This window comes from Pygocentrus nattereri, chromosome 5, assembly GCF_015220715.1.
Source record: "Pygocentrus nattereri isolate fPygNat1 chromosome 5, fPygNat1.pri, whole genome shotgun sequence".
NCBI lineage: Eukaryota > Metazoa > Chordata > Actinopteri > Characiformes > Serrasalmidae > Pygocentrus > Pygocentrus nattereri.
The window spans coordinates 31,416,819-31,488,907 of NC_051215.1; the positions used below are offsets into that span (position 1 = coordinate 31,416,819).

At 40.0% G+C, this 72,089-nt stretch overlaps 2 protein-coding genes and 1 long non-coding RNA gene across 6 annotated transcripts in view; 1 reads left to right on the forward strand and 2 right to left on the reverse strand.

The window, feature by feature from the left end:
* The window catches only part of akt3a (v-akt murine thymoma viral oncogene homolog 3a), a 127,101-nt gene extending 115,490 nt beyond the window's left edge, over positions 1–11,611 (reverse strand). Inside the window, exon 1 of the mRNA XM_017690554.2 lies at positions 11,337–11,611. The gene's annotated coding sequence lies outside the window, so the exon portion shown is untranslated. The remainder of the gene's footprint in view (positions 1–11,336) is intronic.
* Positions 11,612–23,879: 12,268 nt separating this feature from the next.
* LOC108422041 lies at positions 23,880–38,733 on the reverse strand. Its single transcript, XR_001857540.2, has 3 exons — positions 38,430–38,733; positions 37,632–37,686; positions 23,880–26,114 (listed from the first exon to the last, which is right to left on the reverse strand). It is a non-coding gene; the product is annotated as an uncharacterized LOC108422041 (long non-coding RNA).
* Positions 38,734–38,780: 47 nt separating this feature from the next.
* On the forward strand, positions 38,781–46,876 carry zbtb18 (zinc finger and BTB domain containing 18). 4 transcript variants are annotated; one of them, XM_017690546.2, is made up of 3 exons: positions 38,781–39,074; positions 40,948–41,008; positions 42,984–46,866. In XM_017690546.2, exons 2-3 carry the CDS (start codon positions 40,996–40,998, stop codon positions 44,615–44,617), a joined length of 1,647 nt encoding a protein of 548 aa, XP_017546035.1. In that variant the 5' UTR covers positions 38,781–39,074; positions 40,948–40,995; the 3' UTR covers positions 44,618–46,866. The 4 variants fall into 4 exon arrangements, with proteins under 4 accessions (XP_017546035.1, XP_017546040.1, XP_017546037.1 ...); XM_017690551.2 differs by lacking the exon at positions 40,948–41,008; XM_017690548.2 differs by lacking the exon at positions 38,781–39,074 and having other exon boundaries at positions 40,321–41,008; positions 42,984–46,876.
* The last annotated feature ends 25,213 nt before the right edge of the window (positions 46,877–72,089 follow it).

Here is a 72,089-nt window from a genome sequence, read left to right on the forward strand (position 1 = left end):
GCTATCAAAGACGTGGTCCTACAGATATAAATCTTATGCCAAAGAGTTGGCAGCAGATACACCAAACTCGGTTCCTCTGTAGAGCTGACAGAAGCACCCCTGAAATATTCATATTATTAATGAGCAGAGGTGGGAGGAGCTCAGACACATTATCAACCAGCATCAGATGTGCCTAGTAATGCCACCCAAACCTGAGCAGCAAGCCATGCAACAATATGTACATTATGTGCATATACGCACTCATACGTTCAAACAATATACATTTGATAAAAAAGGGTGTGGTTTCTAGTTGGCCTTAGCAATAAATCGGCAGGTAGTGCAAGGGAAAACTGAATCATCATAATCAATTCAATATTAGAATTACAGCCAGTAACTACACCCAAAGGCTCAATTCTTAGCTCATGTGTAGTCATTAGCATTGGACATTTCCATTCTTTTCAACTTATTTAAATGGATGGCTACCAATAGATATTCCAGTAAGAGTCCTTGGGCAAGACTACTTACAGCACATCCAAATGTGGTTCTGTAAGTCTGCCACATTATTTAAAACATTTACATAAAAGAATGTAAAATATTATCATGTGCAGTTACGTCACGGCTTTGTTCAAATTAATCAATAAACCTTCGGCATTTCATTTGTAGACTGTAGCACCTTAAATAAGTTTTTCCAGATGAAAAGGTTGTAGTTGGACCTTTTCATAACCAAATGTTTTAAAACAGAACAATAAAATAAAAAGCCAGGAGACGAGACGGGGTGTGTGGAATCAGTACAGCTTAAATTGTATCATTTTAATGGATTATGGAACAATTATGAGTGTGTGAGATTCCCTTTAAAACCCTAAGCATCTGAAACCTGGTATCTAAGAAGACTGTAACAATCCCCTCCTTTTTAGCATTAAAACAAAGTCAATGTTCTCGCAGATTTACCAGAGATGAGGCCCATGCAGTGACCTAAATGCAGACCACTCAATAATCAGACCATTTAAAGACTGAGGAAACTTTTTGAATCATTTTGTTGAAACTCAATATAACCTTATCCCTGGCAGCTATATTAGTTCTCCTTGATAAAAAAAAAATCATAATAGGATTATGTAACCAACACTGTTATTAGTGTGCCCAATAACCACCACTTTCTGATACCCTATGTGGGTATCAAAAGTATGTGGACACTCAAACATCACATCCATATGTGCTTACTAATCATCTCATTTCCAAACCATGGGCACTAAAATGGGATTGGTCTCCCTTTGCTCTTACAACTGCCTCCACTTATCTGGCAAGGTTTTGCACTTATCTGGCAAGGTTTTGGCTGCTTGTCTTGGAACAAGAGTATTAGTGAGGTTGGACTCTGATCTTGGGTGTTCTAATTCATCCCAAAGGTGTTACATGGCTAAGGTCAGGGCTCTGTCCAGGCAAGTCATGTTTTTCCACACCTAACTCAGCAAACCATTTAATTATGGACCTTGCTTTACACACAGAGGCACTGCCATACTGAAAAATTCAGGTAGCATTCTCCTAGCATCTGCCAAAGCCAGATTCATCCATCAAACTTGCAGACAGTGACGCACGATTCGTCACTTTAGAGAACATGCTTCCAATCCAATAGCGGTGTGCTTTACATGTAGGGCCTAGGCTTGTGTGTGACTGCTTGGTCAAGGGATCTCATTCTCTGAAGCATCTGACAAGCAGTTCTCATACTGATGTTATTTCCAGAAGCAATTTGGAATGCATTACTAAAAGTTGCAACCAAGGATAGATGATTTTTACTCACCGCACACTTCAGCACTTGGTGGTCCCATTTCATCAGTTTGCGTAGTCTATCACTTCGTGGCTGCTCATAGTGATTTCATTTTCATAATAACAGAACTTACAGTTGACCGGGTCAGCTCTAGTATTACATAAACTTAAACTGCCATGTTAGAAAGAAGGCATTTTATAACATCTGTTAGCAATGGATGTGGATGCAAAAGCCAAGTCTATTAATTAGAAGGGATGTCCACATACTTTTTACACATAGTGTATCTACCAATGATTGTTTAATTGGACCCAGAATGAAAAATACCCATTACAAAATGGATAGTTCTGATCTTAAAATCTGACTGGCCGCTGTAAAATCTATAATATACACACACCTATGACCATCTCATAACAGCTGAATTCTATATCACTATGTCACAGCATAATAAAACCCTTGTGCTGTTAATGGAATTATCTTTGACTCACACACTGCCTACATGGACCACCAACTATACTGATGGAGCAGGGACTCATTTTTTGTTTAAACTGAGGGACTGGCAACTTATGCTCTTAACTACAACCAGGCTGGTCAGCTAGCTAACAGACTAAAAGATAGACAACAGCCTAAACAACTCCATCATTAATATCATAGGCTTGAATTAAGATATGGTATGATTAACTGTAAAACTGCAGTAGAGGATTGTAAAAATGTCTCTTGAATGGCTGACATGCTTCAGATGCTCATGTTTCAATCAGAAGCAGCATGAAACCCAGGCTGAGTCCCAAACGGCTATGTATTCCCTAAATAGTGTGTTATCTATGTACATTTAGACATTCTAGCCTCTACAGCCAAATAAGGCATCATTTATCAAGTATGAATGTGGCCGAATCCCAAATGGCTATTTACTAGCTATATTTTGCACCACTGGGGTGCCGAATCCAGTATTTAAATTCCTATGTAGTGCACAGATTCAGCTCCAGCACGAAAAGAGGGGCGCTGCTGGATTGGTCCTAAAGATAAACTTGCGGTGACCAAAATGTACAAAACGTTTTTGAATTAAACAGTGCTGTCTTACCTTCTGTTCAGTGATATATGACAAAAAAAAATAAATAAATAAATAAATGACAGCAATATACAGCGATGGGCAACAGAACATTCCTCTTGCCAAATAGCGAATATTCCTCTAAAGGAACTATATTTTCTTCATGGAATACTTGTTTATGTTGATTATTATTAATATTAACTTGTTTTATTCTCTGTAAAACTCTGTATTTTATGTTGGCCATTGTTTTATAAAAGCAATAAGCCACTCTGCTTTGTGTGTACCTAAGAACACCCTTGCAGTGATAAAATCGCAGTAACACACAGCCTCTCGTGGCTTATTGCTTTGTTATTACATGAACTGGACTAAATTATTGTCATTAGTGCTTGAATAAACTATAGTCTGTTAAGCAAGATAGCCCTCAAAAACCTCTGAAAGCTCCTCAGATCAGGAAAATATGTGATGACAAAAATACAAACTACAAGAGAGTTCAAACAGTAGCCAAAAATGAATCATGAAGAAATATTCATGCCCGCAAAACACGTTCCAGTGGAAAACCAAGCTGTAGTTGTTGAACCGCATTCGTTTCCCTTCACCCCTGTTAGCTCAAGTCAAACGTCAATATCAGCAAAACGATAAACTGCAGAAGATCTATATGCACATTGCCTCAATACAGCTACCTGCAGGACCAGCACAATAAAATTCACTTCAAAGGTAATATTTCACTCACTCTGGTATCACCGCTTTGGATTACATGCAGATCTGGCACAAAATACAGACACTTCAGCAGAAAACTGGAAAAAAAATAAAAGGTGCTTCAATAAGTTACTTGTGAATTCAGCGACAGGTAGAAACCTTTGTTGGAAAACATTCTGATCACCAGTTTTGAAGATATGGGATTTCCCTACAGCAGGGACGCTGCCATGAACATCTTTATACAGGCACAGACTGCTAATGAGGAAGCCGAGGGCAAAAAGAAATGTCACAGGAATGGTAGGATAGGTTTAATTTTAAAAATAAAGGAGAGTTTAAAAATATCTGTGCATACTCATAGCAGTGAGTCCCACTTAAACTACACACCTGCTGTGAGGAAAAAACTCAACTTTTCAATTTGAGGCTCCACTAAACAGAATTTGCGACTGAAACAATCTCACATTAAAGATTTCCTAATTCATGCCAACACCACTTCAAAACAAAGGAAGCCCACAGCCACCCATCTTAACAAGAACAAGAACACAGTAGACTGTCTTTCTCTTCTAGTGTCCAGGGTAACTGTGGTTATTGTGTTACTCAGATATTGTGACAAGCCATATGGTGAACCATGTGACTAGCAGTAATATATGGTCAACAAGTGTAATGTGTCAAGGGAATAGAGGAGAATGATAAACTAACACCATGAATAGCTGAAGAATTAAATTTGTCTGGTCTAGCAGAACCACATTTGTTCAGGGAACCTATAATCCTGATGTTACACAAGTTAAACTGTATTTAATACTTAGCAGCACTTCAAAAGACTACTGCTGACATCAACTGCCTCTTTTACAAAGCCAAAACTAAGATTCAGTCAGGCAAAAGAACAAAACCATTCAATAGTTCAATCCAGAGCTCTATGAAAAACAGCATTTATGTTGGCCTAGCTTATATGCTAACAGACTAAACCATGAATACAAACTTCCCTCAATGTCTTTTCACCAATTCAACCCACCTTAACTGCGATCACAACTTCTTAAGTACACAAGCATCATAAAGTGGCGAGATGACAGCTTATCACTCTTGTTAAAGCGCAAGTACGGATAGGGCTTTGGCCTTGACACAAAGTGCGGTATCACTTTAAGGCCGAAAAAGGTTTCAGTTTACCTAATTAATGTAAACGCTGTTTCAAAACAAAGGGAACCTGCAGTCTCCCTTTATGAATCTCTCCTGCTGCTGCTCTCCCTGGAGAAAGCCTTAAACACACAAAGAGAATCCCCCTCACCACTATATCTGGCTGGCTTCTTTGCATAAGCTTCTGTGCAGCAACTCAGCCTTGGAGGCAAGCAAGTACCAACTACAGCACCTTGGGTGTTGTTTAAAGCCTGCTGCAAAGGAATAGCCATCACTGACCATGTAGCAGAAAACTAGAGGAGAATAGGGGCAAGTTAAACCTCCCCATCTGTGGACAATAAGAAATACAACCATTAATATATTCTCACCCAGACAGTAAAGAAAGTGTCATTAAATTCTACTCATTTTAGCTCAAATTAATATAATTAAAGTTGCCGTATTTAGCACAATGGTACTGAATGTTTTTTTTTTATTTATTATTAATTTGGTAGCTTAACAATTCAGAAAATTTCAGGCATGATCTGCATTTCTGGTGCATTTTCTGCTAACTGAAAAGTAAAATGAATCACATTGCAGACATATGTATCATTCCCTTGGAATTCTAAGTTTCTAACTGATATTTTTGTCAAATTGCATATTTTTATTCTGTGACAAATTCTTAACATTAAGTGAAGTGTTTTTCAAGTTTTATTCAATTTGGGAATCAAGAAAACAAAAAGGTTCTATCTCCAAACGTCAAATTCGTAGCTTTATACGCTTCTGTGTGTGAGCCCATCAGCACTTTGAAACCAAACAAGAGAACCCGTTTATAAAACTGTGCAACCTGAAAGCATGTTGCTGCATCTGTCTGTCTTCTTTCTTCAAAAGTCTTATCATCTTAAATTTTATAAATGTTACGCCTTAAAGGTGGTTAAAGGTCTACATTTGAATTGACTGGCTTTTAATTACAACACAAACATTAATTTAATTCATTCAGCCATCTTTTCTTTTCCCAAAATAAGACATTTTGTGTATCAGAGTCAACATTTCGGATATACCTGCTAGACTTACTTGCTGGGACTGTTTATTATCTGGCTACTGTCTAATTTAAAGGAAACTTAAACTTACGGTTCCTACCTAAAACTGACCTCTGCACTGGATAAAATATTCTATCAATCAACACTTTTTTGAATAAGAAAAAGATTTTTCCTAAAACAAGAAATAAATATTATGAAAAATAAATCATAAAAATGTCATATGTCATAATGACATATAAAGCATTAAATTTAACGGATAATGTTGACATTCTTACGTTTTAATACAATTTACAAGTGTTTGTGTTCCTTGAAATTCATTGCTTCTTTTCATGTTTTGCTGGACAGACCCTTATAATTCCAAACAGAAAGTGAGTTCACATTTGACCCGCTCCAAGAAACTAATTTATAAGTTTGATAGGACTTTGATATTGTACATTTAGAACACATTTAGGGTGTCTGTCATTTTCATATATGAATCAGTTTTGCTATTTGGAAAGCAAAATCTTTGAAACTCAATATCTCAAAATTGCTAAGAATGCAAGTAGAACCTTATAATTCCAAGGGGACAATATGGAGAGACCCATTCATACTTTTAAATGTATAATATTGCCTCGACACAAACTATACATCCAAAAATAACCTTTCATAACTCAAAATCTTTGTTTTATCTCAGGAGAAACTACAGCCAAGCAATTTCACTTCTTTTCCTCAAGTATAAAGACACAACACTAGTGACATCAACTGAGTTACAACCGTCCCTGGCCTCTCCTAATCTAGAAGAGTAGCCCAGTTGATTTGCCTGTTTGCTCTTTATTTCAGCGAGGTTCACACTGAGGTTTTCACTTCTCTTTTCACACCAGCCCTGGGCCAAATTACTTATCAAAACAAGTCAGCGAGGTTCTGAAAAGCACAGACAAATCATGTCTTTATGATTGCTATTCTGTCATCTTTCTCCAAGGATGTACTTATAAATGGAAAGAAAGCCCTAATAATATGAGACAGCTTCTTGGGTTTCATTTACCCAGACAGCCAAATCCAATTGTATGACATGTCCAGTCTGTCCACCTTAATAGAGACAGTCATAACTGAATTCACACGTGAAGAAGAAAAACAAACCCAAAAAGTTTCAGTGTGACCAACAGACCAGTTTGTTCAAAGACAACTGATCTAAACTGATATCAATACTATAAATATTCAAGAAATTGGATAATTAAAATATCTGTGAAGTCATTCAAATAACCGACATGTTCACTACTTTTATGAACATGTGGAAACAACAGTTGTTCACCAAGCACATAGTTGCCAGCTCTGTACACTGGACACATTGAAGGTTGTTTTCACTTTTATTCTCTTCCTGCGCCGGGCATCACTCACACTCTCAGCAACCTGCTCAGGGATGTCAGACGGGGCAGGATCTCCAGGTTAGCATCTCAACACAACCTGCTATGCAACCTGCAATTAGATACTTTCCCCAAATCATTCAGGCCTCCCTGCGACTGGTTACTGAACTGGAGATGAATGAATAATGAGAGAGAGAGAACACTCATTCAGTGAGTGTAGGGGAGTCCCACACACACACACACACACACACACACCTAGAAACTCACAAACCAGAATGGAGGAAATGAAAAAAGTTCTGAATGAACACTGCAGGATGTGGATGTCTGTGGTCTCAGAGGAGTTCCGCTAATCTGCCGCAGCCCTAATTCAAAAACAGACACACTCTTGCACTCACACTAATGTTTCCCCCTCTCTCACACATTCTGTGCTCACAATCGCTTTAATGAAAGCAGAACTGTGGGTCCATGAAGAAAGAAAGAAGTCATTTAGTGCTTGTTCTCTCAATTCACATCTGGTTTGTTTACTTTTCTGAGCGCTGCCAGGAAGAGACAGAATATTGTTTATTTACATACAACATAAGGCACAGCATAGGCTAACGCCTCATGTATCCCCATTAGGAGCCAACATCAGCAACAGCCAAAAAGAACACAAATAGATCAAATTACAATTGATCATTTGCAAAAGTGTGACTGATGCCTCTCAACCATTTATAATTATCCCTAAATGCTACTTCATCAATTAAAAAAAACAGCAGTAGTAGTAACTTAATCTGAAATATTAGCCTAAGAACTGGTGGAAAGATGTGACTGAGGAACGCATGTCTGATGCACACCACCCCAATCGTCTAGAAGATGGTGTTGCTTTTATTTCCTTCGAGAAAATAATCTGGGTTAAGCTCTGTAGCAGACCAAACTCACCGCTCAATGCCAAAACTATTAAGAGGCAGACTTAGCTGTTAGCTGTCTCTAAGGTAGGGCTGGGCAATTCGACAATATTTATCATTATCATGATAAACTGTCACGATACAACATGCTTTTCTGAACACACTGTGCAAATCATCAGTACTTGTAGAACACTGACCAACTGCCTATTTCATTATAAAGCGAGCAAAATGAGTCCCCCTTAGCTGGATTTAGTGCAACACAGTGAGCACAGTGAGAAATGAATTATTCAATATAAAAAAATTACAGTTTTTGACAGCATTCTTTTAAATGTTTCACTACTGTTTTTTTCCAATAAATATTGTGACATAGTATCACGTATCGTGAAGAAAGTATTGCGATATTATATTTTTACCATATCGTCCACCTCTACTCTAACATCAGCTAAATGTCAATTGACTATATTAAAATAAATTTTATAGAACGACGTTAGACTATGTTAGCTCTTCTTAACGTAGCTACTGACAGCTGGCAGTCAGATTACACAACACTGTGCAGTGCCTGCATGTGTGATAATCATTTAGTGATTAAAGATAAATATTATTGCACTCATATACATGGCATTTTTACTCTTTCATTAGAGTTTGCTTAAAGACTGTGTGAAAGATGAAGAGGCCTCCTCAGCACTGACTAATTCCAGTGATAGCCTTACATTTACGAATGTAAATATGGCTTCAAGAAACCATTTTTGTTTGCTTTAAATTAGCCAGCATGCATGTTTTAGTTGTTTAATCATGTATATGTTCACTAAAACCAACTTTTTATTAATGCAAAACATTAAACACATTCCTCTGTGTGCTTCTTTTTCCTTTGTATAAACAATATCAGACAGGACTTCTCTGAATATAGCAAAATTATCCGAAAATTATCGGAAATTAAATCACATCTGCTGCTAATTAATAACCTCCCACCACCTCCACCAGACTTCACATTAATAGCCCCCTGTGTCGCTTCAAGCCATTAAGACTACTTGGCCAACTTTCCATTATTGATGGAGCTCTTGTACAAGGTTTGTAACAAACTGATCAAACTGAATCATTACTGATCTCACTAAAGCACTTGGTGAATGTTCCAATGCTCTTTTATTTGTTGACAATTAACTAAAGTTTAGGTTCACCCAAAAGACACAGGAACCTAACGATGGGTCAAGTGAGGTCTGAGTTACAATTAAACAAAACACTTTCCATCAAGCTTTATCATTTCAATGTTTTTAGCATCCAAACACACCAGGCGGAAACAACACGCACAGCTTAAGCACTTTTTATCAGCATTTCCTTATTAGCTAGCAGATACTTTATCACTGTTGAGACAGCTTTTCCGTTCTTTAACTTACAGATAAAGCCAAATCTACACATCTCATAATAAACATTATGTTTCTTAGCAACTGCCCTATGTTTCTTGAGACCCCCAGCCGGTCCATGGGTTTATTCTGCTCGAGTTCACCTCAGCCAGCTAAGCAAACCTGGGCTGGAGATTGCTCGTCTGTCCCTGTTGTGTTAGGAGCTGAAACATAACTGACAGGTGGACAGATTGGAAACTCGTGGTGGAGGTCTCCAAACTCTGGACTGAAGTGCTGGATTTTGTAATCATTCACCTGCTGATGTAACTGATTAAGGTAACTGAGCATCACACCTCCCAATGATTAACAAGATGTTTAACAAAATGATATTTGAAAGAAAAAGACTTTTAGTACAGCATTCAATTGATGGTAGATTGTGTGTGGAGAAAGCCTGGAGAAGCATTTTGACCAGACTGCACTAAGAGTACTGTAAAGCACAGAGGTGGAAACATCAAAGTCTGGGCTGTTGTTTATTAATTGGATCATGACCTCATAGGCATGTACAAAGGCGTTGTGGATGCAAACCTGCAGAGGTCTGCAAAGATATTGCTCAAATCATAACAGACACCCCATAAAAGTAAAAGAAAATGAAAGTCTATTTAAAATACAGTCATATCACCTGTAAAATGACACATTTTGTTGATTTTCTGAGTGAAAATAAATTAAGATGTCCTCTACAGGCAACAAATCTACAATTTCTTTTTTCATTTTTCTAAGTTTAATATATTAAAAACAATGTTCTCTGTAAATAATATGTTAACTTATTTTAGAAAATGTATTATTTAACCAGAAGTGTCCAAACGTCTCCATACGACTTTGAGCGTCATTTGGTTTCCTAACACAAAGAGCTTAATACATTTCAAAGCAGGGCTCACAAATCTCCCCTGCAAAGGGCCAATGTGACTGCAGGTTTTCCTTCCAACTCAGCAGCGCACACCTCATACAACTAATCAATGGTCTGAAGATTGAGACCGGCTAAATGAGGCTGCCTGACTGAAGTGAAAACCTGCAGTGAGACTGGCCCAGCCTGGGCAGTCTGGGGATAAGATTGGTGACCATTGTTTTAAAGCAGAAGTTGGGGATTGCAGCTCTGGAGGCCTTGGTTCCTGCACAGGCTGGAGACCTTCCTGCTCAAGCACATCTGATTTAACTCCTTAGCTATTTATCAGGGTTAGTTTGGTGTGCAAGAGCAGGGAAATCACCAAACTGTGCTGGCCTTTAGTTTCCCATCCCTGTTTTAAAGCATGGCACAAATGTCCCTTGGGGTCACTTAAGCACACTTAAACCAGCAGCAGATCACAGCAGCATCCCGAAGCACGTCAGTCTCCACAGCATCCAAAAGCTTGTCACATTGCTGTCTGTCCTGGTTTCAGTTTATCAGTGCTGCTGGCTGGTATGGCTGTGACCCAGCAGTGCTTTTCAGCGACGCAGCCACAATAATGGCTGACGAGACGAACCTTCTAACCCTGTTTGTTGTTGTCGGTGCTTTAATTGGCGAGGGACACGATGCCTGAGTAAGCACGGATATAAACACTGTAATGAATGCAAAGAGTCACACATGTACACGCACCAGCTACTGCCTGCCTGAGCCGCCAATGCAGGCTGACTCAATTAAACTGATGATACTTTTATCTGGGAACTGGGAATAGGAGAGAGTCTCCACTGCTGCTGTTTCATGCTCATTTTAGCCTAAGAGAGTCTAGTCACGAGTCGTTTCGTATGTTTTCGTTTAAACAGAGCTTAAAGTTTAAGCATAAAATATGTCAAAATGTCTAACTGTAGTCAAATCACCAAGCCGCTGGAATTCAAAGCGCTCGGGGCTGTTTGTTTATGGAGGACGGGGCTGTGTTAGCGCGCATACAAGGCCGTAGAGCAGCAAACTGCAGCTTCTCCTGATTCTAATAACTCGCAGCATCCAGCCCGCCCCGCTCCGCCTCAGTGTGGGTTTAGCTGTGAGGGAGGCGGCCGGTGACCGGCTAGCGGTTAACATCCAGCCCGCTCCGCTCACTGACAACCGCACCGTCAGCCGAGCAGAGCATAACAGAGGAAAGCAGAGGAGCCAGCTGCCCTCTGTTTACAACCCAGCTATGTTTACCTGGCGCCGGCGTTGGTGGGGCAAACCCCCCCGCCGCAGCTCTCCTGACTGACGGAGTGAGTGCGGGGTCTTCCTCAGCTCGCTGGCTCACCACCCGGCGCGGTGAGAGCAGCCTCGGGCCGCCTGCACTGTGACAACGGCGCTGGCCAAAGCAACACACGGCGGCGGCAGCTCCTCACCCCGCCGTCGGTTCGTCCGCCGCAGCTCCTCGCTCCTCGCACCACCGCTTCTCGTTGTTGACTTTCAGGCGTCTCGGTGACGTCACGCCTCCGCCGTCACTCCCGCGCGGGCTCCCTCGCCGCTCAGCGCCGTAGGCTCGGCCAGACCAGGTTCTCGCGAGAACTTCGGTCTGGCTGATGAGAGACGTGGCTATGGCTCCTCTGCTCGACGCTGACATTAACAACACCTGACCTGAAGCTGGTTTCTGCGAAAATACTGTAAACCCTGTGCTCTGTCCCCCTAAAATATTATGAGTGAAAATACCTGCGTTGTCATATTTTTCTTGCTATGTTCTATTGATTTTCCCCACTATAATCTTTCAGAAATCTTATGAGGAAAGCGATGTGGCCAGTCTGATGTGCTGAGTCCTGAATTCATAGGTTCTATACAGTATTTGGCGTGTGTTTATGGTTTTAGGAGACTAAATAGTGGATCTAGTGTCACTTGCAGTAGGAATACTGTAAGCCACATATGCTAGACCTTTAGCAGCATGTAGGCTAAGTAACACATGCTTTTTACAGATCTCATTAAATCCACTTAGATATGCTTAAGTGATTTAGAGTGCCTCTTATGTGCAGTGCCATCTAAGTTCACTTGCCCCATACTCTTTCCAAATCTGATCAGTTCATCAGTTTGGTAGCCTAACTTTACTAATATGTCACTAACCACAGTTTGGGCACAATTAAGGCAAAAAGCCCATCATTATTATTATTATTATTATTATGATTATTATTATTAAAAATACAATAGTGAATAGGTTGTTTTGTAACAATTTTCCATTATAATGTAATATTTCAGCTGGTTGTCCTTGCCTGGTCAAATTTGCAAGTTCTGCATGCCACGCAGCAATAGTATCCTCTGAAATCAGCTGTAGTGTACTATGAATTTGGTTTGTACAGAGGATGAAAAAAGTGTTCCTTGTAATGGATTGGGCATATGAACATGGCATATTGCTGTCATCGGAAGAAAACCTCGTATCTCCATTTTTGACGTTTTCCAATTTTTTGCATAATTTGAAAATGCCTGTTGCTCTTTACATTGTGCGCAAATTTCATGTTGAATGGACTAAAAGAAATGACTCAAAATGACTTGGAAAAATTTCTTACATTAAAAGTAAAGCAGGTTTTTTCCTTCTCCTGTAAAGTTACCATTTCAGAGATACGAGGTTTTCTTCCGACAACAGCGATATAAACAAGTATACCTTCTCTGTTTATAACAATTTTTGTACCAGTAACCTTAATAGCATTCAGAGTATTTGCTGCAGAGCTTTAAGAGGTGTGATGGGTACGGCAGACTGTTTTCGTCTGTAATGTATTTCCTGTCAGTCCGTCCACTGGGACAATTGTACTACATATTCCAGTGTTCAGAGGAGGAACCGCAGGTGATGAATGGAGGCAGGCTGCAGTGTTTCAGGCTGCTTTTAGCTCATTACTCTCAAAGCAGATTTAGTTTTCATCTTTAAAAGATCTGATTTGTATGTTTAGACAGGCTGTTTGCATGTGCTCCCTTCCTGTGGCTGCATCTGTTTCTGTGTCATTTTCCCCATTTAATTAAAAATATCAGGAATTTGTCAAGTACATAAAAAACAAACTAAAAATGTAACCATCTGTCCTGATATATATTAATATATATATTAAAACAAAAGAAGAAACACCAAGCACTGAAAATCTTTCAGAGACCTTTGGAATTATTTTTTGATATATATATTTATCAAAAAATAAATCCAAAGGTCTCTGAAAGATTTTCAGTGCTTGGTGTTTCTTCTTTTGTTTTAATGACTGTGTGCTCTCTAGTATGGCAAGTCATTTTAGCCTAAAATGACACCAGTGATATGTCATAACTCTTCTTCTTACTAGTAAAAATATAATTCCAACTAATCAAAATATAATTCTGACTAGTAAGAATAATTATAGATTTTTTAAATTGAATTACAGATCTCTTTATTGTAATCACAGATATCAACATTTATCTTTTTACACGTAACAGTATATATTACAGATCTCCATAAATTAAATGCAAATTAGCCTTTTCATTTTTTTATTTGTTTGCTGTAGGTGATACAGATTTGAACCTGAACTAGGCCATAAAATAAACTTTGAATAGGCCAAGTTTTCACTTAAACTGGAAGAAGAGAAGGAACCTATATGCAATAACTGCGCTCAGAAGTAACCTGCTGTTTATTTACACTGGCTCATGCATCAGGTCAGATCACAAGTTAACCTCTTTTAAAACTATATGGTGTAACACAACTAGATCTGAAATCAAGCCTAGACAAGGAAATCTCAAAATATGATGGGTCCACCCCACCATAAAATTATCATGGCGAATAAAGCGACTTGGCACATGTGTTAGCTACTTAAACTGCTGGTAATGTAATTAATCCTCTGGTTGCTGAAACATTGTTGATGTTCCTGGAGCATTCCTGTCACTCCCTTATTACTGTGACCACATTCAATACTCTGTTGAGTCAGACTCTTCCTCTATCCTTCATTCCTCTCCTTCTTGACTGCCTTCGATCTTGTGCCCTGCACTGACTTGCTGCACACATACCATCCAATGTCGCTCTCAGAAATATGCATGAAATGTAAACCTTATAGTTGTTTATGCATTCATTAAACCATTGGAAAGATATGAAACATCATTTACTAGTATGAATTAGAATTGTAGATCTCTTAAACTAGCAGTCCCAGAAGTCGTTTGGCTCCAGCACCCCCCACAACCCAGAAGGATAAGCAGCTATGATAATGTGTGTGTGTGTGTGTGTGTGTACCATGACCAGTCTTAGCTTCAGTGTTTTATATTTTATTTTTAATTGTAAACGGTCATTCCAATTCATACTAGTCCAACTGTAATTACAGATATTTGTTTCTTATACATGAAGAGTTAAAAAGGAGTTCTTACTAGTGAAAACTATTCTGACCAGATATAGTTTTACTTTAAGATATCAATAACATTGTTTATACTAGTCAAAAGAGAATTTTAGATATCTACAACACTAATGCATATTATAACTAGTCATAACTAAATTAAAGATATCTTGAGTTACTATTTTTGCTAGTTAAAATTTCATTGTGGAAATGTGGACCTGGATTTTTTTTGCTAGTGAAAATTAAAGTGTAGATATCTGTAATTAGAATTGGTAGTAGTGTATATTCAATTGTAGATGTATTTTCTGATAGTGAGAATGTAATTATAGATGAAACAGGAAGAATTCCATGTCAATCAATGGTAGCAAGTAAAAATTCAATTATGTTTGTCATTCTGGAAACATGACTAGTCAAAATAGTTGTATTGATATGTATATGTTGTATGCAAAATTTGAACAGTTTACTAATAATCAATTAACATATCAACTTAAATATAGCAGTTTTCTGCTAATCTTAGAGTTAATATTAAAATATATATATTTGTATATATATATTTGTGATATGTGAACAGGTACATTGATCTTGTTCAGCTTAGGTTGCCAGATCCATTACCCAGTGTTCAGAATGCAGACTTTGCAGGCCATTTTGCATGTGTGCTATTTTTATGTTTGTCGCCCACAACAGTGCTTACTCTCTTACTGCTGTCATTGCTTCTCTGTTACTGAGTTTTCTGTGTGTTTGTTTTCTCCCTAAGTGAGTTTGATCATTTTTGATGTGTATTTTACATGTATATTGTTGCCATTGCCTTTTTTATCATGATTATTGTTTTGTAGAAGCTTCTTGTGAAATGTTCTGCTGTCTGAAGAAAACCTTGCATCTCCATTTTTGTCATTTTCAGTTGTTGACATATTTTGAAAATGCCTGTTGTCCTTTACATTGTGTGTAAATTTCATGATGAATGGACCAAAACAATTGGCCTAAAATGACTAGTAAATAACTCCATTGACTTGCAGTAAAAGTAAGTTATGTTTTTCCGTCTCCTGTAAAGTTACCATTTTGGAGATATGAGGTTTTCTTTCAACAACAATGATATGTTTTTGTGTTTTATTTTCTTTTTAAAGGACACAGAGGGGCCCCTGCAGTTTTGCAGACTGTGGCCCTGTAGCTTGCAGTGCAGGGCATGTTATACACAGCTGCTCTGGACTTTGGCATGTGTGGCCAGGTATCACCTGAGGACCGCTGAAATGTGAAATTCCTGTTGGGTATTTGATCCCCAAGGCTGCTAAGCCGCCTGTCCCAGGCTTAGGCCTTAGCTCAGCCCCGTCCCAAGCTGTGGACTCCAGATGGCCAAGGGAGGAGCAGTGGAGGTAAGGAAAGAGCCCTGCACTGTGACACAGGTGGGGAAAAGCCTGCACGCACCCACAGGACAGCAGACCTGACCCCCCAGCAACCCCCCCCCCCCCCCCCCCCACCCCAACCCCTCTGTCATCTGTCCATGAGTTCAGAGGGAGACTGTACCTGCCCCATTGCACAGGCACTGTGCCATAGTGCCATATAGGTGCTGACTTTGCCATAAGGGAGCGTGTTCACATGAGTCTGGGTCTGTACATGCACATGTGTTTGTGTATACCCACAGATGCTCACAGGAACTGATCCTACAGCAATAGTTCACACAATTTTCCCCTTCTAGTCAGACAAGTCATGTTTGGTGATCCGTGTTTCTACCTTAAGTGCTAAGAAGTAATGGCACTGTGCAACCGCTTTCCTAAATCTGAAGTAACTGGTTAAGTAATCTCAAACAGACCTGTTATTGTGGTTTATGACACTATATAATACATTATTTTCCCAACTACAACAAAAGCTTTTACTTCACATAGTCAAAAACAGCAGAAGCAGCCAGCTTAAAGCTAGCTGTTTTTTGCCATATTTTTGTCCAGTTAAATACCACTGATACAAGCTCCACACTAAAAATTAATGACACAATATCTCTGAACTACTCAAATTTTTTTATAGGTTTTTATTTAATGCCTGAAATACTGTTGCAATTTGCAGGTCAACACATACTTCTAACTCCTTTTTTTTCCCTTCACCCTCTGTTACTCTGGGGCCACATTAGCCACTTGAATGCGGCTAGGTGAACCAGAACGGACAGCTCTGGCCTTATGTTTCCCCATCTGAAAAACGAAAGCTGTCCTGCACACCTTTAACCGTGGCTGCAGCTGCTCCGCGTCCTCTCGTGTGACCACTCTGCCTACAGCTGTCCCTTTCTCCATCCAGGACCATGTACCGCCGGCCCCAGCGCCCACTGACTCGGACACACATGAAAGGGGCTGAGGCGGACCTCCTGAGCTCCGTGTTGTTCTGGAATGTTCCTGGGGTTCAGCTGGAAGAGTGCCCTCTTGTCCGTCACGAGGGATGGCTGTGTAGGGAGGGGTAGCTGTCAAGGTAACCGTGTGGCTAGCCATCGTCATGGAGAGTGCTGCCCTCAGGAGAGGACACTGTTGGGGGGAGGGGAGTCGAATATGTGTGTGTTCCAAGTTTTCCTTCTAACAGGAGGTCATAACCACAATTTGTGTATGTGTATATTAGATATGATACAGCAGTGATTAAATGGCCATAGTTCAAGCCATAGATGTCAAAACTCCAAAAAAAAACCCTCTACACTAACGTTAATTTCTGCTGGGGTTTCAGTAGTATGATAGCACTAAGTTAAAAGTGAGTCATATGAATATTTTTTGGCTGCTCTTGATTAAGTGCTGACATTTAAAGTGGCACCTTCAGAACTTCTGACTGAATCCCATTGATTAAGCTACCACTCACATATATCTAGGACTTTCAGAAGATCCAGAATGGTGTTCCAAAACTGGTCTCACCCATAGTCAAATGTGATTGATTGATTCCACTGTCACTTATTAATCATCTTAATCTGACATGTAAGCCCACAGTTCAGCTCCTGATGTCCTAACCAATAGGAGATCTCGCTTGGCTCTATCTACATAGATGCTATGGAAAAAAACATCCTGATTGGATAAATGCCCTTTGGTTACCATTACATCATCCAGAGAAGAAGATCTATTCCTTAGAATTAAACAGCCTGTTACCCCTGTTCTCATCAGCTGCTTTGTATTGTGCCTCATTTACAAAGCAGCCTAGGCTCAAACACTTTAGTGTATAACACTTCAGCACCTATAACTTCAGTGTGCATGGGCACTTATAAAGTGCTATATGCTGAATAGCCCTTTAAAACATTCTTTTAAGATAAGTGAGTGTGAAGAACCTCTTTAAAATATAAGGGCCTCTACATAATATAAAGGTTCTATACCACTGAAGTTTTTTTCTGCAAAGAACCAGTTAGGAACCTTTATTTTTAAATTTAAATATGTAATTTGGTTCAGAAAAAGTAGCGGTGTTGAAAAGGCAGGTAAAGTAACTGTTATCGCATATGAAAGGGCACTTATGGCTCGTGTCGTTGGACAGGAGGCTGGGCCCAGGTGTGAGTGTGTTGACATGCTTATTTTTTCTAAGCCCAGGTCCAGCTGACAGCGTACTGCAGAGGTACAGCTTGGCAAGTTTGCTCCAGGTTCTGCGTGTTTTGTGTGAGTGTGTGTGTGTGTGTGTGTGGTAGAGAGCCACGTCTGGCCACATTTAGTGATGCGGAAGGGTTCAGGCCTCTGTGGTTAAGTGTGTTTTCCCCTCCTTTCCAAACCCATCTTTGGAGCCTCTGCTTCCTGAAGCATGTGTGCTCCCCCTCCTAATGGCAGCCCGGTCTGGACCTCACTGACCTCAGTATTAGAAACAATATTGCCTGGATATGTAGCGAGAAATGGCACATGTCCAATAGCAGATATCCATGTTGGGCCAGTATCAGCAGAAAATGCATTCAGTCTTGTAACAAATCTAGCCTGACACAGCACATGCTTTACATTGTGTGATGTGAAGGTAGTTGTATGTTTCTTCTTTGTTGGAGTAGTTTGAGCATGATAGCCTACTTTTGGATGCTCTACTTAAAGTTACACCATGAAAGATTTATAGATCCCCCTGGTGGAAATGCACAATTGCATGTAGATGAATCTGATGATTGCAAGTGCGCTAAAAGTGTATTCAAAGAGAACTCAGCTAAAACTTGTTGAAGACCGTGTCTTCTGAGGATGTCAGTGAACTATCTACTACTGCCATCATATCTTCATCAGTATAATGCAGGGACACGGGAAGTGGGGGCTCTGGGTGGGTCAGCACCCACTGACTGCAACTGCTAAAAATAATATTAACAATAAAACATTCTAAGCTTTAGAATGATGTGGGTGTAATATAGAGCCATGTGTGCTTGTTTTAGAGAGGAGTAGCCATGCACTATTTAAGTGAATGCCGTATGCTCAGCACAGCGGGCTGAAAGCTGGCCGCTCTGGTGGCGCATCGGAAAAACACACGCTGGTCAAGGTGCAAAGAGAGAAGTATATGCAGAGACACAGGCCAGTTCTGACCCCCAAAGCAGCATAACAATGCTATCAGAACAAAACCTCATTATCTCCATTTTTATCCTTTTTCAGTTTTTGACATCATTTAAAAGTACCAAATGCAACCAATCAGCCAAGACATGTTTGGTATCCAAATTCTGCTTCTTTCATTTAGAATTGGAGCTGCCAGGCTAACAGTTTTGTCAGCAACATTAACTCAGCTGTAAATGGTGCAGCAGTTAAATTATAGTGCCAGAATGTAACTGCTGCACTATTTAAAGTTGAACGGAGAATTCTAATAAGAAGCTGCCTAATCTAAAGCCAGTTTCAGCCTTGTTTTCTCTACTACATATGTGTATAAATAAGGCCTCTCTGTTCTATTTTATGAAAATTTTTCTCTGAAATAGTTTTTGAAGCTTATCAATGTAATATGAAGCAAATACATGACGATTTTGATACAAAGGTTTGTAAACTGTTCTGATGACTATTTACTCCAAGTAAATACTTTGTTTGCAAAGTAAGCCTATAACCCTCAGTTCAAAATTAAAGAAGCAAAATTTGGACACTAAAATATCTTGGCTGGTTGATTGCATTTGGGGTGGAAGATTTTGTAAATTAGATTTTTCACCAAACTATTCTTTTAAACATGCATTGTATTTTTTTTTCATTATTCATTATACATTTATTTTATTTCTATAGACACTTAAGATGCAAAGGAATCTATTGGACCACTGTTGTAGGAACTTTCACAGACGTCTGCCTGATCGTGCATGGCTCTTACAACTTCGGCAAGGGGTCAATGCTGTAATTTAAAGGGGAATTCCTCTACTTTTTTCTAACTTTCTGCATACTTTAATCATTATGATGTAAACACAGTGGTCTGATCTGAAATGCTCCAATCTAGTGAAAATCACATTGTTCTGGATTGGCAGTGTTGATAGGAACCAAATGTCCAAAACATTTAATGCCTCTAAAAGCTCCCTCACAGAAAGCTATTACATGAAATGATTGCAAATGTGCTGCGTGATGCCTGAGACAATGCTTTAGGAGAGTTTTGAGAGAGTTTTGGGCAGAAACAATTTTTAAAATGCATTCATGATGCAGAGATACATGTACAGTGTTTTAAGGTGAGATAGCACCCAAAGAAAATGTATTTTTCACATTTAGCACTATTTTACCATTATCATCATATACAAAGACTGTAAAGAAATTTCAGACCAAACCACTCTGACTGACTATTTACATCTCAATGACTAAATCAGGCACAAATTATGAAACTTTAGTGGAATTCCCCTTTAATGACTTACGCATCTACTGCGAGCAGGTAACTGGGTCTGAAGGCATGAAGGACAGACATGATTCAGATGCTGTTAGTGATTTAAAAAAAGCACAGCATTAGTCAATTTAATCAAATTTCTTAATGAAATGATCTCTTCATGTTGGGACACGCCACTGATTAAACAAGATTAACTAGCGAAATGCTATAAGTTGCTCGAGAACAAGATTGAAAAGAGCTGTAAACTGATTTGCTGGAAGCTTTGCCAGGCAGTGACAGTTTTGCTCACGGTTTGCACTCTCCACTGCTTTCTGTGTGTGACACGGTGGCCTCTGGCAGGTTCTCTGGATGAGGAAGGCTATATCTCACTGCCCTGAGCCAATGCAGCTGTTCCTTGGGTATGACATCTGGGGCCAACAGACCGTCGTGGCGCCAGTGGTGCCCCACACACCCCTGGGCGCCACACACTACATTCACGCCACACCCCTCTCACATCCTCCACTTCCAGATGCATGCTGGGGTGCCACGGGGTGCCATCCAATCTCATCATGGCCGGGCCTCGCAGCCAACGTTCTGCGTCTGGGAGCCAAGCCATATGTCAAGGTCAAAGCTGAGTAAGGCAGGAGTGTAGAGCACCTCATCTGAGAAACAGCACAAGTTTTAATGGTGATTATTAGAGGAAGACCTGGAATGTCATAATCTTCAACCTTGTGAAACCTAACAAAAAAGAACAAAACATTTAAAGGAAGGATTTTTCAACCATGTAATGTTGGGAGAGACAGTGATGCAGGATGCAAAAGTAAGTCCTTGGTTTAATTGAAAATCTATGACACAAAGGTATCCACAAAGGTGACAAAACAAAGACAGAACACTACTAAACAAAATAAAGATAAGCAAAGAAAAGATAAAGGGCCATGAAGAAATTAGAAAACCCACAAAAGATAACCAACTCACTGCCTGAGAGAACAAAACACCATCAAACACAAAGCATACAAGTAGGGGTTAAAATAGACATAGAACAGACCAGAAACACCTGGGACTGTTGAGATGGCGGGACTATAGACAATAGACAGGTGAGGCACATAACGAGAAGGCGGGACCAGGGAGGAGACAAAGACCAAAACAACAACAAAAGCACATGGCTTACATGAACCAAAGCAGAGAAGAAGAAAACAAAGGCTGAAACAGAGAAAGACAAGAACAAGGCAAGACAGACGTTACTTCTCTGCTACAAAAAGAGATAATAATCTCACCTGAAAACACTAATGTGCTGAATACCGATTGAAATTGTTCCTTAGGTGTGAGTTTTGTCATAAGTGTTCTATGCAGTGGCTGTACAAAACCAAAGAAAACAAAAAGCACTTTTATTACCAGCGCTACATTTTACAAACACTCTGCAAATACAGAAAACATTAGAAATACTGCAGAATCAGTTACAACACAATGGAAATTGTTCTGGAGGACACTCAAAGGGAGCAGAGACATTCAAACTTTTAAACTCTATACATCATAAACATTCACAAGTAAAAGTAAGCCAACTTTTATTTGAATAGATAACTAATATCACTTTATCGTTATGTAAATTAGATCTAGAGAGTAACTAAAACAGCAATATGACTGATAACTAGTTCAGCTATAGCTCAGCTCATAGTTCAGCTATAGCTATGACATCCAAGTCTCAGTGGTCTTATCAGAGAGGATAATTGTTGGTCTCATCAATGTGTGTCAGTGATGTGCGTGAGTGTACAGGATGCACATATGAGGCAATTTTCCATTAAATGGTGCAGCAGTTCCATTCAGATGCATGTACAGATGTCAGAACGTCTCCATTTCTCCATTTAAGAAGAAACTAAAACATATGAAAAGAAAGTTTGTTTCTAGCTTTATCTATATATTGTAAAGTTTTGTTTTTGCTATTTTGCACAATAAATGTTGTTTCCGGTTAACTTTGAGGAACAAACATTGCAATAATCTCAAAAGTGCTGCCATTTTTTACTTTGGCAGATTACAATTACATCAAAAAACATTACAGCCTGCAATATGTTGCAATGTGAGTTGCTGGAGGATATCTGGGGGACCACAACTGGGAACAGCTGTAGCCAACAGCATTTGGAGAAATTGATTTTGGTTTTCCTGTGGGGCCGTCACGCCCTCACATGGGACCAGGATGCTGAAGGAGGCACATCTGGAACGCCCAGATTGTGTTTGGATTAGCACAGCTGGATGAGAGTGCTCCCATCCACACTCTATATCTTCTCCCAGTCTTTTCTGATTGCAGGGAAGTTTGCTTTGGCTCATCCTGAAGGAGCAGACAGAATGGCTTGGGGAATGCCAAGGGGAGCGAAGAATCATCTCCAGTGAATCTTGGTGAATGACTTAGCTTGTTATGCTCAACCTATCTTCAGACAGGGATTTGGTCATAGTTCTCTTTGCTCAGTCTCTGTGACTAAATGCAATGTTCTTTTGTCCAAAAGATGGATGAAGAAAAAATACACTAAATTGTCCTCAGTAGCTTCAACCCTCAGAGCACTTTCACTTTTGTAGACCATCAGCAAGTTACAGTGAGTCTTTAAATCTGAGAACACAGATTGAAATTCAGTAAGGTATGTTTCTTTATTTAATAAACTTTTTATGGGCTTTGTTTATTAGGACTATTATAAATACTACTAAGTAGTGTGTAGTAAAGGCTTTAAACGGCTGTACACAGGGTACGCAATCATGTGCAAAAGTTTGGGAACTCCACGTTTGTTGATTTTCTAATGGAAAATAGATAGATAGATAGATAGATAGATAGATAGATAGATAGATAGATAGATAGATAGATAGATACTTTATTGATCACGAAGGAAATTTTGCAGCCAGTAGCAGACACACAACACTGTACAGTAACCGTAATAAGGGTGTAGACATATAACAAGAATAAATATACCGGATCCTATCATATAACAGGCATATATACAAATAGAAAAAATACAACAATCTCTGATAATATCTATAACCTGAGATGAGAGATGCAGCGCAATAATTACTGTACAAGAGTTTACAGGTAACGGCATATAATGACCACACTGAATGAATAAGTAAATATGTGCATGTATTGCACCAAATAAAGTGTCTAGTGTCCAGATGTGCAAGATGCGCAATGAGGTATGTAGAAAGTGTGAAATGTGCAGCATGCTGTCTATATGTGTAAATGAATAGAGAAACACAGGATAAACATGAGATTCAGATTCAGTTCTCCTCTCTCCCCCCATTCTCTGCTGGTGCCCCTGGGAAGAGTCGAAGAGCCTGATGGCTCTGGGGACAAAAGATCTTCTGAATCTGTCAGTTGAGCAGCTCTATGAAAGCAACCTGCCACTAAAAATGCTCCTCCTGTCCATGATGATGATGTGCAGTGGGTGGCCATCATCCTACATAATGGAGAGCAGTTTGTGTAATGTCCTTCTCTCAGCCACCTTGACCACAGAGACCAGTTCCGCACCGACCACTGACCCCGCTCGCCTGACCGGCTTGTCCAGTCGCATCTCGTCTCTCTTTTTTATGCTTCCTCCCCAGCACACCACAATGTAAAAAAGACAGCTGGCAACCATGGTCTGATAGAACATCTGCAGGAGCTTCCTACAGATGTTAAAGGACCTCAGCCTCCTCGGGAAGAAGAGCCTGCTTTGACCCTTCCTGTACAAGGATACGTACACATGCTCTACAGGGAACACACTTCTTCACATTGTAATGCAAAATTACTGTTTATTTGATTAATTAAAACATATCGAAAAATATGCAAAAAGCAAAGTGGATCACAGGTAAGCCTCTCTCCCCAGCTGGTTCAAACACATACTAACACAGTGTAGAACTTTTATGCTATTTGCATCACATATATTGAGTGTTTGATGTTATGGATAGGAGGTGTTAGAAATATCTTATTTCTTATGATATGTGTAAAGAAATATATGAGATATGAGATTTTCTTCTGACAACAGCCATATAGAGGTATAATAGAGAGGAATGAAAGTGTGGATACACAGTTTCTTAGATTATAAGAGGTTAAATAATTTAAATAAGTGGTAAAGGAAGAAAAATCTAACTGAGAAGCATCGAACTGAAAGGTCAAATGTAGAAATACTGGCCAAATGACATGTTTTGTTGATTTTCTAATTCAAAAGAAGTGAACAATTCTTCACTTCTTTTTCACAGTAACTTTTGCACAAGCCACATTTTATGTTTCATTTTTTGCGAATGTGTTAATTTCAGCAAATAAATATATACAGAATGTGTACTTATTTTAATTTACAAAATCAACAAAGCATGTAATTTGACCAAGAGCATCGTTTCCATGATATTGAGGAGAAAATGCCAATACCTTAAGATGCAGTCTGTAGGCTGTACATAAGGAATGATTCCTCTTAGTTGTACAGGTTGCCATGGCACTGACTGTATTCAGGCCAAAGAGACTGTAGAGGCATACAGGCGTCTTAATTCATGAGATGTTAAAAAGAACAGATTCAGTTCTGGCAACTGGATTGTGCTGCATCATTAAGCCTAATATTTTTATTTATTTAAATGCGGGCCGAGTTCAGTGATTCATTTCAGTTAGATGCTGTGTATCTGTCACAACTGTTCCCTGCATAGGCACTTTAGCCATTGATTGTATTTGGGAAGTGGATACTGGATGCATAGAATGGAAACACTGGCTATGTTAGAAAGATGACATGGGTTTGACTGGACAGTAGATATGAGTTGGGCTGGGCAGTGGATATTCACTGCTGTGTGGGAGCAGGTTGTGAGAGGATGTGCAGACTGCCCGATTCTATCACCATCTGGATCAACAAGGCCAGTGTTGTCAGGCCACAGTAAATACATCCCTGGGGGAAAGCATAGCAAAACAACCTTAAATCGTGGCCCTCTGTTATTCTGACTATGTTTTCCCAGCTAATGTACTACAGCACTGTGCCTCAGGTTAGTGGCCAGAAAATGTGAATCTGTCCAAAGTGGCAAGAATATCTGACATACAGTCTCTTAATTGGATTCAAACTGCTTGAGCACTGATGCTTTATATATATATATATATATATATATATATACATACATACATACATACACCTGCATTATATAAACACTGTATTAGAATTACATACTGTTATATATAATATAAGCATGCCAAAAATGTCATGACAGATGTCATTTGCTGTCATGACAGATTTTGTTAAGTAATATAAGATCACATCAGCCAAGACATGTTTATGAAACAGTTTTGTCAAATGTTATGTGGCAGGTTTAATTATGTCACTGCATTTTTTCAGCCAAACCAGCCTCATGTACATTGAGTATACACTCACTGAAGGGATTTTCAGGCAAGACATTCCACTTATAATAAAAGTTTTGTTCATAAGCATAAATAGGCCTCCTCGCTGCCTTGTCTTTTGTTGGAATTCACAGCAATAAGTGTAGCAAGAAACACAGCTTTCAAGAGGCTCCCCTGTCATCTGCCAAAAAGCCTTAAAAGACACATCTGCAAGGCCCTCCTTAGACATCCCCAGCACCGCAGCTCCTCAAGTCTCTCACTGATGGATGGTTTGTCGAGGAGGGAGCTGGAGGAGAGTAAAAAAAAAAAACGGGCACTTGCAATTCATCAGGGCCGGAATAATGAGTGAAGAGCTACATTGATTTAGCCCGGGGCTTACAGCTCGAACATCTGGCCCAGTTGGCAGCCGGCGCTATTGGAAAGCTTTCTTTGGAGCGTCCAGATGCAGAGAGAGGAGGACTGGTACAAATGCCACAGATGGAAACGCTGGAACAGATGATGCAGTGGGCAGCGCCTGCCGCCGTTGGCACAGGTAGCTTGTCTCCAACAGCTGGCACAGGTTAGGTATTCTTGGGAATTGGTGCCTCAAATGTTCGCACCGGCAGAGGTTGCGCTTGTGGTACATACATACGCCGTCAGCACAGGCGTCATCAATCAGCAGGACTATGGGAAAAATGGAAAAATGAAAGATTCAGCATTTGTTTGTTCCTTGAGGAGTTTCTGTTTTGTTTTTTGTAGTGTTTATATAACCAGGTATTTCTATGTACATTTTACAGTGAGCCTGTATACTGTACTAGACACAATGCTACTCTGGAACACTTGAACTTTACTTTCGGACATCATAAAGTTTATGTTTAAGTATTTTATCTTGTAACACTCTTAAAAATAAAGAGCTCTTCAGAGAGATATAGAAGAACCACTTTTGGTTAACTAAGGAAATTTTAAACGGATCTACATGATGTAAAGGTTTTATAACAATTAAAGGTTCTGCCCAGAATTCTATGTTCAAGCTAAGAATAATTTATGAATCCTTATTTTTATGAGTCTATCTTTCAGCAGGACATAATCTCCTAAAAAATATAGTGCCAAAGGTTTTAAGGTTTAGAGACTCTCCACATAATGTAAAGGTTCTACCAAGAATTGTGTGTCCAAACCAAGAACCATTTCAGAACCATTATTTTTAAGAGAGCACGTACCAAAAAAGCAGTACCAAAAAATGGTTCTTTGGGCAATGTCAATTTTAGCTCCCTCAAGAATTTTTCAGTCGATGGTTCTTTAAAGAACCATGTTTCTAACTGAGATCTGTGAGTGTGAAGAACCTTTGTAAAGTTTAATGACCCTACACATATGTAGGGTCATGTAAAGGTTCTACAACAATTAAATGTTTTACCCAGAATCGTAAATCCTAGCAAAGACTCATTTAGGAACTTTTATTTTAGAGAGTGTTTCTTAAAGCAGTGCCTTTTGTGCACTTCTGCAGAACCATTGGTTCCGTGAAGAACCTTTTAATGGATGGTTATTTAGAGAACAAAGTGAGTTTGAAGAACCTTATTAAAGTTAAAGTTTTGGAACCCATGAATCAGTATGGAATGTTCTTCGCACTCACTATGTTCTCTAAATAACCATCCAATGAAAGGTTCTTTTAGGAACCAATTGGTTCTACAATTGGTTGTGCAAAGAACCGTTTTTGGCACTGCTGTGTGACACACTCAAAAATAAACGTTCCTAAATGATTCTGAGTAGAACATTTAATGGTTATAGGGCTTTTACATTAAGTGGAGGTTCTACAAAAAAACTTTTTTTAGGAGCTTTTATTTTTAAGAGGGTGTTGAAAAGGGTTCTTTGCACAATTCTGTGGAGCCATGGGTTCCTTAAAGAACCTTTCAATAGATAGTATTTTGGAGAACATAGTGAGTGTGAAGAACCTTTTTTAAGGTTTGAGATCTGCCACATAATGTGGAACCTTTAAACTGGTATGGATAGTTTTTCACGCTCACAAGTGTCTTTTTAAAAACATGGATCCATAAGTGGTTCTTCTGCAGCATCGCTCATAGAACCCTTTGTAGTATCTTATTTGAGGAGCGTATCTGTTTTGCATAAAGGGAAGACAAGCGTAAATGTTAGTTTGAAATGTTATATTTCTCCTCATACATTACGCTAAATGCAATATTTTCTGTGGCCTGAAATTCACAGCTCGATACTGTCTGCAGGAATAGTAGAAAACAAAACAAAAAAATAGCAGATTGTGTGTGGGAGAAGGCTTGGCCAGATGTATAGAGTCTGGGCGGCTCTGATTGGCACGAAGCTGGCCACTGCTCACTGATGGACATCTGGAAGGCAAATTGGTTAATGGTGCCTCCAAGCCAAAAGGTAGTCAGCCATCTCTTCCTCCAGCAATGCGAGGGCTGCTGCCGCATCTGTGCTCCACCTAGCCTATGAAAACATCCCGCCGCAGGCCGCAGTGGAGCCGGGGGAACGAGCGGGGTGGGGTGTGCGATCTCCAGCCATGTCTCTGGGACAGAGCGAGGGATTGAAGACCAGGGAACGAGGAGGGATGATGACAGGAACGCAAGCTGCTCCTGTTCTGTGGTGCCGGAGATGATTGAGACAAGGCCAGCGAGTGGACAGTAGCCTGCTGTCCTGTGGCTCTGACTCATTGATGAACAACAGTGAGACAGTCTCCTGATGGTCAAATTTTCTCCTCAAAGCTACGATATTGCATTTCTCTTTTGCTGATGAATTATGCTGCATGTCTGGGCTTTAACAAGCAATTTAAGGAGCTGCGTTGATGGCACAAACCATGCATATACAAGTGTCTTCATTTATCCTTCAGAAAGCAAAGATTCACAGAGAGTTAGAGAACAAACGAATCAAAGAATGAATCATTGTCATGAAACTACAACACATAAATAAGAGACAACTGTTTTGATAGAGTAACACAACAAACAGCACTAAAGATTTATTTTTGTGCTGTTACATAAGACTAGCAAGTCAGACAGTGACATCAGCAACACCAAAAGGGCCTTGCAATGGGTAGAATCTCTCTACTACTGCAATGACGGGACTTGCTTGATTGACAGATGTGTAAGGCATTGTGAATCCAAAACAAAGCTGCTGTTTTCTCTTTTTATGAGCCTGATCCTCACCATGTGTAGATAAACAAGTTAAACACACAGCACTTTCCCCTGATGCTCACACCCTGGAGAACGGCCCCTCCCCCTCCCAGCCAGATGCTGTACCTCTGGAGGCATGCACAGCGCAGCAGGGCTGAACAGATGTTCCACTGCCCATTAAGAGGGTGAAAGTGAGACGGACGGTCCATGAATTATTTACAGGAGGCACTATTGTTCTTGGCTGTTGTGAACAGGGGAGACACATATAGGAAGCCTGGAAGCAGTGTATGCACTCATACAGGGGAATACCACCGATTATTCAAAATTTCTGCATCACTTAATCGTGGAAGATTAAATTAAGATGGAAACAGAGTCATTGAGAACAGTTTGACTGGAGACATCTCTAGGATTTGATGCCTCTACAAGCTGCCTTGTGGAAAGTTACTACATGAAATTGTTATAAATATGCTGCCTAATGCCAGAGACAATGTTTTACAATATATATTTTTTAATCTTTTGGTTCAAAATGTAGTTTTTTTAATTGGTTTCAATAGGGAGAGATACATGCACGGTGTTGTGATAGTCCTCAAATAGTCCTCAAATAGTCCTCAAATAGTCCTCAAAAATCCTTATCAGACCACTATTTTACCATAATCAGCATTCCACTGAAAAGAAGCTTTCCACACAAAAGAAGCAATTTTGGTTCCCTAAAGATCCTTTCTATGTATGACTCTTTCAAAAACTCACAATTGAAATGTTCTTCAGGGAACCAAAAGTGGTTCCTCTATGGCACTGTTCCAAAGAACAGTAAAAAATGCTTTTTTCTCTCAAATGAAATGAGTCTCTTCCTTGCTTAGAAATGGGTAAACATATCTTGGGCAAAGCCTCCTCCGGACCCAACAAAAAACAAAACACAGTCACGTCAGGCCTGGGTTTATGAGTGCTATTTCCTCCTTTTGTGTGCTTCCATCCATCATCCGGGAATCTAGGCTGGCAGGAATATCCATCTTATTCAAACAAGTCATCTCCCAAACCCCCCAATACTCAGTGAAAAGGCTTTTGTGAACATCTACTATGTCTTTACACTGACAAATATGATAAAGTCCATGGTGTTATCCGAAAGGAGTCCGGTGCCTTGGAAAAGAATCAACTGATGGAAGGGAAGAGGTTGCTTTCTGGCATGCTTTCTGTGTCTTTGATTCAGTTATGGATGAGTACTTAAAGGGCCCATGTTGTGGGAAACTTTTCCTTTTTTTAGTAAAAGAGTTTGATGTAGTATGGAAAGCTTGTTAACCCCTGAAAATCCAGGCTTATTACATACTAAGATTATTCAATCACTACAGGGACTTCAGTGCAAACTGGCTGCGCTATTTTTAGGTTGTATAAGCGTGTATTAAAATTGACTATTGACAGGTTTAAAGTTTGAAAACATACCATTCACTCCCATCTCCACACAGACTATATATGGAAACTAAACTGAAAAAACAGCCTGTTCTGAACTCACTGTGTTCTTTAAAAACAACGTATTTACATATATCTACCAATCGACCTCTGGGGTCATGAGCCATTCTTTAGTCTGCATCATGCCCATATTAGAAACTCTGGGTCTAAGCAACGTGCCTCTACACTCTCAGAAAAAAAGGCATGAAACTGTCACTGGGGCTGTACCCCTCTAGTCACTGGGGTGGCACCCTCAAAGGTACATCTCAGTACTTTTAGTCAGGGAACATAACTGTACCATAATCCACTGAAATTATATTTCCTAAATTGTACTGGCTCCACACACCACGTCTCGTCTCCAGGCTTTTTATTTTACTTTTCTGTTTTAAAACATTACATTATGAAAATGTGTATAAATGTGCTTTTCCACTGGGAGAAACTTTCATAAGGTTCACAGTTGGACCTTTAAACCACTGTTGTATCTTTGAGGGAACACTTACATTGTTTGTACCTTGATCAACGGAAAATATACCTGCACTGTATCTTTATTTCTAACAGTGTATGAGGAAGTGATTGGCATTTTTATGCTATCCTTTCCTGTGCTAAACAAAAATGCTGAAAAAAGCTGATACGTTTTGCCCTGTGCACTTTTTTCCCAGCGTGGCGCTGGATCCTCTAGAATTATAAGCTCATTTAACAGTTTAAAAAACAAATGATGCTACATTCAAGCTACAAGCACGCCAGCACTCCTTATATCTTCAGTGTTAAAGGGTTGAGCCAAACCACTGTTAGCTAATTTAAATGTGGTAGATAAATTGTTTGGGCAGTACCAGTCTACAGTTTTACTTGCTGGTGTTAATATGTAATAGTGTTAAAATATTTTAGATGATTAACTTTCATGCAATGTGCAGAATCATTAACTTACTTGTAGCATGTTTGTAGCATTATTCATATTTGTTTACCACAAGGTAACAGTGATTTTCGCCATTCATGTAAGTTCCATAGAGACAGGGTTCCTGACTTAAGTTCCAGCTTTACAAACTTTACCGATGGAACGGTGATTAAGTTATCATAGGAAAATGGATACTAACTTTCCTTATTAAGCCAGGTTTAGACACTCAAGCTGTGATAAAGAACCATATTGTATGAAACTTGAGGAGGAGTCACATGGCTTTTTTTTCAAAGAAGGAAAAATATATCTACACAAATATTAGAAGTCAAACACTTATAACAGTAAAGAGCAGAATAATAATAATAATAATATAATATAATTTAGAATTTAGAATAGAATTTAATAATAATAGCTTTATATTTAATTTGATTTATATAATAATAGCTTTATATTCTCAATATCCCTGTAGTATCATTTGCTTCCTCTGCTAAAAAGCAACATTCTTAATGTGACTGATAACACAAATGTACAGAGCTCTGCTGGTGACATCCCATATAAATTAAAAGTAAGGCGTGGCCACTCTTTATTAACATGTGGGAACAAGATCCTAATACATAGCCACAACTTAGTAAAGCTGAGTAAAATGAGGTAATTAACTTGTGGCCACAAGTTAGTAAGACATGGGAACGAGATAGTGAGATAATTAAGCCATGGCCCCAATTTAGGATCTTGTGCCCATGCCTTACTAAGTCGTGGCCATGCATTATTTTTATTGAGTGCTGCAGTGGGTTAAATTGTGTTTGAGTGTTTATGGACTGTTCCACTTTGAATGAAGCACAATTCAAAGCCAATAGGAAAGGGATCATTTGCATACATCTGTCTTAAAGGTACAGTAACAAGTAAATTTAATTCAAAGAGATGAAGAGCTGATAATGGTCATGTAAAAATGAATCATGACAGGGTTTGGTATATAAACCCACCCAAGCATCTTAGGTGTACTTCAAGGGACAAGATAAATGCCAGTGAAAATGTAGGCTATGGCCTGCTTAATACTGTTAATGAATGAGTGAGTGCTAATTTCCAAGCTAGCCTACTTGTGGAGTAATATTTACACACACACACACACACACACACACACACACACACACACACACACACACACACACACACAGACACGCACACACACACACACACACACACACACACACACAGACACACACACACACACACACACACACACACACACACACACACACACTCACATCCTCACTCACACAGTCATGTTCTTCCAGCTGTGGTGTTCATCATAAAGTGTTACCCTTAATTCATCAGCATGTTTTCAGCGGTTAAAAGCAAATTCCTCCATATGGCTGGGTGCTTAATTAAATGCTAATTGTTATGAGCTATAATAATTGTGGGAGTGCTGCGTGCAGCAGGCTCACTGCTGCTGCTGGGTCCCCAGAGATGATGAGGGAGGCTGGGCTCCAGATAAACAATCCCTCGCTCTCCTTCAGAGAGCGTGCGATCGGCCAGCTGATGAGAGGGGTTCCTCTCTTTCCACCCCCGCCAATCCCCCATACCCAGTTCCCCTGGGTGCATGGCTCGCTCTGTTGTTACCTGACAGCGTTAGATGTGGAGATACGTGTGGCGTAAAGGGTGATGCCTTCCTTATTGCCACTGCGTCTAGTTCTGTTTTAGGTTTTGTGCTTCTTCTTTAATCACATTCAATTAACCACCATGCTTTTATGCTGATGCTGTAACTATCTGTCATTAATTGTATTTATCGTGTTCTCTAATGCACTTCAGGGGGTATTTTTACAACTACCTAGCATTAATGATAAAGGGAGCGAAACATTTCCTGCTATTGCTACCAAACATGTCATTGCAACATTCATCTCAGCTATTTTCACATCTTGATTAGATGGGTGTCACTCTGCATCTATTAGCACGTTCCTTTATTGTAGTGATAAGTCTAACAGCATAATCTCCACATTATGCTTAAACTATTGCTTCACAGTCAAATCAACAGTCTTAAATTACCACTATGGTACACATTGGTGGTTGGGTGCATTTGCAAAGCGCGCACTGGAGACTGCTTTCACACAGCTGGTGCTCATTTAACAGCAGGGTTGTTACTGGGTTTCTATGTTGATTCAAAAACTAGCACCCTAAAGTAGGTACAGTAGAGAAAGGCTTTAGAAATAGTGGGTTCTAGCTTTTAGGTATAGATCTTAAAATTACATTTATTTGAAAAGTTCCATTTTCAGTAATTTAGCAATTTGCTTTCTGAATTTGGGATGTTTAGCCATGGTGTACAGCTGTTACAGTGAGCTACATGATTATAGGTGGATAAACACTGAGAGCTCTCGAATCAGACCTGAAATAGATCACCACACCTTCAATCAATCATGTATTTATTTATTTATACAGAACACGGTGTGGGGGTGGGTAGCCAACTGAGACCAAGGTCTCATTTCCAGTGCAAGTCATACAATAACACACACAATCCAACACAAACATAAAGAAAAAAAAAATTAAAAAACAGCAGATTTAACTTAATGTTAAGAACAAGCTTAAAACAAAAATGTATAAAATATAAAGTGTCTAGAACAAATAAAACAAATGTAACCAATAAAAATAAATATAGCATTGCCTACCAGGTTATTTTAAGTATTTTAAATTGATCAAAAGTGAGACCCTGCAGGTAACTACACTTTTTAATGAACACAGTGGCTCTATTTAGAACCATCGCTCCTATAAAGAACTGTTTCAGGCTTAAATAACTCGTTGCATGGTGAAATGGTTCTTCAGATTGATGGAGAATGCGTTGTATATGGTTCTATATGGAAGCGTTCATCATGCAAAGAACCAATTAAGCATGTGGGTCTATAAGGAATTCATGGACCTAAATAGAACAATTCACTTTACTAAAGAACCCTTGATGTGTGTAGGTTTTTTCTTATAGCTTTTACTATGAATATTTGACAGTTGATTGCTGACATTCTTACACACTTTTTATTGAAGAAACACACACACACACACACACACACACACATACTTAAATATATAATATTTACGTGATTAAATATTAAATATGTAAATGAGATTCAGAGAAAGGACTTTACACAACATATGACTGATGATTTTCAGGTCATTTAGTAGTGAAAATTTAAAATAAATTCAGCTAATTATGAGCAATTAATAATGAAATCCTTCTGTAGTATCTTAAAGAATAGGGTTAGGGATGAATGTGTAAAATTCATTGAATGCAGGTACTTCAGAACTGCATTACCCAGTGAAATTTACTAAACATGCTCCATTTGTGTCAATGTTGTGACAAATTTGCAAATTTGGATATTTTAGTTTTAAATCTAAATCTAAACCTTTTAGCTACATATGACCTGAATTAGTTGTGCTAAGTGACAGAGGACTTAAGTCTTTATTATTATTAAAGTTGCTTAATTTGCAAAATATGTCTAATCAGTTAGACGGATAGTGGATGTGAAATGATTAAAGACACTGAAACAAATATATTTCTGTTAAGTTTTGACATTTTAATGATTATAGTTTAATTTAAAGGGGAAATGCCATGATTTTAAAAATGTTTTAATTGTTCACAGTTAGGGTGATAGGAACCAGATGTCTGATGTGCTCATTGCCTCTGAAAGCTTCCTCACAGAAAGTTATTACATACATTTTTTACATATATGCTCCCTGATGTGCTAGTTTCATTGTTTTAAAGTAGTTCTGAAATTAGGGTTTGGCCTAAATCATATGTATATGTATTTGTGTGTGTGTGTGTGTGTGTGTGTGTGTGTGTGTGTGTGTGTGTGTGTGTGTGTGTGTGTGTATGGCTTTATAAGGCAAATAGTACCCAAAGAAAACATATTTTTTCAGTTTTAACACTGTCTTACCATTGTCATCATCATGTACAAAAACTCAAAGGACACATGTTTGTTCAATGGTCACATTGTGTTGTAGGCATCAGGACCCCTGGTTCCTAACACTGCCACTGTAAAGAAATCTGAGACAATGATTTTCTCTGCAAGGCACCATTTCAATTCAAAACACTCTTTTTTAAATGTCAACAACTTAATTATGTAAAGATTTTGAATAAAATAGTGGAATTTACATTTCAGACAAGACATGCTATAGATGTCAGTAAAAACAGTCAATTCTGCCTGTAGTGTCTTGCCTAAAGATAAAATATGCATTATAGTACGAACAGAATGGTAAATTCAGAACCATTCAATCATGTCCAATGCATCTTTCATTTGTTCTGACTGTGAGGTGGGACTAAATGTAGCATGTTTAGCTGTTTGAATAGAGCTTTGTAGCTAAAAATCAAAATTTTTCTTATGCAGGAAGATGACAAGCCAATTTCACAGCACAACTCCCTGTGATAAACCTTGCGGACATGTACGTTTTCTAATCAATGAACTCAGTGTTAACTGGATTTGGAGCTCCTATAACAGCTTTGTTTATGGCCTTCAAAGCAGAAGGTCCCTGTCCGGATACTGCCAGACACAGTGAACCCTTGGGTGTGAAGTACAGCGCCTTCCTTTGTTACTTCCTGGAGTAAAATGTCAGCAAAATCTTAAGGGTAAAGCTCTGAGAAGTGGCTAAAGCAATACCATGCAGTTTCATTCTGAAAACTAGCTGATTCAGGACTGGTTACGGAATCTGGGCTGAGTATCATCTTGCTGTCCGTCGTCGTATTGAGGATTCAGTGTCTGCTATGCAGAGAGCGCCGGTACAGCTGTGCTACTGGACATTCTCTCTCTGTTTCTCTCTCACTGAATGCTCTGTGCTCTGAAGCAAGATTAATCCCATCAAAAAGGCCAGTGTATCAACATCTGCCTAATCCTGTCTAATGGCAGACACTGCCGTGAAATTCTTACCTCCAAGCAACATGTATTAGCATAATTAGAAGGAGAATCCCAGCAATTGGGGAGGAATGCTTAAGCATGCTGTGCCGCTGCTGGATTTCCATGCTTATTCTGTATGTTAATATGGTTCTTTTCTACATACTGGTGAGTATGCAATGTTTAATACGAGGTTGGGGGTTTATAGAGGCTGCTGGAGCTGCTACATGGATCAGGAACATAGCACTCACAAACACGGATTCCACAGTGACCTCTAGAGGAAGGAATTCAGGCACACTCTGGCCTGTTGTATTCTCTTATGGGAGCAAGCCTCTCTAAAAAAAAAGAACACATGAAGTTAGTTTTAAAGGAAAGTTGATTAAAAAATTGCTTGTGTAGGGAATTTAAATAGCTAATACTTTCCTTGTACAGTCATATGTAAAAGTTTGGGCACCCCTGATCTAATGACATGTTCTTTTGATTTTAAGAAAAATCCTGTACAGAGAGTAAACTACAGCATATTTCAATTAGTTATTGTTTATGTGCTGAATAACATATAAACATAAAATATAGTCTGTGCAAAAGTTATGGCATGTGTTGTATTTTGTATTTTCTTTTCCAATATGTTAAACCGAGCAACTACATAGAATTTTGCAGAAATTTTGCAGAAAGTTTTGACTCGAAAAACAGCAAAACACTGAGTTTGAATGTTCAACCTTTTGAAGTTTTTAGCCTGTGCTCTTCCAGAAGCCACCTTTCATGCAAAGTTACTACTAACCTTGTCAATTCTGACACTCCAAGCCACTCACAATAGCTACTGTTGAAAAAAAAAATCAGCATTTAGAATGTTTATCTTTTTCTTTTTTTTTTATTCCTGTAACGACGCCATAAAAATGACTTCTAATAGTCCTTCATAGCACTCCAGAACACTGCTTTTCAACAGCAGAGGAGGCAAATCCTTCACATCTTCCACTTCAGTTAGAACAGATGGAGAGAATTGCAGGAAATATCATTTCAAACATCAGGCTGTCTGAGCTGATGGCACAGCCATATTCAAGGGACTACAATCTCCAGACAAAAAACCCATTTGGGATCAAAAAGGCCTGTTGGTTGTGGTACAGGGGCATAGAACAAAAAAAAAAAGTTATCGGTGAAAGTCTCTCTCTCCTATTCCTCTTCTATCTCTCTCTGCCACACAAAACAGGACTTGAAGGGATGTTTGGTGTGTTCTTTAAAAAGGGACCCCTGGTGTGGTTGTGTTTGCATCATTTCAAACACGAGAACTCTTGTCCTCCTGACTGGTGCCTGAATAAATGAAAAGTGTTCCATGGTGCCAATGTATGTACATGCACATGAATGCTCTAGTGTATTAACCATGTTGTCCTGTACGTCACAGACAGTGGGCCTATTAGCTTGATTTTAGACCACCTTCCCATGCAATCATATTGAGAAGAGACATGAATGATGCTGAGTGACGATAAATCGCAACACTCCTTGACAGAACAAGGACCAGATTGTTGAGCAGTGGCGGCAACAATAGAAAGAATGCAGTGTGCTTTAAACTGTCCCCCACATGTAATGGCTCACGCACCGACACATTCACCACATCAGCTTAATGAGGAGGCCATTCTTCGCATTAAATAATAATGCTATTAGGTCAAGATTCCAGACCTGGGAGGACAGTGGTTTGTTTTGAAATGTATTAGTAACGCCAATTAATTTACTGGGGCGAAAGAGGCACACAGAATGAGGGGCCATGACGATGTGGGGCGGGTTGGGCTTTAGCAGCCAACTACGGAGAACAAGTGACTGTATTCATCAGGTCCTGACTACACTTGGCGTTACGCATCTGTGGGGCCTTTGCACTCACCTGATTATGTGTTCCCCACAGTTAGTCACACTGCACTGGCTCTGAGGCCTCTGTGCTGTGGGAAGATGAAAGAACTGAAGTCACGTTGTAATTTGTAATGGACATTCTTCTATAATGCATTTTTCCATTTAGTCTAGCTTGCAAAAGGGTTTTATTTGTTTGTTCCTATGGCCAAAGCAGCCTGTTAGGAGAGAAAGAGGAGGGACTTTACTAAAATAAACCTTTTATTTACATACATAATTATACATAAAAACTAACAACAATTTATTTTAAAAGTGCACTTTACAAATTAAGAGAACAGTACATTTCTGATTGGCCCAAGTAGATGATAATAATAATAATAATAATACTAATAATCTATTTAATTAATTATTCAGACATATGAAGCATATCAATCTTACCTTCCACGCTTATATGGAACATGTAAAAATAACTCTAATAACTCTACATTTATTAAAAATATGTAATTATTTAGTATATTTGTTGACACTGGTAAGGAAATAGTTACTTGAAAATAATTGCATTACATTCAAAATTGAGAACAATAAAATAAAAATTAAAAGTGAAAAATTAAAAAAGAAAAATACTATAAAATGTAAAAAAATAGAATGAAAAAGAACATTAACAAAACTAGGAACATATTAATTTCTATCTATCTATCTATCTATCTATCTATCTATCTATCTATCTATTTTTGTCACGCCCACTCTCCATTCTAAGCAGCTTACACGACATAACGCAATTTTAGTTGATACGTTCATTCACGAAGTAAATAAACGATTAAGCTCATGCACCTACTTTCTTGGAGGACATGTCCTCTCACTTCATAGGCTGAGACGGTCCTGTTCAGCCTCTCCGCTGCTCCTGGGCTAATTTAGGCTTTCCCTCCCACATCCAGTCAGCTCTTCAGGATCAGTGTAAACTTGGCCGCTGCACCTGCTCTTGTTCTTGTTCTCGGCACTGCTTTGACTACAGTACCCAGGTATCAGTGCGCGGTCCCCCTCTCCGTGCTCTGCGCCAGTCTGTTCTAGGAACCAGTCCGTTCGGCCCTTTCTGTTTTTTTTCTGCTTTCTCACTGTTGCCTGGTGTCAACCTACGCCGAGCAGACTCATCCCTCCCTCTCTCCCCCTCAGCGGCTGCTTCCAATTTGCCTCCGCCGCCCTTAGCGCCTCTTCCATTGGCTTTCGCGCTGCCACTCAACCGCTTCCTCTTCGCTGGAGAGTTGAGTAGCAACAGCTCGGAAACATCTGGCTGCCGCCGCAGCTCTTCTCTCTCTCTCTCTCGCTCCCTCTCTCTCTCTCTCTCTCCCTCTCCGCCGCTGCGTCTCTCTGCCACGGCGGGCTGTTATGGAGAGCCGTTGAAAGTCAACGCAGTTTGTTTGTTTTTTTTGTTTTCGAGAAGATTTGACCGAGGAAGCGGGGAAGGAGCTGGACCTCGTTGTCTGTAAGTGGGCTTTAATGCGAGGTGCTCTTTAAGGAGATGTTTAGGGGGCTGAGCTGAGCTGAGCTGGGGCTGGATCGGTGTGGTGGGAAAAGTAACGAGCCGTTTTGTTTTGTTTTTTTCTTTTTAACGGCTGTTGACTTCACACGTAACTACAACACTTGCTCGAGACCGACCGTTGCGTCGCGCGACTGACCGTTGAAACGGGGCCTGCTGCTACAGAAATGAAACCCTGCAGGTAGATCGGTGACTTTTTTTGTTAGCCACTAGCTAGCTTTCCTCTGCGCGGGGTCAGCAGCAGAAACAAACACAGACGCTCGGCACTGCTGTGCTGGGCTGTGTTGCTCCACACCGCTGAAGGCTGTGTAGGAGTGAAGAGCCCAGCCGCCGTTTCTCGCCTATAAGTACATAAGCGACTCTCGGGCTGCTCTAACCACACAGTTCTGAATTTTCGCTGCTTCAGGGTACTTACTGCTGCTGAATTGTGTCTTTTTAACTTCAGGGAGAAGTAAAAGTAGCTAGGTTAACTTAGCACTGGTCGTAGCTTCGGCTTCGTGGGGCACAAGCTTGATGTGTACACAAGTTTCACTTGGGCAGGCTGTTGAAGTGTGAATGAGGCAGCTGTGGGGTGTTTCGTGGCTCTTGGGTTACACTCGCCAGCTGTATTGGGGAAAAATGCTCTTCCTGTTTTACTATCATTGATAATGTACTTTATTAGAGTGCAGTAGGCTTTTTCAGTTCTGAAATTGGTGAGTTTGCGTCTGAAGTTGATATTTATGCTCCTAATTCGTTTCCTCTAGACTGGACAGATGCTATAACTAGCTACTGATTATTTTTAACGGCCAGCAAACGAGGTTAGTGTCAAACAGTGTCAAGAAATGTGTGAAATGTGGAAGCTTGCAGTCTAACGCTACGCCAAAAGATGTTTCTAATTTGTAGCTGAGCGTTTTCTTCTCACTTTGAGTAGTATGATAGTAGAGAAAGACCGTTTTGCTTGTATGGTTTGAGGAAGGATATAGTAGACATAGGTGAAACTAATAACAAAGAAATAACCAGGGCTAAGTCTTAAGTAGTACCATTTAAGGAACAAAGTGTTTTTTGTTTAAGCCCTACTCGTGATGTCTATAGGATTGTCCCCATTGTCCATTATTTTAGTCCCCCCCCCCCCCTTCAGTGGTCCAAAGGGTTAGTAAAATGAATGACAGTAATGGTGTGGCCAGTGAACCATAAAGAAGTCGAAAACAATATCAGCTGCGTGGATCTGTCAGTTGCAAATGCGCTGTGCTGGCCTTTGTTTATGGTTACTGGAAGGAGAGCAGCTAGAGAGAAAGAGAGGAAAAAAACTTGAGGGTATTTAAATTCTCTGTGCAGGAAACTAGGTTAGAAAAAAGTGTCGGCTTTCACACAGACCTATTTTCTAAAGTTCTCCTTTGCTGGGAGATTACAAGTAAAGAAGGGGGGGGCAGAGTTGGCCAGGTTTCTACAGAATCACCTCTCAACAGTTCCTTACTACCCCCCTTTTTTTTTAAAGCGAGAGAAAGAGAAACAAAGTTGTATAAAGGAGAGGCTGGTGGCAAGAGTGTAGAGGAGTAGCATATGGCACTAAAAGGAGCACAGCTGGAGGTAGCATTTCCATCTGAACATGATGTCAGAGCAGCTGACAGGCTGCCATCCCCCAGTCTTTTCTTCTACCGCACAGACTGGGAGTTAGTGTGTGTGCGGATCTGTGTGCAGGAGGAGGCATCGCATTCCCCTCCAACATCTCCTCCACTTTGCATCTGTCCCTCGCAGTTTGATTTTTTTTTTTCCTTTCCTCCCTCTCTCTCTGTCTCTGTCTTGCTCTTCCTCCTACTACTCCTTCATTGATTCTGCAAAGGGAACTACAGCAGCAGACGCTACCACAACAGTGGACTTAATCAAGTTGATGCGTACCGCAGGTACTATACTCTTTGAGGGGGGGGGGGGGGGTGTTCGGGCAACAGCCATGTGCTCTGAATAGGGAGCCTTTTAGGCTTTAGTTAAGTCCTTTTTTCACTTTTGTGGCTGTTATCAATTGAGAGGAGTGGAACGTGAAGCCGGGGTAGCGTAACCGGGTTGAGGACGAGTGACACTTCTTGTTGTGAGTACGAGGTTACCAGGCGAGCTTTTCATTAAGCTGTTTGTTTGTTGGTTTTGGTTTCACTCGCTTTGCTGGGAATGGTGAACAGTAGCCAAGCTGTAACAGTTGTGCCATTGTTTGCGCTGATTTCTGTGGAATTTAGTGGACGAAAAAACTTTTTTTTAGTACTTGTTTTTAAAATAGGGAATATTTTCCATTTGGTTAAATTCTCACCTGTGATACAGTGCTCTGTGTCAAAATGCATTTTAAAAAGTAAAAAAAAAAAATCATTTGCTTGGATAAGTTGTGAAATGACTAAATTGTCCCTTGGTGAGTTTAACTCTTTTTTTTCTGTTGGTAGTGACTAATTTAGAACTTGCAGATTTGAGCTGCCTGAATTGGCTAGACAGCTGTAATCGCACTCCTCCTAGTCTTAATCTCTTTATCTGGGCAGCAGCTGCCATATGGCCTCAGTCAGCTGGATCAGATGTTCATAAGCCTCCTTCTCTGTCCCTCTCTGTCCTCCGAGCCTCCTAATTTGATCGCTGCTACCTTGCGACGTTCCTGCAATCTTTATTTTTAGCCATCTTAAGGATTAGGATTGATGTAGACTACAGGGCACTTAAAGTGATTGTATTGTAAATCTGCTGTGGGCTGCCTCTTTGGGGAGGATGTTCCATTTCTCGAAAGATTTGGGGAGGGGAGAGAAAAGAAGGAGGGGTTGGCTAGGGGTTGGTTGTCCCACGTCTGCCCCCTCCCCGTAAGCCCCTCATTAACGAAGGTCTGAGCACTGTTTAAGGGGGGGTTTGGCTTGGTATCCCAATCAGATTTAAATGAAGATTCAAATGAGTTCATTTAAGTGCGCTGGTTGAACATGGTGCCCATGCATTTTTTGAGACGGGAGCTGTCTCCACGGGTAACAGGTGTGATTTAACATTTTTCTTTATATTCTTCTTTGAATTACTTGCTATTTTTAATTAGTTGTAGCATCATTATGCTGATCTTTCACAGGTTTTTGAGTTAAACTGTGTGGCTTTGCGGCTGGTCGTCTTCTGTTTTTCTCAAAGTTGCGCTGATGTTCTGCTACCTTGCTTGTCATAACCTTAAAGATCACGGTACTTAGGATTCTTAGGAGTGCCGCTGCAGTGTGACTGTGCTGTTGAGCTGTTTGTGTACCTGTAAGCCTGTTACCTAAACGCACCGTCCTGGCCAAAGTGGGTTATTAAAAATAACTGCTCCAGGAGCACAAAGAGGGAAGTGACTTGCGTGCAGGCATCTGTGGCATTGGGACTTCAGCTTTTATCAGCACGCCATCAAGCCCAGCACATCAGCATAGATCTTGAATTAATTTTCTTTTTTCTTTTTTTTATTTGTTGAGACAGTTTTTCAGCTTAATCCATTTAAAGTTGTACTTGAAGGTAAAATATGTAAAGCCTAACTAATGAAACTAAATATGAAGCACACACAGCTGGATACACTTAGCAGACAGAGGATTGCAAAGAAAATTCGGGGTAGCAGATATTGTGACTTTATTTGTTTGAACTTGAATCTTTGTAATCCTTTTATGTCGGCTCTGTGGTGAACATTTTTTTAGTGTTCCCACAGGGATGGAGGGAGGGAGGGAGGGGAGGGAGAGAGAATTAGTGTGTGAGAGCCAGTGAGTGTGTGTCTGTGTGCATTGGGGGAGAGAGTGAGCGAGCGGGAGAGAGAGAGAGCAGGACTGAACTGGTGGGAAAAGAGAAGTTCCATACAGGGCTGCAAACAAAACAATTGTTGTTCTGCCGGGCCTCTCTAACATCTGCGGTCTGTTTCAGGTTATGAAGACAACATGGAGTTTCCAGACCACAGCAGACATTTGCTACAGTGTCTGAGCGAGCAGAGGCATCAGGGATTCCTTTGTGACTCCACTGTTCTGGTTGGCGATGCCCAGTTCCGAGCCCATCGTGCGGTGCTGGCTTCATGCAGCATGTACTTCCATCTCTTTTACAAGGACCAGCTGGACAAAAGGGACATTGTTCATCTGAACAGTGACATTGTCACTGCCCCGGCCTTCGCTCTTCTGCTCGAGTTCATGTATGAGGGGAAGCTCCAGTTCAAATCTCTGCCCGTGGAGGATGTGCTGGCTGCCGCCAGCTACCTCCATATGTATGACATCGTCAAGGTGTGCAAGAAGAAGCTGAAGCAGAAGGCCACGGCTGAGGCTGACAGCACCAAGCGAGAGGAGGATGCGTCCAGCTGCTCGGACAAGGTGGAGAGCTTTTCGGAGGGCGGCAGCACAGGCCGGCCGGCCACTGCTGACCTGCTGCACAGTGATGATGAGGAACTGGAGGGCAAGAGGGACTGCCTGCAAGAGCCGGGCAGCATGTGGATGCGCCTGGCGTCTGAGCGCACTGCTTCTCCGGCCACCAGCCCCAGGGAGGCGGAGCCACGTGGACCCGATGCCGGCAAGTCCCCCGCCGGCAGCCCCAGCAGCTCCACGGGCTCTCTGTCCCGCCGCTCCGTGCCCTCCCGCAGGGTGTCGGCTGACGCTGACTGCGTGCTGGACCTGTCGGTGAAGTCGGGCCTGAGTGGCCCCCCTGGGGATGCCGTGGCTGGCGGGAACCCTTACTTCTGTGGCCCGGTGACCCCAGACAGCCTGCAGAGCACCCTGGTGCAAGTGAAGGTGGAGAAGGATGTAGGCTCGGATGATGATGAGTTGGCGAGCGGCGATTACGAGATGGAGCACAGCGGCCTGAAGGAACCCGCCAGCACCAACGGTACCCACAGCGTTCACACGGTCCAGCAGCGGCGGCTGGGGCTGGAGGCGCACCTCTCGGCCCTGCGCGAAGCCTCTCTGGCCGGCGAGCTGGAGCGGGACAGCAAGTCAGCTGAGGACGACAGTGAGGCGTTGGGCGGCGAAGGCGACCGCGGGCAGGAAGCGGCAAGTGTGGAGAGCTCGCTGCTGCCCTACGTGTCCAGCATGTTGGGTGCACCACACGCTCAGATCTTCATGTGTCCCTTATGCAACAAAGTCTTCCCCAGCCCACACATCCTGCAGATCCACCTCAGCACGCACTTCCGCGAGCAGGAGGGTGTGCGCTCCAAGCCGGCGGGCGACGTCAACGTGCCCACCTGCAGCATCTGCGGCAAGACCTTCTCCTGCATGTACACGCTGAAGCGGCATGAGCGGACCCACTCGGGCGAGAAGCCCTACACGTGCACCACGTGCGGTAAGAGCTTCCAGTACTCACACAACCTGAGCCGGCATGCCGTGGTGCACACGCGTGAGAAGCCACACGCCTGCAAGTGGTGTGAGCGACGCTTCACGCAGTCGGGGGACCTTTACCGGCACATCCGGAAGTTCCACTGCGAACTGGTCAACTCTCTCTCTGTCAAGAGTGAGACGCTGAACCTGCCCACTGTCAGAGACTGGGCGCTGGAGGATAGTTCTCAAGAACTGTGGAAATGAAAGCTAAAATGACAACCCTTTTCAAACTGCTTTTTAAGTTAAGAAAGAGAGGGAGAGAAAAAGAGAAAGAGAGCGACATTGTAGGGCAGAGAGGTAAGGAAAGAGGTGGATAGGTAGATGGTGGGGAAGGTCTGCATCAGTCATGTTTCTTCTATGTACATTGCTTATCTTGTTAAATTGCACTTTACTAGCACATGAAAAAAAATGTTACTACTGATTTTTATTTTCTGGTTTATTTAGTCGTGGGTTTTTTTTATTCGTTTTTTTTTTTCTTTACGTTTTTATAAAACATGGGTGCTGGCTATGGCTGTCGCCTCTGACACAAAATGTGTGAATCTGAATTTAACAGTGTATATACATACACTTCTATACACTCCTGGATTTCATTGAACATCCATGCCATAAAAAAAAACCATATGAAGATTTCAGGTAATACACTGAGGAAGTTCAAAACTGATACACTAAACGGGTACTACGATCCTATATTTACCTGTACACATAAGGCTCATTTATGAGTATGTGTATATATCGTGCACTACTATACCTTTATTTTGCAAATATCATACCTGGTGTGTGAGTGTGGCCGCACACAGACACGGCGTGTTAACAAGTTAGTCCTTTGAATCCTGCGAGGATGTTTGCTCAAAAAGCTCCAAGCTTGTGTTATTTAGGCTCTTGTACATTTATTTTTTGACTTGTGATGGGAAACTTGACTGATAGAAGACAAAACAGGCACTCATGCAATGTACAGCCTCCTTTTTCATATCAATTTACACATTTTTGTATTGTTTGATGATGGAACTGATGATTCTTTCATCTTAAATTTAGTTGCAGACGCTCAACACTTGTTTTCTACTGAGATTGGGTTTACGTTTGGTGCATTTCTAGACATTTCTGTAGTTTTTGTTTGTGTTTTTTTGGTTTTTTTTTTTTTTTTTTTTTTTTTTTTTTTTTTTTTTTGAAATGGGATCTGTTTTTTGCATGACGTCCAACATGTATATTTAAGAAGATGTGAATTGCTGTATTACTGTACACTGTAATTGACCGATTCATTACAGTCAGGGCACCTGTCTGTTTAAAAAAAATATATATATATACTTTAATATTACAGCTGTAGAAATTGCATGAATTTTATTTAACTTACTCTTATTTTTGTTGTTGTTTTGCATTGGAGAGTGTATTTTTAATTAACTCATTTGATTCCTCAGTAGTTTTTTTTGTTTGTTTTTCTCCTCTCACTAGAGAGTCCATGGTGACTCCTATTAAGACGTTCTGCTGGGCTGTGAAGATGGCGTAAATGCACTGATGTTAGGTTGCAGTGTGTCTGTGCCCAAGGGATCTAGCGGCAGGCTCGTAGTAGAACGCAGGAGTTTGATATGGGGCAGGGTGTCAGCAGAGGCTTTAACCTCTCTGCACATCCTTCCAAAGCTAGTGTAGTTCCTGCTTAGCACCTCCTCACACGCTGCTGGTCTCCAACTGCTGTCTCAGTATCCTGTTTACTCGCATCTAGCATTTGAAAAGTGTCAGCTTTTTTTTGTTTGTAATTTATTTATTTATCTGCTCAATTGGCACTTGCTTCGAATTCTGTGGCCATGAAGATTCAGTTTGCTGTGATAACGTGTCGGCTCCTGTAAAGATGGGCTCATCAGATCTACTGTGTGTGGCAGAAGCTGAAGAGTTGGTAAACAGCATAAAGCTCCAATCTGTGTGTGTCTGTGTGTGTGTGTGTGCGTGTGTGTGTGTGTGTGTGCGTGTGCGTGCGTGCGTGTGAATATGTTTTTGTACTCGAAGCATAATCCTTCCTCTTTGACAGGAGAAAATGTTTGGCATGTGTGGTTGCACCTTTAAAAGCTTAACAAAATTAGATTAATGCTGAAAAGATGCCTTTATAATTTTAACTCTTAATTAATTGACATTATTACTTTAATACACGATCTATAAATTCTAGGATTATTGAAAAATAAAATGGTTACAGTGCTGTAGAAAGACTTTTTTGTTCCAACATTGTGTATGTGATTTGAAAATGCAGATTTCGTTTAATTCTTTTAAAATCTTTGCTTTGTATAAATTAACATCCAGTTTTCATATTTTTTTTAACGAAGGTGAAAAAAGTTGAAGAAAAAGCTCACCTAGTCATTTTTGTCAGATTATTTAGAAAAAGGCAAAAACAGAAAAAAAAACAAACACAAATGAAAACCTAAATTTGGAAAAGCGCTGTTGTCATGGAGCTGAGCGCAGTGCTGAAGCGCTGGGCCTACTGCAGAGTGAGGAGGCATCGGAGCTCCAAACTGACGGTGGGCAGGAGGGAGGTGGGGAGGGGAGGAGAAAAGAGGAGGGAGGGAGGGAGGGAGGGAGGGCTCGCGTGCCTCTCTGGTCCTCAGGGGCTTGAGCTTCCCCAGCATAGACTTGGTGCAACAGCTAGTGAAAAGGGTTGAGCTTTCCAACAGCGCACGCTCCTCGTGGCGTTTTTGCACAGTGGTACTTTTACCTTTTGCACTCTAAAATGTGAAAGAAAAAAAATATCAACTGTGGGGTTTTGTTTTTCTGAGACATTTTTTCTTTCTTTTTTGTTTGTTTTTTTTGTTGTTTGTTTTTATTTGCTGGCTTCTACTATTGTACTTGACCGCCTTAAACTACTGTTAACAGCCTATCGATGCTCAGAGGGGGAGAACTGGAACTGGCGAGTTTACTGGATGTATTTTATTTCACTTCTGTTCAATAGCAATGAAGCTGTGAAATGACGTATGAAGCATGTCCATAAAATAGACAAACCTTTAGTTTACTTGAAACTTGGAAACGCCCAGCGTGAAGAAGAACAACGACAAAATATAGTGCGTAGGAGACGAGAGAGAATAGAGCGAACGATATCTATCTGTTGAGAGAAAAAAAAAAAGAAGAAAAAGGACAATCGCTTTTTGAAAAAGAAGCAGATTGACTTCACATGTATTTGCTTCCCTTTTGAGATTTTTTGGTATGTTGACATTGTTCTTTTTATGGATTTAGGCATTTAGCTTTGACAATCATAGTATGTTTCATTTTCTCAAGGGAAGTAAATTATGAGGCTGTTTAGTTTTGTACTTTTTGGTGTGCTGTTGGTGAAATTTTTAAATTGTGTGCAAACTGCAATAAATTATAAGTACCTTCATTCCTGAGAAGTGCCATTTTTCTCTCTTTCTCTCCCTCTCTTTCTCAGTGCTGATGAACTTTGGAACTGCTGGAGATAGTCACGATTTATAGGCTGTCGAGGCAGAGTGGTTTTTCTTTCTTTTTTTTTGCCTTCAGTTGAATAATCTTATTTACTGTAGATTTTGCGTGGGTGGGAACATGTTTTCCAGTGCGTGAGGTCTGTGGATTGGGTACTGTCCGGATGTGTGCGAGTGTGTGTGCGTGTGTGTGCATGGCCTGTGTGTATTTGCTGCTTTAATATCAGGATGGTGTTTCAGCAAAGCCGTGGGTTGGACCTGGGAAAATGTTCAGCAGCTTGATGAAGACTAACCCCTCCCCCTACCCCCTCATAGGTGCACACATGCATACACACATACATATGTGCTCAGAGTGTGCTGCCAAGGCTCCTGAAGTACATTTTTCCTGCAAAATAAATCAGGTTTATCTATTGTCTGGCTGCTCGATAAACCTGGCCTTGCAGATGCTCAAAAGACTGACCACTTTTTAAGTCAGCGAGCGTTACTCAACAGGCTTCGGCCACAGATGGCCCTGTGCTGTAAGCCCCCCACCTCCCCCACGCACCCAGACGCCCCACCACCTCCTTCCAGTCAGATGAATATTATCCTCAGTTTTTTAAACGCTTTGCCTTCAGTCCCCTTCCCGGCAGAGTTTGTTTGTGCTGCCACTGTTACTTCACATGATTCCCTTAATTACACTTTCAAACAATACAGCATTGAAATATGCATGTTATTTTAAGATAACAAGGTTTAATAAGTGGCTTTGTTTACTTATTAGATCAGCTTTTTTATTGAATGTGATGGGCATTTTGCAGGAAATAAAAAACACAGGTTGACCAAGAGGACCATCATTTAGTGGTCATTTACCCCATTTATTTCCAGTTATTTTCCATAAGTGCAGTTTGGAAAGAACTGATTGTATCACCTTCTATTTTCCCATCCAATGCTGCGTTAATTTTCAAAGTCAAAATGATACATGCCCTCAAAATAATGCGCATTTTCAGAAAAAATTCTGCCAAAAGTAAATAAATAAACACCATTGTGTCCTGGTAATTTGGCAAGCTTGTCAAAAAAAACGTTGAATTTAAATGTTTGAATGCGAATCCTTAACATCTGGTAAGAGGGGACAGTTTACGTGCAGTTGGGACATCTTGTCTCTTTCTCTTCACACTCTCGCTCTGTCTTTCTCTCGCGCTCTCTCTCTTGCGCGCTATGAATTTAGGTCATTAATTTGTATCTGTCCTTTGTTTACTCAAGGAGCGGGGACAAAAGGGCAGCTGCAGAAACATTTGGCTGTGCCGAAGGGTAGTGGGCTCAACATGTTAAGTGTGGGACCAGCTTGGGCCTGGAGTTTGCGGGAGTTGCGTGCCAGGCTGCTGCACATGGTCACGGCAGGCCGTTACACCAAGGTATGACTGACTCTGCTGACACAAATAACCGAAGAACGCTGTAGCTCTTTCTTTCCTTCTTTCTTTCGCTTATCTGCTTAGAAGTTCTACAGCATTTATAGAGATGTGAAGAGGGTATATAAAAATGTATATGTGCTGGCTTTAGTGTGTGAGAGCTGATGACACTATATAATTGTATATAATGAAATGTGAAAGAGTTAGTGCGCTGAAGTGAGTTGCAAGAAGGAGAAAGGCCAGCGGTTAAAGCTGAAAAGAAATTGAAGGCACGGAAAGGATTGTTAAGTCCAGAGCGAAAGAGAGAGAGAGTGGAAAAGAAAGTACAAGGGCAGAGAAAAAGGTATGGAAGACGTTCTCTTTTCTTTGGAGAGTCTGTTGGGTTTAAAAGGCAGCCATTGTGGAGTGCCCAGCGCGCACAGCCAGAAGGCAAAGCAACAAGCGGCCTGCCGTGGCCTCCCAGACAATGCAGTGGTGCTGCTGGCTGTGGGGGGGGGCGAGACGGGAGCATGGGAGGGAATTTTTTTTTTCTTTTTTCAAATGAGGAGGGGCACACCATCCAGCTTGCGTCCTCTAACAAAAGAAGATGCAATCTCCAACTCTAATGTCTGTGTGTGGTGGTGGTGGGGGGTGTCTGAGAGAGGTGCAGGCCAAGGTCCCCCCGCCCCCTTCATCTCTGTCTCACGCAGAAGTGCTCAGAAAGTGCGTGGAGCTCTCAGGAGCTGAGATAAAACACTACTGCTTTTCAGTGAGAGAAATAAAGTTAAATACTCGAGCAAAATCACTTCACAAACAACACTGCATTAAAATTATTACGTACTCAGGATATGTGCTTTACTATGGAGCCCTCCTGGTAACACCCCATATAAATAAAAATAATGTGTGGCCACACCGTATTAACATGTGCGAACGAGATCCTAATGTGTGCCCGTGTGCCCGACTTAGTAAGGCATGAGAACAAGATTGTGCTTTATTAAGCTGTGGTCAAGGCTTAGTTATCTTGTTCCCATGCCTTACTTTTCAAACTTTTGGTGGTGTTTTGGTAACACTTTAGTGTTCATAAGACTACATGTGTCCTACTTAAGCTCCTCATGAGAGCTGACATAAACTATTTAAACATAGAGGCTGTATGCAGTAGGCATCATCTGTCAAAAAGGCTAGTTTTGTCACTTTCTTAATGTCAAGTTGATATAGCACATCAGGTGTCTTTTTTTCTTAAGTGAAATAACACAAAATCTTTATGACCACTGACTTTCTCAGTGTACGTCACAGTCACATAATGCTGTAATAACGCTACATGATGCTGTATAATGGCACATCAACAGCATTGTGTGTGCATGAGCTACAGAGTCAGTTGTCCATGTCATTGCTATGTCATTTCTGCAAATCTGTGTTTCCTGACACAAACGTTATGCCAACTCGAAATGACGCTGGCAAATGTAGCTTTTATGATGCCTACAGAAATAGATGAACGTTTTGGTCAGTTGTTATGAAGGACATAGTATCCAAAGTGATGCATTGAATGTACTTTCAATACAAATGTGTGCATCATTTCCACATTAATAAATGTGACACCACCCCAACTATTGCCAAAAGTATGCACACAGACCTCAACATCACTTAATGTGCCTGGGATTACATGGATCATGAGAGGCAGAAAAAGCACCCAAATTCTAAGACTGAACTTTGAAGGTGTGGAAAAATATCCCTACAGCTTTCTTTAAAACATCTAATAAAGGCAAAGAGTGATGTTTTTGATATTATATTTAGTTGTTGAGGCTTCTGTGTACATTTCTATTATAAGTGTTTTCTCTTTTTGTTTTTCCTGAAGCTGAAAAAAATGATTTCCATTATGATATTTTAATGTGAAATAAATGAAGGGTGATCTGAGTTATGCATGTGTGTCTGTATATGTGAAGAGCATTAGGCTGACTAAAGCCTCTGTATGATGTCCATTTCAGTGAGTATAATTAGTTTAAATTCACAATTCACTGTAGCACATGCTCAGTAGGCCTCTCTGTGCACCAGCTGTTGGTTGCGTTTCTGTCTGTTGCAGATAAGTGGGCATCAGGGCGTGGGATGTTGATATGGAGGGGGGGAGTATGGAGGGGGGATCTTGGCAGGATGCAGACAGTGACGAGTCAGCACTTTTCCCTGCTCTGATGACCTTAACGGGTTCAGGCTGGGACGACTCATGTATGTCTGATACCTGTTAAGGGAGATTGAAGATACACTGAATTTGACTGACTCAAATGTGCACATCAACTCCACATGAATAAAATATATGATATGAACACAGTCATTGCCAAAAGTCACTAAAAACCCAAAGACAGAACTATGTTCGTGTTATGTATTCTAGTATACGCTTGCAGTCAGAGCAAACCTTATATCTCCATTTTTGTTGATTTTCGTTTTTTGACGTTAATTAAAACGAGCAGCTGCCCTTTACGTTGCCCTAAAGTTTCATGATGTATGGACCAATAGAAATGCTCCAAAATTGCTTGGAATAAGAACTCTTTTAGAAACACAAGTCTTTTTCTGATGGAATACATTATATATATATATATATATATATATATATGTCGTACACAAAGGTTTGGGCAGCCCTGGTCAAATGATATGATAGTGGGAATTACTACACACCCTCTCCAGAGAACAGTCATCTACGCAGTTAATATGTTTATTTGCTTAATTTAGCATGGGGGGGTATTAAATGTGGTCTGTGCAAAAATTATGCCATGTTTTATATGTTGTGTATTCTGATAATTTTTTTATTGTTAAGCTCAGGCAAATAAATAGAAATTGTGCAACAAAATGAATATTAAATGCCATGATTAAGATTGTTCACTACAGAGGAGGGAATAACTTATTTTCACTTCAACTAAACATACTTTACCCATCGGATATTTCAATGACTACATTACAGTTACTGTCTGGGTCACCTGAGTGAGGGCGTCTGGTTTCGAAAGAGCTGAAACACTTGATGACCTCAGCAATCATCACTGACGATCCATCCCAGCACATCCTTAGAATGTATCCCTGCAGCGGTAGTACACATTTCATTTATCAATATAGAGTAGACATTTGGAGCAGTTTCCCTCAGTTTGCCTGCAGGACAAGACTGGCTTTTGAGTCACAATAGCCCTCCATCTTGGTCTGTTTATTGCTGTTTTGTGTTTATAAGTCACCCTGTAACAGTGCTGTCCTGCCAGTTGTTCTCACCTTCTCTGTATCATTGTTCTGCAAACAGCTGTGTACTTGTTCACTGCACAGCTGGTGTCACTGTGTCACCCACTTACCAACTCCCACGAGAGCTGATTATGCAAAAAATGTACGTTCTGTAAACGTGTTTTTTTTTTTTTACTCCGTTGTTGTACTGCATTGTTTTCCTGTGGTTCATAGGGTGTGTTCTGAAAGAACCTATAGTTTCCAAATCATTGAAGTGATCTGAGGGCCTGTATACAGATGAACACCCCTCAAAGGGAAAACCCCTCCATACGGCCCATGTTGGCTGTCTTTCTCTAATTATGCTGCTGTTTGACTTGTGTTTAGATGCATTCGAAGAAAAATGTCCAGAGTTTTAAATCAAAATAGAGAAACTTAAAATAATCCTTGAAAATGTCTTACAAGTTAAAGCATGAAAGTCTTTACTTATAAATTTATAAATAGAAGGACGGTAAGTACAGAGAGTTTACACACTGTACAAATGGTTTACTGTTTTTACTTAAGTTCATTGTACACCAAATGAGTAACCTAGCTGCCTTAGAAATTAGTTCATAAAACTAATAGTAAACAAACAGCAATAACCTGCGGCTCATGTCCTATTATTTGAAGTTCAGTAAAATCTAAATTGTAAGGCAGATAGTTTAAATTCCTTTTTATAAGTAAAAACATAGTTTATTTATTTACTTTTAGTAGTGTAAGTAACCTGGAGGCATTAAATGATGTCATTGAGCTTCACATAGAACATTCTAACAGATGACTGAGGATGTAATGTTATTGTTCTGTTAATGTATTATTTATAGATATCAGTTTACCTACTTGTTTATAGTAAAAAAGTCTTCTCTGACAGTGGATCAAACATTTAGCGTTTGTGTTTTAATTGACTGAAGTTCAAAAACTCAATTTCAGCTGGTGATTAACTGCCATAGGAGTAATTGCTATTAACGATTTTGTTGTCTGTTTTCTTCATTGAATGCAGCTATTAGAGTGCAAAGTTAAAGTGACTATTGGCTGGTTAGCAGGGCAGATAAACTACCTAACAGATCTTTCACAGTTAATGCCTTCACTTTGACATAAAATGGAATGTTTTGCACTTGTCTTCAATTTCCTTTAGTGTAAATACATCCATCTGAACACTGAATAATCCTACAGTTGTTAAGTAGAAAGTGTGGACTTCTAGTAGTGGAGCAGATGTTTAAGAGGCTCTTATTTGCAGCACATTCTACACTGAATTTTTTGTTTATCAGTTGCCAAATCTGTTAATGCTTATTATTATTAGAATTATATATTTTATCTAGTATGTTTTTCTTATTTCTGACCGTATTTTGTTAATTGCATAATAGTGCAGATATGTTATATTTGTGAAAACATCAATCGAAGCCAGACTCGTTTGACTCTAATCTTAAGCTTTTTTGTCTGTACTGTACTGTAAGTACTGTAAAGGTCCAACTATTAAAATGATTCAAATAGTTCATCCCCTTTTCACAGTAAGCATAAAATGCAGTTTTTGGAGGAGGTCTCTCAGTTGAACTAAGCATTTGTTGTCTCCTATAATGTTGATGGAATGTATTTTGATGGAAATCTTAATGATTTACAAAATTGGAAGTGAGCTTGCAGGATTTCCATCTTCGTAGATTTGCACACAAGTCAATAATTATAAAATCAAATCAAATCAAATTTATTTGTATAGCGCTTTTTACAACAGATGTTGTCACAAAGCAGCTTTACAGAATTTGTTGAAAAAAGTTTCAACAGGACTGTAAGAATGTACAGAAACCCCCTGGTGGGCAAGCCAGGGGCAACAGTGGCAAGGAAAAACTCCCTCAGAACTGAGGAAGAAACCTTGGGAGGAACCAGGCTCACCAGGGGGGGCCCATCCTCCTCTGGTCAAACTACCTAAAATAAAAGCGGTTTATTGTGTTTGAGTTTATTATGGCAGTCATACACAATCATTTGATATGAAGAAACTGCAGTTGTACTGTCTGTTTATCTCAGCACAGCTGTCTTTATTGAGAGGTGTGCATTGTTTTCACAGCAGGGGGTTTTCACTCCTCCCCTTTCGCTCCCCATTGCTCCCTAGCAGCTCAATGCAGAGTCAACAGTGTACTCATTAATCTGACTAAAGAATTATGGGGAATAATGTATTATTCAAATATCATATTAATTAAAAAATACCAGAACTGCCGATGATATGGCCACTAGGAGGTGGCATAAAGAGATTAAAACATAGTTAATGCTTTGCGCACCACACTAAATTTGGTTGGTCAGAAATGAAAGTGCGTAAACTACGCAGAAAACGGAGAGAGGGCCAAACAGCACCGATGTGAGGTGGTGCTTATTATTAATATGATGCAGGTTGTTTTGTGATGCTAAAATGTGGCCTGTTGAGTTGAATTGCTCTCGATGTAAGATGTCTGGGCGGCTCAAGTGTTCTCCAGCTTCGTCCTCTGAGGCCTGTGTTTCCCTTCAGTCATTCTCAGCACTGTCGGCCAGAGTCTGACGTACTGACACAGCCTGACACACACACACACTCTGCTGCTCCTGTATAAGGACCCCCCAGTGCTCAGTGTTTGTGTTTGAGGAATTGAATGAGTGTTGGGAAAAGGTGAGGCCTTGTTCTGTCTGGTGTTCTGTAATACTGTCTGCTAGATCCATCTCCATGGAGGTCCCACACCTGCCTACCACAAACGTGTGACTCAGCAGGAACCACACGCTCATCACACACTGCTGGAGCAGCAGAGCAAAGCTCGATACACTGCAGATGCACAGCGCAGCCGTGCCAAGCCTCGCCTAACGGATATAAATGGACAGAAATATCACTCAGACATGGTAACATGAGACCAAAACGTCTTATTATGCTTTTGAAATCATACAATTTTTTTATTCATTAGACCAGGCGTATTGCACTCTAATGTCTGTAACTCAGCGATGGCATGGAAAACAGTTCACACAGGCATTCTTTAGTTGGAGTGAGGAGCAGAAACCCGGATCCTGGACTGAACCACGTAAGGGTTTACAGCGATTAAAAAAATAATAATAAAAGTGATAGAAAATACATAGAATTTATATAATTGTGTCTGCTAAAACTGCACACTGGACGCAACTTCTTTTTTTGGTTTTGTCATGTTTGGACCATGAAAATAAAACGGAGAATGTCTTCTAGTGACAAAGATGTCCTTAGCTCCTTACAGAAAAGGCAAAGGGTGCCACTGGGTAGGCTGCTTTTCATTTTGGAAAGCAGCGTGTAGAATTTCACCCTCTCATTCAGATGCTGGATATCTGTAGCCCAGTCCAAGCTGCTTTTAGAGATGTTGTACCATTCATGACAAAGCAGAGGACAAATCTTTTGATGTCTGTTACAAGTTGCCGAGACCCAACCCTCTGGTGCGCTTGGCCGTTGCTATGCCAACACCTCAGGCAACAGAGATTGGTGAACTGAGTTCGTGTCACCTGTGCAACTTGCAAAAATCAAACAGAAGGCAAATTAGGTCACATTTGAAAAATGTTCAATGTAATACCGCAAGTAGTCACCCTGTTTTCATAATGTGTCTAATTGAATTATTGTCTTTTTTATGTAACTGTGACAGAATACAGATACTTTTTGTATCATGGTTACATAACACCATAAATATATTTTAGTACTGAGTTAGCCTTGTTAAGTAATCTTAGTCTTGTTTATGTGGTTTCTGATACTGTATGACACTGGTATCAGTATTACTTCAACTCTACTACGTAACATTGAGCAATAATTCATAAATGTGTTAGGAAACCTTTCATATTCTGTCATGAGCTGTGATGACAGATTATGTCCAGTTACATAACAGTGTTACCATTAACTTTAATTGGTATGACAATACTAGTAAGTGTAACTAGAGTACACTCAGCAAAAATTAGCTTGTAGAATGACATCAAACATTATTGTCATCTGTCACGACAATTACTGGTAATGGCTATATTTAACTGTGACACATAGACAGTACCTTTGTCATTTTATATAGATATCAGAATGTCATACACAGAGAAAAAAATACATAAGCTAGTCTATTTGAAACTACTCATCTGAGTGTGTGATTATTTAGGCCTGCAGTTAGCATGAAGATAACTGGTGAGTTGGGCTAATGTAAGCTGAAGAAGCAAAACTAAAGAAGCCAACTTCAGACACCGATGTTCTGGCTGACCAACTGCATTTGGGCTAAATTTAACACGGGAAAAATTGTGTTAATTAGATTTTTTTGACAAACTGTCGCTTTAGCATGCTGACTCTAACAAGCACCTTCTTCTGTCTGATCTCCACTGTGCACCGGGTGCTCCTTACAATATTAAGACCTACTTGTGGTTGTGGGCAAATGTCAGCGAAAGTGTGAGTGCAATCGTGGCTGCGTGAAGATGCCAACCTCTCAGCTCCCGGCGAGCTCCGGCAGCGCACGCCCCATCTGTCGCCTTCACCAAAATGCAGCAGTGCAGGAGTGGCCCGAGGCCTACTCGCAGGATTAATGCACACAACCTGAACTGGGTTAGAGAGTGAGAGAGGAAGAGAGAGAGAGAGACGTGGGCTCAGCCTGTGGGACCTGGCACAACCAACTCACCACATTCTCTCTCACAATGCAGCATTATCCATGGCCGCACGGCACCCTTGGCAGGAGACAGAAGAGCAATCCTGAGGCTTTCGAGATTGAGGATGAATGTGATAGCAGTGCTCCGTAACTTTGATGCGTCCTCTAAAATAAAAATGAAAAAAAAAAAACAAAAGTGAGAAAATAGGAGTCGCAGCTTGATTAGCCCGATTTGCTCTCTGCATCCTGCGGTTTTGTTGTCATTGCTGTGGCGGTTGCTATAAGGGTACGGCTCTGGGTGCTGGGCCAAAAGGTCTCCATCTGCCTTTCTTCTCATGAGTGGGAGCATATGAACACGAAGACTGAATTCATTCTGAGCAGCCTGTTTTTGGGCTGCTGTCTGACAACGCCACTTGCTGACTCTAAACATGACTCAGTCTCTGCAGTTAGAGCAAGCCTGCCTGTAAAGGCCTTGTATGTGGGACTAAACTGCAGAGGAGAACTCCAATATAGATACACACCATCAGTAGAAAGAGTCATGAGATTTGAAAGGGGGCTTTTTTTTACTTCTTCATCCCAGGCTTAATATTCAGTTTATTAGGCCTTAGAAACTTTGAGTTTTTACTTTGGCCTTGCTATACTATTCAAATGAAATTATGTTAAAAAAAGAGATGTTTTTCAACACTCAAAGAATTATCTGCATGCTTAAATAGGTCCTTGCATGGTGAAATGGTTCTTCAGATTGATGGAGAACGTTGTAGATTCGGTGAAACTTTTTTGAGTGGTCCTTTTTAGATGAAATGAACACTTGACAGTCTCTCAGTAACATGTCAAAAACTTATGATGGTCAGGGTTAGGATTTGGGTTGAGGTTATGGTTAGGGTAAGGATTAGGGCCAGGATGAGGGTTAGGTGTTAGGTAAGGTTGGTAAAGTCAAGTTTTGTGTAATGGAAGTAACATATTAACAACACATATACTTCATGTAAGTAATGCATTAACAGAACATCTACAAAATATTTACTTCAGTTTATTCAGATTCTTCACCACTGCTACTTCACTGACATGTAGTGGTTGCGTTATTGATGATCTGTTAAGGGTTTATTAATCATCTACAAAGCACCAATCCAAATAAAGTGTTCACAAGAGTTCTTTTACTGTTACACGCTTGACCTTTTTGGTGCTATATACAACCACATAGAACACATTGTCCATCAACCTGAACAACCGTTTCACCATGCAAAGAATGATTGAAGCATGCAAATGTTTTGTTGAAAATGACAAAATGTGGTGCAAATGTAAATAAAGTGTAAAGGGTTCTTTTTTCTTTATGCAAAACAAGACTGTGCATTATCCTATTCTCAATTGATATTATGATTTTTTTTCTTTCTCTGCTTACAAACAGATATTTATCAGCTGACACTGTAAGAATTGCTCCTCTTGTTTTAATAAACTTATAGTGATAAGTAATGTAGAATAACACTATGCTTATTATTCAGTAACTACTATGAGACTAATGTATATGCTGTATAATGATAATAGTAGGAAAGTGAAGTTATATAAATGGGATGAAGGGGTAAAAGCAGGTGGCAGGTAAAGCAGTGTCCCAAAATCAGCAACAATTTCATGTCAGACATTTATTTGCGATGGACAGAGCTAGTGTGGTGATTTAAACGACTGGTGCTTATCAGCTATAGAGGGAGAGCAAAGGGCCTTGTGCCCCACTAGCATACCTTTCCCCACACTGCAGGCATGCTCGAGTGACCCCAGGCAGCACGGCCAGTGTGAGTGAAGAGGGCCTTTCCTGTCCCCCCATGCGACTAACGAGCGCCTGCATCCAGCACACATCTGCACACAGCATTATCATTACTGCTCCCACATCGGCCAGGACCGCTGACAAAGTGAACAATACCAACAATCACTCCCCTCAGCTGCAACCATATGGGCACCATACTTAGATTGCAGGGGGAGAGGGAAAAAAGAGAAGCAATTGTACTGGCATCTGTTTGGCAGTCCTTAGAAGCAGTGTTTCAAGATGAATTTGCTGTGCAAGGAAAGTTTCTCTCTCTCTCTCTCTCTCTCTCTCTCTCTCTCTCTCTTTCTCTCGCTCTCACTCTCTCTCTCTCTCTCTCTCTCTCTCTCTCTCTATTTTTTGGACAGTCAAAAGTATTGCAGGTTGCACTCCTGTCGGCTGGCTCCAGCAATTACCTGCACCTTAATGTGGCTTCTTAATGGAATGGGAGTGTGTGGGCCCAGATGGCAGAACAAGGTGCTTTTCGCAGTGCTCCCTCCGAATCCAGCTGGATTAGTTTCCTATTCACGGGCGCCTTTGGAATTTCCAACACCCTCAGCTTTATCAAATAAACCGAGCAGTATTATTAAAAATCTATGTATTGCTTCACTATGAACAGTTTATGTCTGAGAGATCAAGAGAATCATAGAAGGCTGTCAATAGGTCTTGTGACAAATGCTTGATGTTCAGGAAATATTGCTGCCAGAACAACTAGCACCACTGCAGTGGACATAACTGTCTAGATCTCTGGAAGAAAAACCCATGTACAAGTTTACAAACCCACAAAAAGGCCTGTTAAGATGGCAAGTGAAAAAAGGTCATTGTAATCCAGCAAGGCAAAAAGTCAGTCTTTTTAAGCTAAAAATAAAAAGTAAATTGTTTTTAATCTAGCAAGTGAAAAAATCTGTCATTTTATGGTAGTAATAAAAAGTCAGTGATTTTAAGATTAACCATTTTACTGAAGAACCTTTGAAGAACCATCATTTTCAAGAATGCCAAGAAAGTCATTTTAAGCTTAAAAGTCAAATAGTTGTTAATTTTAAGATAGCAAACCAAACTATCAGTCATTTTAAGCTATCCTTTAAAAAGTCAGTCAACTTAAGTTAGTAAGTCAAACAAGTAAAAAAAATAACATTTTAAAATTTCAATTGAAAAATGTTAATTTTTTGAGCTACCAAGTCAAAAAGTCATTTATTTTAAACTAACAATAAAAAATTGTATTGATTTTAAGCTAGCAGGTAAAAACAGCTGCTTTAAACTATCAAGTTAAAATCAATATTTTAAGCTAATAAGAACAAAAATATAATTTTTAGGCTGGACACAAAGTAATTTTAAGCTAGGAATTGAAAAAGCCACTAATTATAAGATAGAAAGCCAAAAAAGTAAATAATCTTTAGCTAAAAATAAAAGAGTTGTTTTAAGCTAATAATAAAAAAGTCAGGCATCTTAAGCTTGTATGTCAAAAAATGGGCATGATTTTAAGCTAGCAAGTCAAAACATTGCTCATTTTAAGCTACTAAATCAAATTAACAAGGTGGGTCAAATCTTTTTTCCCCACACATTAAATGCCACACTATGTCAGTCACACTAAATGAAACTCTACCAAATTCAGACGTTCTGCTGTGGAATTGTTGAGTCTGTTGGTAACAAAGTTGACCTTCATTTGGGAAGCATGATTGGAAAAGCTGAGGAGGTAAATGTAGGCTAATGACTGTACAAGGAGTCTGTATGATAAAAATAACAGCTGTGAGTAGAGGGTCAGGTCTTGATAGCAGAAGGTGTTAACGTGCGTGAATTGAACACATCTTCACACCTTTCCAGCACTCAGAGTTCAGATGTTTGTGCAGCCTGTGTGTCACAGTTGGCCACTCTAGTCCATTGCCTTTTCCTGCAGCTACACCCAGCCATGCAGCTTCTCCTGCCTTGCCCAAACAGGGCAGTCCCTCCTGGGCAAATATTTAAAGTCAAAACAGCCAAGGCTCCATAAAGCTAGCTGGGTGGTGTGACTACATCTGTCAGTTGGGGGAGGTGTGTGGATAAGTGTGTAAGTGTGTGCATGTGTGTTTGTGTGTGTGTGTGTGTGTGTGTGTGTTTGTTTGAAAGCATGCAACAGCTGCTGGAACGAGTCTGGACGCTGCTGACGCCAACACCTGTCCATTCTGGAGACATGGAGAAGCAAATGTCCAGGCAGAGCTCCCACTGCTGCTCGGCCATGAGGTGGAGGACTGACTCACGAAACACATGAATCATACTCAGCATGTGTGTGTATGTGTGTGTGTGAGTGAGTGTGCATGTTACTTTTAACTGTTTGGAGTTCCACCCATGATGACCATACTGTAAATCTTAATGTAGCGTCATTATTACTTCAGCAGAAAGTGCATTATTGAGCACATTGCTAGAGTCTAGAAACTGACCGCAGCATGTATGTAGTTAATATATCACTTAAAGAGCCTGTATCATGGAAAATGATATTTTTTTCAATTTTGGTCACTCAATTTTTAGAAATACAGGAGCTATGTAAACATTTTTAAAGTTCCAAAATCATTCATGCCTCAGTCGGTAAAGTCTATAGATGGAAACTAAGCTGCAATTCCTTGTTTTGAATTCATTGTTTCTGTAGCGTTACCAGAACCATATAATTTACATACAGCACAGCCACCTATTCAGCCTTAAGCAGTTTAGCTCCGCCCATTCCTGTTGACGTTATAAGGAGTGTTTTAGCTTTTTGAATGCTTGTTGAATGAGTCACAATACAGACCAGCCAAGCAGAACAGAGCTCATTTATCTCATATTGTCTTAAAGGCACATGAACAAAAATAGCCTGTTTAATTCTAAGGGATAAAGAGAGGTTGGAAAATAGTTGTGTATAAATCAGTTATGACCATTTTCAGAACATAAAGCCACACAAATGTTATAAGTTGGCCTCAAGAAGAATAAATGACCTCAACAAGAAAAATTTAGGGTATAGGCTCTATAGAAAAGATGTAATCTACTGTATCTGACAGCACTCGCATAATTTCCTTTAAATCCTTGTTTAATAGTCCGACATTAAATCTGTATGAACATTAAAAAGAACATGAAATGGAAATGAGGCCGGCGCTTTCTGCATTTGTGCTTGGTTTTTGTTTTTTTTATTCTTCTAACACTTCATAAGTCTTTTTTTACATGGCCCATAATGGCTGATGTGTGTGTGTGTGTGTGTGTGAAGTAAAGATAAAAGACATTTAAAAGGGTAAAGTGTCCTTCACAATAGCTCAATGCATGTTTCAGATAAATAACACTCATATCATTGGCTGATCCAGCCCCCCATAACTACACTTTACCTTGAGATTTAATACTTTAAATACCCCACAAACCTTATTTTTGCATTAATGTGTGAGTCTGTTTACCATCTCTTACTTCAAAAATAGTTTTTCATGAGTCGTCCATTAAAGGTTACAACAAATGTGCATTTTATTGTCCCTCAACTTTCATTCAGCTCTGTTATCTGAACATATTCATCGCATAAACATCTGGAATTGTCACATGTGCAGCAGGAAGCTGCATCATCCTTATTTTCTCAAGATTACAGGAAGAAAGTAGATTTGCTAATTGTTTTTTTTTTTAGATTTTCAGTGATTTTCATGTGATTTTAACATATGTGGCCACTATGGATCTTCAAGTCTGTTACTAAATTATGGATTAAAAATAAATTATTCAGTAAATTTATTTTTAAGTAAATTATTAGAAAGTCCTTAATGTCCTTGTACCATTAGCTGATATGCTAGTTAACATTCTGTGTATTTGCAAATTCTGTGCTAAAATCCCAATCCTGTTTCTTTCCGTCTTGCCAGCAAAGAACCAGGTAAATAATAAGCGAGCACATTTCTGAATGTTTATATGTGTTTCAGGATTCAATGTTGAAAAAGGCTCAAAAATAGTCATTTTTAAGATGTACAGTGGCTAAATAGCTCCAGAATAATGGTAATCATGCTAATCCCCTTAACAGGTCATTTGAAGTCTCTGACATGGGTAAAGTTGACTAATGCTGCCAATAATCATTTGTGTGGATGTGACATTTCAGCAGGTTTCCTGTGTTTCCTGTGTTATGGCTTTTCACAGTGGCCTGAAAGTTCCCATGAATAGCTTATCACTGCATAAGTAATGCTCAAGTTAAACATTATAAAACATTATTAAAATTTCAAAAACACACGATTCACTCCACAGTTCATATGGTCATTATATGGAAAATAAGCTGCAAAAAGTGCCTCTTTGGAAATCGTTCTTTTTGTGATGTCACAAAAAACAATAATGATTTACACCTATCCACCAATTCACCCCTACAGCAGCTTAGCCCTGCCCATTCACTTTGTAGCTAAGAGTGTTCTAGCCTGCACTGCTTTTTGAATGAAGCGCAATACAGGCCATCCAATTAGAGCAGAGAATCGTTACATATATCTCTTATAAAGGCATAGTAATGATCATGTGTAGCTCAAAGAGGTTGGAAGATGGTCATGTAAAAATGAATTCTGACTTGGTTTGGTACACACGGTCATCATAAGTGGATCTTACAGGAAAAGCGGACATGCGCTCCTGCCGACAACCAAGGTCGAGAAACAGAGGAGCGTTGGTACAGTTAAAACTGAGCTTCTTGGCTGAGGTCCAAACAATGTCCTGCGCAACTCTCCCCCTCCGAAACCTCTCAACAAACCACTTGTGCGTAATGTTTTTCTGTGCCATGTGTTGCTGCCATAAGTCCCCCCTCCTCCACTTTGGCTCAGCTGCCCCGCCTTTCGGCCCCCCACACATGCACCAACTCCACAAGTTTCCACCCCAAAAAGCAACAGCCAGTGTTCCAAACTCGTAAACAGTTCAGAGCCTCAGCCCAGCCCATCCCCTTCCCCCCAATCAGCCCCCATCTGGTGGGTCCCTGCCCCCGTCAGGGCCAGGGGTCAGCCTGGGCTTGAGGTCAGGGATCAGCCACACTGGCCCTTTGCTGAGCAGCTGCCTGTCTTCTCAGGCCAGAGGAAGGAAGCAGCAGCCGCCACAGCAGCAGCACATCTGCTCTAATGAGTGTCTCTCTCTCGCCAGTGCGCGCGCACACACACACACACATTCACTGCTGGCTCCTTGCTGACTCTTTCTTCAAGCCCTGACCAGACCACCAGACCAGACAGGAGCTTTTGTGTGTATGTGTGTGTGAGTGAGTGTGTGTGTTTCTGTACATTGTTAGGACTTTGTTTGATAAACCAAGAAGAAGAAGCTAACTTACAATGTACAATGTTTTTGATTTATTTATTTTTTTAAGATATATTTCATTATTTGAAAGTAAAAGGATAAAATAATTTCTCTTTGCTTACTGAGGTTGAGGGAGTGAGGTCAGTGTAACAGTTTTGGATATAAAAGGTTTGGAAAGAATCTCAGCTGATGTATATTAGACTTTGTCAGAAATACTTTTTGATAAATAAAGTGGTATGAATGATAACGCAGCATTTTTGTTGTATGTCTAAAGGCTGATCCCAACAACATAAATTCAGAAAATTCACAAAAGATTTACAGAAAATTCATTTCACAAATGTTTAATGCTTTTTTTTCAGTTCAAAGTTTGTCGTCTTGATTGTTTTGCCATCGTTGTGTTATTGGAATGAAATACACACAGTGTTATGCCACCCTTTCGCTTCATCAATTTCAGGTCAAAATGGCCAGTTAAGGTCCGATATCCTGCAGTTGTCTTTTATTTTCCCCTGGCGGTCCCCTTAGAAATTGTGGTTAATTTTGTCTTTCAAAAACAGTCAAAATAATTATTAACATCACCATTTTCTGACTTTCCATTACACTGAGATGGTTTTTGTTACTGTACCTTTAAGGCTGATATGCATTAATAACCTCTGTTCTGATTGGCTGTCCCGTATTGCCAAAGCACTCAAAGCTAAAATGCTCCTTATAACTTTAGCATTAGTGGGTGGAGCTAAACTGCTGTAAGCTAATACATGTACTTTTTTCACATTGTAGTGTCCCTATGACATAAAAAACATTTACATATATTTTGAATATAAAATGGGCTGTTTTTTAGCTTGGTTTCCATCTGGACTGTATTAAATTGGGAGCAAATGGAACGTTTATCTTTAGTAATGTCTACATATTCATCAAATTCTTCTGTTTCAGGAAAGAATTCAGCTTTCCATGATATGGGCTCTTCAAGTACAAGTTTTTTTTCAGTGTCTAAAAAAGAGCAGGATTTATTTTTAATGTTTAACAGAAAATAACACAGAAGTCTCCAACACTAAGTATAATATCAAATCTGTCAGTATTTGTCCACTCTTTACTTCTGAGCAATCTACTGCCACTTTAACTCTTCCATATATTTAATGTTAACTTAACATGTCATTTCATGGAAAACCACATTCTCCTCACTTTTTTAAAGAAATGAGTTTGATGTTGTTTGTAAACATCATTAACATTCCAAACTTTCCATTCACTGTCCAGTCCATACAGACCATATATGGAAACAAACAGCCTGTTTTAAATTCGTTGTTTACATGAGGTCACAAATACTGATTTTCGTTTACATTTTCCCACCAGTTCAGCTTGCAGTAGTTAGGCCCCACCCATTCACACTGAAGTTGTCACACTGAAAAAGTGTTTCATCCCTGACAATTTGGTTGAATGAAGCAAAGAGCAGCCAATCAGAGTAGAGAACACATATCAGTCATTTACATATCTTACTCCCAAAGGGAAATGAACGAAAACAGCCTGTTTCATTCTAAGGGATAAAGTGAGGAAAATAGTCAGGGTAGATCCCACAAACTGGAGCTCAGGGTTTAAAAATGAAATGAACAGCTGATTTGATATGCATAATAATTCCAACAATAATTACCAACAAGAGAAGGAGGCCAACATGGATACACTGTGAACTTGCCTGTATACAGTTTACTGTAGGTTTCTTTTTCAGCTTTATGGCGAGTGTTGCGAGTTTTACAGTGTGATCATGCGCTCATCCTAAAGTCTGATGCGTCTCAGAGAGTTTACATTCTTCAGAAGATGAAGTGCAGCACAGGAGGGAGAGTCAGAGGGCAGGTTACGGCCATCTAAAATCAAAAGGCAGATTAGTTCTCACCCCTACTCCACTGTGTCAGCTCTACCAAATCCCACCCTCAAATATGGGGAATTCCACTTGTTCTTCAAAGCCAGGGGGCTTTCATAAGTCACTGTTTTAGAGTGATCTTCTGCTTAATGAGCAAAGCAGAGATTTAGAAATCACAGAGCGGGTGAATTAAAACGATTCCTCAATAACCTTTATATAATCTCTAATCTGTATGAAAGGTCTCAATAGTCATTGTAACAGCATATTTTTATTGAGAATAGTCTTTATTTATATAGCACCTTTCACACATTAAATGCAGCTCAAAATGCTTCACAGTAAAAACAACAGAGAAAGATCATTTAAAAAGTCAATTAAGAGTAAAAAAAACAAATAATAAAAAGACCAACAAATAAAAGTAATAATAGGAAAGCGGCACAAAATGCACAGGACAGGAAGAGGAGAAAGCCATTTATACAAGGAATTGTATTTCTTATGCTTAAAATGAAAGGAATGAATTAAAAGAATATATAAAATAGTAAATGAATAAAAAAATAAATAAAAATCATATCACTCTCGTCAGAACAAAGCCACATCTCCAAAATGGTAACTTTACAGGAGAGGGGAAAAAAACACCATTGCTTTTAATGTAAGTCAATGGAACCAGAATTTTTTCCAAGTCATTCCAGTCATTTCTTTTGGTCCATTCATCATGAAATCTACACACAGTGTAAGGGGCAACAGGCATTTTCAAATTCTGTCAAAAACTGAAAAACGACAAAAATGGACCAAAGGTTTTTGTGCTGACAGCAGAGATATTGTCAATTGTAAGCTTGATTAAAAAGGAATGCTTTGAGTTGTGGTTTAAAAATGTCCACTAAACCCATTTCTCTACACCTGTTTGACAGATTGGGTGAATAGTAGATGAAAAAAAATATTTTGGGGGACATGGAATGTCTAATAAACTTGCTGTGGAGAACCTCGTGTAGGGACATAAAGCGACGGAGACTCAGTGATATAAAAAGGTGCTACACCATTAAGAGCTTTGTATACAAGCAGAAGGACTTTAAAATTCATTCTAAAGGGTACAGGGAGCCAGTACAGCAGAGCTAGAACAGGAGTGATGTGCTTTCTTGTCCTAGTTTTCCTGGTTTAGAGTTCTGAATTAGCTGTAGTTTCAATTGTAGTTTCAATTGACTTTTTTGGAAGAGCAGTAAACAGAGCATTACAGTCGGCCAGTCTGCTTGAAATAAAAGCATGAATGAGCTTCTCAGCGTCCTGTTCAATCAAAAACAGATGTGTTTTGAAAATATTTCGTAGGTGGGAGGCAGTTGTTTTGGTCACATTGGAAATATGCAATTTAAAATTTGAATCAGAGTCTAAAATGACACCCAAACTTGTTACTCGCCCTTTACTCTGATGTGTCAGATCTCCTTACCTTTTAAAGAGCGCACCTCTTTTGGCTTTTGGGCCAACTAAGAGTATTTCTGTCTTACCTTCATTTAATTTTTGAGAGTTGGTGCTCATCAGTTGATTAATTATAGACAGACAGGTAGTCAGGGAGCTTGGGCATGTATGTCATTCATCTCAAAGGAAATATACAACTAAAATCTTCAGCATAGCTATGAAAATGAATATTGTGGTCTCTGGTGATATTAGCCAGTGGTTGTATATGTCATGAGAAAAGAAGGGGACAAAGACAGCGTCCTTGTGCAACATCACAAGATATGTCGTATTTCTTTGACACGTGAAGGCTAACACGAAACTCTCTCCCTGCAATGTAGGTCCAAAATCACTTAAGGGCACTCAGAGACCACCACTGTGGTCAACTGTGTCAAATGCAGCCCTCAAATATAAAAGCATAAGAACTGAGAGCTTGTTTGCATCAGGACTGACTCTATGATCATTGACTACTTTAGTGAAACTGTCTCAGAACGTTCCTTTATGTTACCCAAAATAATGATCTAGTATGTTCAGTTTGTGACCCACATTTACTCTGTTGATGTCTAGAACGTGTGTGGCATTTCAGTGTTATTTAGTTAATCAGATTAATCAAAATAATTATCAAGTATGTTGAGATTGTGACTCCCACCATATCTAGAACCTGTTTGGCATTTCAGTGTAATTTGGTTAAACTTTGGTCTCCTTCATGTTTCTCAAAATGTCTAGTACTTTGAGTCTGGAACCCACACTTACCTTGTTAATATCAACAATCTGTTTTGCACTGCAGTATTATACTGTCAGAATGTACCATCATTACCCAAATCAAGTGTTATGAGGTTGTGACCCACACTTAAAGTACAACGTTAATAACAAGAACCTGTTTGGCATTTCAGCATAATTATGTTGAACTGTCTCAGGGGTTTCCTTCATGTAACCCAAACTAATTATCTAGTACGATAAATTTGTACCCCACACTTACCCTGTTAATATCTAGAATTAACATAGAATGGCATTGCAGTGTCATTTAGTCAAAATGTCAGAATGTACCATGTTAACCAAACTAATTGTCTAGTACTTTGAGTATGTGACCCACACTTACCTTGTTAATATCAAGAACCTGTTTGGTATTTTAGTGTAATTAAGCTAAGCTGTCTTAGAACTTGCCATCATGTTATGTAAAAAAAAAAAAAAAAAAATCCAGTACTTTGAGTTTGTGACCCATACGTAGCCTGTTAATATCTAGAACCTGTTTGGCATGTCAGTGTTATTTAGTTAAATTCTCCCAGAACTCACTATTATGCTACTCAAATGAATTATTTGGTACTTTGAGTTTGTGACCCACACTTATCCTGTTAGTATCTAGGAACTGTTTGGCATTTCAGTGTTATTTAGTTAAACTGTCTCAGAACTTACCATTATTCTACCTAAAATAATTATCTAGTACTTTAAAGTTTGCCCAGTTAATATCTAGAACGTTTTTGGCATTAGTGTAAAACCATCACATTGCCCAAAATAATTTTCTACCTCAGACATCCAATAATATCAAGAACCTGTTTGACATTTTATTGTAACATAGTTAAACTCGCTCAGAACTTACCATCATGTAAACCAAAATAATTGTCTATAAACTGATAAAGAAAGTGTTACTGAACTTTTCTCTTGTAAAATTACCATTTCAGTGATTACATCAAACAACACCAGTCACCCCAGCTACTTTATATAGGCAGAAATCTTTTTTTATAAGAGAGAGAGAGGGAGAGAGAGAGGGAGAGGGAGAGGGAGAGAGGGAGAGGGAGAGGGAGAGAGGGAGAGAGAGAGAGAGAGAGAGAGAGAGAGAGAGAGAGAGAGAGAGAGAGAGAGAGAGAGAGAGAGAGAGAGAGAGAGAGAGAGAGAGAGAGAGAGAGAGAGAGAGGAAAGAGACAAGAGACAGAGAGAGAGGAGAGAGGAGAGAGGAGAGAGAGAGGAAGAAGAGAGAGGGGCAGATAGAGACAGAGGAAAGAAACAGAGAGAGGGGAAAGAGAGAGACAGAGAGAGAGAAAGAGAGAGGAAAGAGAAAGAGAGAAAGAGAGAGAGAGAGAGGAAAGAGAAAGGGAGGAAAGAGAAAGAGACAGAGAGAGAGAAAGAGACAGAGAGAGAGAGGAAAGAGAGATAAAGGAAAGAGATAGAAAGACAGAGGGAGAGAAAAAGAGAGAAAAAGGAAAGAGAGAAAGAAAAAAGAGAAAGAAACAGAGAGGAAAGAGAGAGAGAGAAGAGAGAGACAGAGGGAGGAAAGAGGGACAGACAGAGGGAGGAAAGAGAAAGAGACAGAGAGAGGAGAGAGAGGGGGGGAGACAGAGGAGAGAGAGACAGACAGAGGGAGGAAAGAGAAAGAGACAGGGAGAGAGAAAGGAAAGAGAGACAGAAAGAGAGGAAAGAGAAAGATACAGAGAGAAAGGAAAGAAAGACAAATGAAAGAGAGAAAGAGACAGAGAGAGAAAGGAAAGAGAGAGACAGAGAGAGAGAGGAAAGAGACAGAGAGGAAAGCGAAAGAGAGAGGAAAGAGAGAGAGGAAAGAGACAGAGAGAGAGGGAGAGAGGGAGGAAAGAGAGAGAAGAGAGAGACAGAGGGAGGAAAGAGGGACAGACAGAGGGAGGAGAGAGAAAGAGACAGAGAGAGAGAGAGGAAAGAGAGACAGAAAGAGAGGAAAGAGAGACAGAAAGAGAGGAAAGAGAGACAGAAAGAGAGGAAAGAGAAAGAGACAGAGAGAAAGGAAAGAGAGAGGAAAGAGAGAGAGGAAAGAGAAAGAGACAGAGAGAGAGAAAGGAAAGAGAGACAGAAAGAGAGGAAAGAGAAAGAGACAGAGAGAAAGGAAAGAAAGACAAATGAAAGAGAGAAAGAGACAGAGAGAGAGAGGAAAGAGAAAGAGACAGAGAGGAAAGAGAAAGAGAGGAAAGAGAGAGAGGAAAGAGACAGAGAGAAAAGAGAGAGGAAAGAGAGAAAGAGAGAGGAAAGAGAGACAGAGAGAGAGGAAAGAGAGAAGAGACAGAGAGAGAGGAAAGAGGGAGAGAAAGAGAGGAAAGAGAAAGAGACGGAGAGAAAGGAAAGAGATAGACAGAGAGAGAGGAAAGAGAGAAAGTGACAATAAGAGAAAGAGAGAGAGAGAGACAGCGGGAGAGAGACAAAGACACATTATGGGACATGACTCCAACAGAAAAGTTTGACTTAGAATTTTGTAAAGACATCTTAAAAGTACATCACAAAGCAGCCAACCTGGAGTGCAGAGCACAGCTGGGCGAGTTTCCTCTCTACCTTCCCAAGATAAAACGAGCTTTAAAATTCACCTCCTACCACCACACAGCGTACCTCAGCAACCGCACACACCCAGAAACAGATCCCCTCAGACCCGTTACAGATAAACATCACCTTCAAACTACAACCCAGTTCACCCTCTCACCAATACAGATCAGAATGATCCACAAAACAAACCAAAAACAACACATCAACAATTGGACCAATGAAATTGCCACAAATAATACATTAGAAAGCTATAGATTACTGAAGAGAGAATACAGACTAGCAGATTATCTGATCAAAATAAAAAACCCCAAACAAAGAAATATCTTAAAGTACAGACTGAGTGATCACAGTTTAGAAACAGAAAAAGGTTTCATAAAAGCACTGGAGGCCCAGAGAAGAGCGAGCATGTAATCAATGCAGTTCAGGACAAACAGAAACAGAGCAACACTTTCTCTCGTCCTGTAACAGATGATCTTCTCTGAGGTATTTATATATCACCTCAGTTACAACTTATATCCCATCATTTAAGGAGAAAATGATTCAATCTCAAGATCTGTCACGTGTGTTTAGGAGAGACTCCAGAATGTAAATAAGCTAAAGTTCTTGAAAACATCATTGAAGCTCGACACAAATCACTTTTGAGTAAATACCCAAAGCTGCACATTCCAACTTCATAATAATAATAATGTGAAATTTCGTAAACATTTCTGGTAGGAACCTTAACATCAAGTGTTATGAATATTTAATGACTGAATGAGCAATTGACACCTTAATACAGTATCAGGAAGAAAAGCTGGGCTTTTATCATTCTCACCATATTCCTCACCTCCTACCTCCTCTCACATACAGTATGTGTACATTTATATCCGTTTCCTCAGCCAAGCTACACAACACAGATGGGTCAAATTAATATTGGGATTGAGCCTGTCTTGAAAATAACTTCATGTTACATATATGTTTATGCATATACAAAACACGTTAAACACAGAGACGGAACAGGACTCACCATCACATCATTCAAATATGTTTTAAAATACTTTATGCATATAATTAATGAATGTAGGTTATCAAAACAAACTGCAATACTAAGACACAATCTCCATGACTATTTCCTACATGTTGTGCTTCAGTTATTTTAATATGGCTGCACTTCAAGATCCACTTAAGATGTTTGTGTGGATTTATTTACTCAACATCAGCTTTTTTCAGCCACGTTTTTGTCCCCTAGAATTAAAACAAAGTATTGAATAAAAGCAATATTCACCAGACTTACATGATGGGGCAGTCATGGGCTGGAGGTTAGTGACCTGGAAAGTGACCGGAAAGTCGCTGGTTCAATCCCCAGAGCTGGCAGTACATGACTGAGGTGTCCTTGAGTAAGGTACATGACCCCCAAATGCTGTGAATAGGGCTGCCCACTGCTGTGTGGGCATTAGTGTGTATGTGGTATTTCACTTCACGGATGGGTTAAATGCGGAGGTGAAATCTCCCCGTTGTGGGACTAATAATGTACTCGATTACTCACTTATTGCAACAGCACATTA

Bases quoted from the DNA above. Each gene is read 5' to 3' on its own strand.
- zbtb18 (XM_017690544.2), top strand. From the start codon at position 42,044: ATGGTGCCCATGCATTTTTTGAGACGGGAGCTGTCTCCACGGGTAACA. The intron at 42,093-42,983 runs GTGTGATTTAAC...GGTCTGTTTCAG, and splicing joins GCTGTCTCCACGGGTAACAG to GTTATGAAGACAACATGGAG.